The sequence below is a fragment of the Stegostoma tigrinum genome, chromosome 1 (genome assembly GCF_030684315.1).
Source record: "Stegostoma tigrinum isolate sSteTig4 chromosome 1, sSteTig4.hap1, whole genome shotgun sequence".
Classification (NCBI taxonomy): Eukaryota; Metazoa; Chordata; class Chondrichthyes; order Orectolobiformes; family Stegostomatidae; genus Stegostoma; species Stegostoma tigrinum.
Window position 1 is genome coordinate 81,376,866 of NC_081354.1, and position 72,089 is coordinate 81,448,954.

The 72,089-nt window shown below is 39.6% G+C and overlaps 1 long non-coding RNA gene across 1 annotated transcript; it reads right to left on the minus strand.

Moving 5' to 3' along the window:
* Positions 1 to 8,094: 8,094 nt before the first annotated feature.
* Positions 8,095 to 44,454, minus strand: LOC125458670 (uncharacterized). Its single transcript, XR_007248892.1, has 3 exons — positions 44,352 to 44,454; positions 35,131 to 35,346; positions 8,095 to 8,267 (listed from the first exon to the last, which is right to left on the minus strand). It is a non-coding gene; the product is annotated as an uncharacterized LOC125458670 (long non-coding RNA).
* Positions 44,455 to 72,089: the final 27,635 nt, after the last annotated feature.

Below are 72,089 nucleotides of genomic sequence, written 5' to 3' on the forward strand. Positions count from 1 at the left end.
ATTTCAGGACAGGATCTGGAGTGTGGGGGTAGATAATGAACATGAAAGAGGGTGTTCATACTTAAAATTGTTAATCTCGATGTTGCGTCCTGTAGGCTGTAAGGTACCTAAGTGGAAGATGACGTATTGTTCTTCCAGTGTGCATTGAGCTTTGCTGGAGAACCTGCAGCAAGCCTGAAACAGTAATGTAGGCATGGGAAAACAGTAGTGTGTCAAAGTAATACACAACTGGAAATTCCAGGTCAATTTTACAGAAAAATGTAGATGGCCTGCAAAGTGATCACCCAATCTACGTTTTGCTTCTTCATTGTAGAGGAGACCACATCATGAGCAGCGAGTACAGTAGACTTGATTGAATGAACTGCTGGTAAGCCACTGGTAATCATCATAACTTTTGTTTTCCATTCTAATGTTTGGCAAAGTATTTATCAAAACTTGCTTGATTCAGACATGGGCAGAAGAGCTGAATTCCAGTATGAGGTGAGAGTGACAGTTCTTGCTGTAAAGGCTTCACTTGACTGATTGTGGCATCAAGTATCCAACCAAAAAAAAGCCAATAGGAATTGAGAAAATGCTCTGCTAGATGAAATCTTATCTTGAATAAAGTAAAATAGATCCTAGCTGATGTTTTTACAAAAAAAGTCAGATCCCAGACTGAAACCTGGAATGATTGATCATATTTTGTTTTGGTTTGGTTTTAACAAAGCAGTTTCTCTCTGAAAATAAACATGCACTGCTGTAGATACAGTTTTCATAACAAACAGAAGTTTACTAAAAAAAAGATAAAATAGAATAAATCAAACTATCTACTTAGAACACAAATTCAAAAATTTTTAAACACATTGTTAAAATTTCATTGTTTTAATCTCAGAATATCCCTTTGTATATTGAAATGAAAAGCCTTTAGATAGACTCTGTCACTACACATTGGTAGGTTCAAGTCACTTGTAACTTTGACTTATAGACTGAAACTGCAGATATCTTCTTCCTGGAGCTTTTAAACCTAAGTTTAGATGCCCTAATCTTTGACTAACCTCTTCAGAATCTTAAGCCAACACTTCCACTCTGGTATTATCACTAATTTTTCCTCCAGTGTAATCTAGATTCACTATATCCTTCCTTTCTCAGGTGCACTGATCTGCAAGCATCCTCATTGAAGGACTTCCAAGGACTGCCCAAAACTCAAAATAAAACTGAAAACAAAATATCTCACTGTAATCTATAATTGTTTCCTCTCAGCTTAAAGAAACTTCTGTTGATCTTTTAAATTGGAGCTTGTCTATCTCGTTTTATCATCAACTCCTACCAATGTACACACAAAAATCTCCAAAGCTAGCCTTCTAAAACTTTTTAACTGAAATCGTTATGGCTACAGAAATAATTCCAAATTTATTATTAACTTTAGGCACACAGAAGACACATTTATTACTATCTCAAAAACCAAAATCCCACTCTTTGCAATATCTCACAAAGTCTACATCACACGGTTATTAGAAATTAGTCATCTCAACTTCAGGACATGTCTGCAGCAATTCCTCAGGATAACGTTCGCAGCCAAACCATCTTCAGCTGCTTCATCCATTCCTTTCTTCCCACTGTAAGGTCAGAAGTGGAGATGCTTGTTGCTAAATACCAGTGTTCGACACCATTTGTCACTCTTAGGATTTTGAAGCAGACAATGTCCAGATGTAGCAAGCCTTGCATATTATTCAGGCTTGTGCTGAAAAATGGCAAGAAGCATTCACAAATAATTGGCAGGCAATAATCATCGACAACAAGGGAACATCTAACCATCACCCAATCAATAGCGTTACTGCTGCTGAATCCCCTACTATCTACATTCTAAGAGTTACTACTGACTAGAAAGTATAATGCACCAGCCATATAAATACTGTGTTAGCAACAGCAGGTCAGAAACAAGGAATTCTGTAGTGAGTAATTCAATTTCTGACTCTTCAAAAACAAAATGTACTGCAGATGCTGTAAATTGTGAACATTCTGAGGAAGAGCCACTGGACCCAAAACGTTAACTCTGATTTTTTCTTCATAGATGCCAGACCTGCTGAGCTTTTCCAGCAACTCTGTTTTTATTCCTGACTCTTCAACGACCATTTATCGTCTATAAGGCACAAGTCATGACTGTGATGCAATACTCCCCACTTGCCTAAGTAGGTGACTACTTAACAATGCTTGAGAAAGTTGTCATTTTCCAGGGCAATAAAATCCACTTGAAGGCACCATATCCACAGAATCTAAACCCTGCACTAGTGATACATGGTAGTGGCACTATATAATATCTAGCACCCAAAATTCACCAAGGTTCCTTAAGCAGCACTTTCCAAACCTATGGCCACTTCCATTTAGAAAGATAAGGGATGTCGGTACATGGGATCACAACTATCTGCAATTTTCCATAAAGCCACCATCAGCCTGCCTTGGAATTATATCAACCTTCCTTTACTGTCACTGGCTCCAAATCCTGGGAATCCCTCCTGGACAGAATTGAGGATGTTCCTACACCTCTGTATTTGTTCAAAAGGCAGCTCACCAGGATGGGCAATAAGCTCTGTTCAGCCAATTAAGCCCACATCCACTGAATAAAAGAATAACATTGGTCTCCTTATTAAGTCAGGCTGTAAATGTGTTGGATGCAATTCAGACAAGGTCTATTAGATTAATATCTGGAATAAGTGAGTTCTGTTATGAAGAATATTTGCACAGACTAGGGTGGTATCTGTCAGAGTTTAAATGAATAAGAGGTGATTTGATTGAAACATATAAGATCCTGAGGGGGCTTGACCAGGTTTATATAAAAAGAATGTGACTTGTGGGCAAATGTATAACTGAGGTTCACTGTTTAGAATTGAGGGTTTGGGTTCTTAAGACAGAAGAGAGGAGATTTTTTGTTCTCATGTAAGGTTGTGAGGCTTTGAAACTTTCTCCCTGAAAATATGACAGAAACGGAATATTTGGCTGTTTTAAAGGCGTAGCTGATCCAGGTAACAAAAGGATGAATGGCTAAAGCAGGTAGGCCGGACTATAGGCTGCAGGTAACAAACAGATCAAGCATGATTTCAATAGAAGTCAGAACATCTTGGGAGGGTGCCAAAGGATGGACTTCTGCCCAACATGTATACTATTATGTATTAAACTGATATCATGATAGATTCCATAGACCTATAACGTATAATGAAACAACGTGGCCATTATCAATAGTTAATGGAAAACCATGATACATGCATTATTCAAATTGTTACTCTTGCATTCATGATTAAGAAAGTCTACCCTGGACAACTATGAGAACAATGGTTGAGACGTTTAGTGGACACATCAATCCCAAGCATGGGACACATCCTCTATTCACTTTGGTCAACAATAACCAATCATTTGCAATGCTTTGAAACATTTCTCATAGCATTCAGTAGAGGACACCTTCAATGTTTACAACAAATTACTAAGAAAAACATTCCAAAGACATGATATTATTTTAGAGCCCCACAGCAATTACTCTTACCACAGTGCTCTGCATAATCATTTGCACCCTGAAAATTTATTGGCCCAGATACAGCTGTAACAGAGTATTTAACAGTATTGGTTTGAATTCTCCTTTTAAGGTTGAAATTTGACAATCTTTGCTGGAACAAATTGTTCGATAATGGCCACATTAGGAAAACAGACCATCTGAGGTTTGAGTGAACTGGACAGTCTATATGGGATCTCTTTAGATAATCACATTGAAAGAATGAGAAATAAACAGCTTAAGTTCCAAGAAGAAAATGCAAAGGCTTAGCAGAAGTTTGAAGAGTAAAGTTCAGACTTTAATGACCTTGGCAGCTGATGGTACAAGTTGTTTACAAGTTGTCTTGAGGATCAGTAAGGAAAGCACCCCAGCTTTTCTTGGCCCACAAGCAAAGCCCTCCTGGAGGAACTAAATTCAAGGATAAGTCAAATTTAATTTAAAAGGATAGCATAATCATCTCTTAAGCACATTAATCGCTGCAATAACTATCTGTCCACTAGTTTTAAGTGGGGTATCATTGTCAGTCTTCCAAAATCATTTTGTAAAATTTGGACATGTTGAAAGCAAGGTTGTAATCCATGCTTAAAATTAATTTAGTTGAATTGTCCATTCACTCAGAATCTATCCTTTTTGAAGGATTAAAATCATTCCTTTCACACTATTACTAAAAAAAAGCTGTCAATATATTTCAACAGTCTGTTCAATAGGGAATAATAATATGTCTACTGACTAGAAAGGGGAACAGATTCATGATTTTAAAGAACATAAACAATAACAACAGCAATTTGTATCTTCATAACAACTTTGATGTTGTAACAAATCCCAAAAGCTCTATAAGCTATTTTGTTGGTCTCACAAGATTCAGATGGCGGTCATCAGTTAAAATTTAAAATTTTGTGTAGATTCAACACAATAGATTGGGATTTCTGAAAGAATTATCTAAACCCTCCACTGCAGTTTTGGTGAAATATTGGTTAAAAAAAATACACTGCAGAAAAACCCTTTACAGTTTTTCTCCAAAATTTGCAGAGAGGTGGAGACAATCCCTACACAAATTCTGTCCATGTTTGCCTAGTGTTTTCATTCATTTAAATAAATATGCACTATTTTCTAATTACATTCAGACAAGGTCCACTTTCCTCATTAAATTATTTGATGCATTATGATCCTTTGTTCTCAGACCACTGGACAGCTCCTTGGTATATAAATTAGTGCTGTGCTCTCAGCCATCCCGAATAACTGATCTGTGAGCTGTACATAATTCCCCTCATCTTGCTTGCTCAGAACTGCTCATTAATACATCTCAGCAACTCAGATTTTTTTTTACAAGAGTTCATCTTTGTGCAACCTAGTACTGGGACATCGTTCAAATCAATGGTCCACTCCACCTGAGCGTATGGCAATACCTTACGCAAAACCTGATGATAAATTCTCATTTACTAGTGTAAAATCATTTGTCATGTGATTAATAACTGACAAGACATTTTACATAATAATGTCTGGTGATTGACAGCCTCAGCAATATTCCTGGGGGTGTAAAGAATATTTTTGCTGTCTGAATCCTTTGAATAATGTTCTAAGGATATTGTAACCATGGCCACAAATGCTAATGTGAAAGTAGGAAAAGTTCCTATGTGTCTTGTAGTATGACGGCCATTGATTTAGAAAAGGAGTTCCTTTGCATATTGAATTTTGCACATGAATAAATAACGTTCCCAGAAAGGATCAGTTGTGAATATGTTAATTAGGCAGAAAGAGATCATGGTTTTAGGCTTGATAGACCCTTGGATTGCCTAAAGGTGCTAATGCCCGTCGTATTATTATTGTTTGCTTTGCATTTTGTTATGGGTCATTGTCAGGTATCTAGTGTCACCTTTATCCATGAACATTGGAATAGAGCTACTTCAAGTAAGAGTCTACCAAAGGGAAGCGTTGTTGGATCCAGATTCTCTTGGAGATAAAGCCAGATAATTCATGTATTCAGGCTGTAAAAGCAATAAATAAAATTGAAGTATTTTCTTTAACAAGATCCCGAGATGATGAAAGGTACAACAAAAATTCAAGTCCTTCTTTGTTTAAAAGGACTTTTATATGGTATGTAAAATGAGAAAATGCTTTTTAGATTGCATTACCAAGTAGTCAGGAACAATCAATAATCAAAAATAGTCGACGCAAAGCTGGTAAAAGTAATATTACATTGCATCCACTTATGATTTCAATACCACCTGGGATAAAATAAATATAAATGATTTGGACATGTACATGGGGGCACTATTAAAAATTCCCTGGTTACATAAAGAAAAGAGGTTGCTGATAAACATTTAGGTAACAATGAAAGACTTCAGCAAGACATAGACACTTAACCAGTAATGGAAGATATGAGATAATTTGCAGATGAGAGAATTGTTGCATTTTGCCAAAAATAGGCAGGAATCGAAGAGTAAGATTCTGAGGTTTGTGAATAAGCAGAACAATCTAGGTGTTCCCAGATTTAACATTTATAGACCAACGACAAAGACCAACAGTATTTTATTTTCCTGAATATATGAACATACATGTAATAATCAACAAAAAGGTCCTATTTACTCATCCATTCTGTTCCATGCAATTATGATGCCTTACATTAAAAACAATTCATATCGCACACAAAAACCTTGTAATCCTCTGGGTTATAAATATAACAAAATAGCAAAAATGAAAGAGTCCATTGCAAATACGTGCTAAACAATGTTCAGGTCATCAAGTCCTTTATTGAGTTTTGGAAAATTATAACGCATTTGCCCTCATAGGAGTACAATGCAACATGTGTTAGCTCCCACAATTAAGACCAATGTAAACTACTCCACTTCAATAATTACCCTTAAGAATCCTCATGCAAGAAATGTTTGGCTTGCTGCCAGCCCATAAAAGCCCTCTCCATCAGATCACATCCTACTACTTCCTGATACAGAGTGGCAGGGGCCATGTTAGAGTCCAATATATTCCTCAATACCAATACCTGAGGAGAATTTGAGACAATGTGAAAAATACTTGTACCATGTGATTCACCACAAATGTTTATATATGACAACAATGAAGCAGGGACTTGAGAACAGGATGTAATTCCCACATGAACAGTTTGATCATCAGTCCTTTGGCTTTGTGGATGTAGTCTGGAAAGATGGTGATGTGGAGGTGCTGCTGCTGGACTGGGGTGGGCAAAGTCAGAAGTTACACAACATTTGGTTATCATCCAAAATCACAAGCTTTTGAAGCGCTCCTTCTTCATCAGTTCACCTGACAGAGGAACAGCACTCCGAAAGCTTGTGATTTCAAATAAACTTGATCTCAAATAAAGCTTGAGAGTTCGCTACTGTGAGATTTACTGTGCTATCACACAGGGGCTGCAGTATCTAAGTCTGCCATCCTCTTTTTGCTGATGACAAGGGGCTTTCCCATTATGCACATGCACAGATGTCTTTTTATGTGGGAGAGAGTCCAGGACCAGTTGACCATACAGCTGCCATGTTGACACAGCCTGGTGAAGAAACCTTTCTGCTGGCTGCCTCAACATCCCAAAAATAAGTTCAAGGTTCTAAGTGACAAGCTTCTTTGAAATGTCCAGTGTCTGTCACTCACTGTCCTTTGCAAACAAAGACTGAGGCCCAACTCTGATTGAGTCTTAGGCAACCATCTCCAGCAACAGCATCTGAATCTGGAATCTACAGATATGGTTTCTGTCATAGATCCTCAACTAACAAATCCAGTATTCAAAAGTTGATGCCTTTTGCATATTATTTTGTGTTCTTTTGTAAAGGATGTGAGCTTGATTACTTAATCTCATTCTTCTTTCTAGCAAGCACCCTCAGAATCAGAAAATATATATCGTGTTACTTGTGTACTAACTGATCTCAGTTTCCAGGAACATAAATAAAGTCTATTGATTTATCCTGCAGTGTGGTTTTTTTTATATATATTCATTTTAAGTTTCATATTTTAGGGACAATATGACCTTCACTACAACATTCATGCGGCATTCAGAGGAATGGTCATGTGAAATATCATAAGTATCTTTTATTTATGAGGAAACAAAAAATTGACTTTGTTTTGCATATATTTTTGTTAATTGCACATTTCACATGTAAGCAATGGAGTTTCTGGGTGCAGGAGTTTGAGCTGCAGTTTCCATTTTGCAGATGAAGTGTTCCGGTGGACCTGACAGGAATGCCACTACAGCCACTGAGAAAGCTCACCTCATCAAGCTTATTAAGAGATGACCGTCAAATTTCTTTGCCAACTGCAGCTCTCAAAACTGGAGTCTTCTAGATCCTAAAGACTACTAGTTGAGGCCTGGACTTCAGGGAATTCAATGGGCAGGAGTCAAGTCCTTTTCTTTCACCTCTTGTGGGTTGGGAATCACAGGGATTTCATGGGTTTGGAGGCAAGGACAATCAGGTGGCTTTCAACAACCACCTATTTGGCCCCCTCTTCCTGTTATACATTTTTACAAATATTTCATTATGCAAAGTGAGACAAAAGTAATCAGATAAATACTCAGAGGCAATATCAGTTATACAATGTTATTTATTTGAATAACAATAGTACGAGACTTATTTCTTAGACAGAATATCACCAGGAACTAACAGAGGTGGTCATCCTCTGGACCAGAGAGTACTCCTGTTCTCTAGGTCCCTGCTCTTGGGCCCGAGAGTCAAGAGTTGTTCCTAGGTCCTTACTGTCTTCTCTGGGCCCTCGACTCAGGGTCATCCTATAACAAGAGTACAGGAGTCAGTCCTAGGTTTTCACTATCACTGTGTTAGTTCCTTCCTCTTTTATATCATTAGATCCTTGTTTCTTTCCCTGTATATGTCTCTGATCATGACCTATTTACTAATTAACTATGTTGGGTAAGCTATTTCCTGATCTAATCACTCACCTGTCTGGAGGATTTTGTGTTTCTTATTGTAATCTCCTGTCTCAATGGAGTTTTGTAGAAGTTTATGTTGTGTGGTTGTAGCTGCAACCTTGTTCTTTACTTTCTGTCTGCATGGCTGTTCCTCACATGGGTTTAGGCTATTCTAAGCTATTACTTTTAAACTCTAGCTATCCCTAGTGCATGCTGTTTATTTTAATCAAGCTACATTTTCTATTTGGTGCCATGTTTTGTATTGGTTGGTAGTGAGTTAAGGCCCATAAGTGGCTACTGGTGTCTGGTCAAGAGAGTCCCCAATGGACTTCTCATTCAGAACATAATTGTTGAGGATGGCATGAGTATCTCTCCAGGGTGAACTCACCCAATTATTTGCTCTTTTTGCCACCATCTTCAGGACCTCCAGGGAGGGGAAAAATGCACCCTAGGTGATTACACTGATAACAGCCAATTGAATCTTTCAAATATGTAAAATAATCTGGCAAAGGGTAGCCAATTAAATTTGTTAGTAGAGAATTTGAAGATTGGAGATCTAATAAATGCACAATGACACTAACATATGCTGACTTTTAAATTTCACTGTATAATATTAAAAGCAAATACATGACTGCGTATAACTGATATTCCTCTGCTCTGCAATAAAGTAACCAATCCATTTACTTTAAACAGATCAATCTGTTTGTCAAAAATAGCACGCAAAGAATATCATGACTTGCCTCAAAAGCAAGTTACACAGTTTGCTGCCTGTGTGTCAGCATTATTGTGAAGTTAGATAGAAGTTGCAATTCGGATATTTTCTACATTTCTATCTCTTTGGAGCATGTTTTGTACATTTAAGCCAACGGGGAACATTGTTGGCATCAATAAATAAGATTTTTCCTTCATCTGCTCTTTGTAAGCCTTGCATAGTCAGGAAAGAAAGATTACATCCAGAGACAGAGTCTAAGTGAGTAAATAGTTTGGGGAATTTGGGGACAGAATGGAAATTCAGTGCTGAGGGAAAGGGTTTTTTTATTCTTTTAGCTGATAGTTTGTAAGGATTTTTTTAAACACATGGAATAAATTGAAACTGAGGACCAGGAGCCCAACACAAAAGAGTGGCATCACAGGTAAACTGTAAGATTATAATAGATACTAATTTGACTGTTTACTTTCTAATTGAAGGTAAATACAGGAAATATTTATAGGCCACAAACCAAGAGACTTGTACAAATTTTTTCATAATCAAATGAAGAACTAAGAAATTACAATAACGATGCTGACGAGATGATGTGTGGTATCTGCATGATGTGGGAGCTGGTGGGCCTCATTGTGGTTCATAGAGACCACATATGTAGCAAGTGATGGTTGGTTAAGAACTCTGGGGCAGGATGGATGAGCCAGAGTCTGAGCTTCAGAAAGGGGCAGAGTTACCTGAATGCTGTATTTCAGGAGACGGTCAAGCCCCTTAGATAAAGAACCTCGAATTCAGTCAGTGGTCAGGGACAAAATGGTGTGATTACAAGTGAGGCAGGTAGGGAGATTGAGGAGGTAATGCTGAACAAGCCTCAGCCCTTGAGCTTGTCTAACACATTTGTTATGCTTGCTCCCTGCATGGATGAGAGCGAGGGCTGTAGGAAGGATGAGCAAACTGACCACAGCTTCGTGGTAGAGGGAGCCATTCAAGAGAAGCGAGAAAAGAGAAATCGGTTGTAATCTGAATTTAGTGATGTGTAATGAGGCATACTTAATTAGGGAGCTTAAGATGAGAGAACACCTTGGGGAAATGACTATAATATGATAAGCTTCACCCTGTACTTTGAGAAGGAGAAGGTTAAATCAGTTGTAACAGCATTACACTTGAGTCAAGCTAACTACAAAGACACGAGAGAGGATCTGGCCAGTCTTGGTTGGTTGATGGGCCTGATCCTGTGATATACTGCTCTTTACACTTTGTATCTGATGAAGTAAATAGATTTTACAGTAATTACGCTTTAACTCCCAAAACAAACAATCTTTCTGGACTGTCATTACTTCAAGCAGTGTAAATATCATATCTCCAGTTAAATAGGCCCACCCACTATTTTTGTATCTGCATCATTTCTGTTTCTATTAAACAAATATGACAACCTTCTGAATTGCCATTTATTTTAGGTGTCACGACAATCATTAAAGCACAACACTTTAATTTTGTAACCTTCCTAGATTATCATCTTCTAAAGCAACATGATTCCACCTTTTAAGTGCACAGAACCAGTTGCATTTACCCCATTTTCTGTAGTTAAATCTTCATTCCTAACACTAAAAATTTAATACTAAAACCCACAAACCATAAAGTAGAGATTCACAATAATGGGCATGAATATCAAAATGTTAGGTGAATTATTTGTCCTTCCACACAGCCTCTTGTAACTGTTGAAGAGAATGCAGGAGTCCTGCTCCACATCGATTGAGAGGTTGACACAGAGCTTGCCCTCTGCTCATCACCTGCTCCACCCCCTGTGATGCTACAGTCCCCAAACCATTATGAGGTTGTCTTCTTGCCCATTGAAACATTTGTGAGCGCAGGTAAGTAACTGCTCTGCCTTTCTTGTGAGGACGTCAAAGCACTGCTTCATAAACGTACCAAAAACAACCCCAAAAACACTGCAGAATATTTTGAAACAGTTTGGTGTGTAAAATATTCTGTACATTTTACATATCTACGATTAGTGTGTGCATCCCATTAAATAATGCCACCGGGTCCATCATATTTCATATATATTATTTCATATTTCTTAACTTCATATTTCCTTTCATAAGTGAGGACAATGCCTGTGTTTCTGGATCTTGCATTGTCCAATATTTACACTCTGGCATCAGCCGATTTGGGCTGGATTACATCAGAATTGTGTGTTCCCAGGAAAGATGGGCTTTGCACGTAGTGACCCATGGCACTATCCACACCACTCCACCAAGAATCAAAATAAATCTAGGTGTGCTGGTAAGCTGACTTTCTCACCTTCAATATTCCTAATGTCTTGGTTTGCTATACAGCATGACAAGTATAAACTGTAATCTCATGTTGTCATATTATTTATTTAATCATGATGTTGCAGAGAGATTTCTCACAAAATAGATTCAGCAAATTGTTTTTAATTGGAGGAGAGACAAGAATTGGAACAACCATGTACCATTTTTACCATAATGGGACTTTGCTTATGCAATGAAATAATTAATGTGCTTTAATGTTGTTTATGACATGTGTTTTAAGCAAACAAGAGCCTGTCAAATATCTCTTCTCGAATGTACTTCTAATAAAAAAACTAAGGTGTAAATGAAGACTACAGCTGAAACATTTTACAGGACGACCACCTAGTTACATTTTCTAGGCAGAATGTTCCAGAAAATGGACTTGCCTGAAAAGCTTTATAACAGGACAATGCTGGTCATTAAGTGGGTGTTAGGTAATTTGAGTCATTAGTGTGCAGGGAAACAGGAAATTCATACACATTTACTACTGCTGCATTTTAACTGTGAAATGCCTGGCTGATATTATGCTTCAACTATAATGGGTATTTCTCTTGATAAAAGGAGCCTCACTGCTTAATCGTTTCCTATCCATGTGATAGAGATGACAGCAAAGTTCATTATATCCTGCATTGGATCGAGCGTTTCTCAGTTGTGTAATAAACCTCTAACATATTTTTTGTTTCCTTTGGCAATTACTTTCCTAGCTCAGTCCAGTGGAAGATCACAGGATAAATGTTTCACAGAATTTCTGCTTAAAACATTGCAGGCAGTCAGGAGAAGCAGCAACAATTTGCATTTTTAGAGAATCCTTAACATCATTAACCATTCCAAGGTGCCTCATAAAAGTATTTTCAAACACCAGCACACAGAAGGAGATGTCATATCAGATGAACTGATTACTTTAATTTGGCATCATATTTCACACAACATTGTGAGCTGAAAGGCCCTTTCTGTGCTATACTGTTTTGTGCTCTATGACTCAACCTTTACTCAGAGAATTTATGTCCAAGAATCCTTGCAGGAGAGGGAGGTTCAAAAATGGAGAGGTACAGCGTGGGAATTCTTGAGCGTGGCTTAGACACCTGAAGGTATAGAAAGTTTAAGGGCCAGAATTGCAGGGGTAAAAAAACCCTCAGCCTTGAAAAACTTGAGGAGGTTGCATAAATAGGAGTGACATGACCATAGAGGGATTTGAAACAGGGATCAAATTAAAGCATTGCTGGATATACAGCCTTTGTCCATCAGTAAGGACAGGAGCATTACAAATTGAGACTTGTTGCTTGTTTGGATATGAGCAACTGAATTCTGGATGTACTCAACTACGTGTAAGATGATGTGGAGGTGCTGGTGTTGGACTGGGTTTGACATGGTCAAAAATCAATTGATACGAGATTACGGTCCAACAGGTATATTTGAAAACGCCAGCTTTTGGACCATTGCTCCTTCTTCAGGTGTAGTGAGAGAGGAGGTATCAAGACACAGAACTTATAAGTAAAAAAATCATACAATTGATATGAATGTAAACCTAATATAAACCTAAAATGGCTGGCTGACTCCCTCCTGTTAAATCTTTAATCAGTTAGAAAGGAGGTACAGGTTTCGATTGATTAAAATGCAAATCCCAGAATTTCTTTCATGTCACTGCCCCGCGATAATTAAAGGTTTTTATCAGCGTAAACGAGAGGCGAAGTCTCAGGTTAGACAATGCATTTTGGGTGTGACGCCTTGTTTACAATCTGTGTAAGGTACATTCTATTTTGTTCAAAAAAACAAACAATTTGTGAACATAGTCAGTCAATGGGGCATTTTATAAATTCCAGCTTTGGAAATAAAACTAGTCTGACTCCAGGTTAAAACACAGACAGATTCTAACCACGGCCTCACACCAAAAATGCATTATATCACCTCTTGTAGACACTAATAACCAGGGCAATGACTTGAAAGAAATTCTGGGATTTGCATTTTAATTAATTGAAGTCTGCATCGCCTTTCTAACTGATTAAAGATTTAACATGAGAGAGTCAGCCAGCCATTTTAGGTTTATTCAATACATTTGAATCAGTTGTATGATCCTTTGATCTTTACTTATACATCTCTGCGTCTTGATACCTCCTCTCTCACTGCACCCGAGGAAGGAGCAATGCTGTGAAAGCTAGTGTGTTCAAAAAGACCTGTCAGGATATAATCTGATATCGTATGATGCTTGACCATATGTAAGATGGATGGAGAAGAGCTGGGCAAGACAGAGGTGCAATAGATTTGTTTGGACATAATGAAGACAACATAAAGGTTTGTGTAAAGAACTCAGGTATCGGAGGAGTTCGATAATGTCACAGAGTAGAAATATGCATTCTTGATGGTGAAATGGATATTTGGATGAAATCCTATCTTGAGGTCAAATGTGTCACAAAATTTGTGAATAGTCTTGATCAGCTTCCAAGTTTGATTAAAGACACAGGTGGAGTTGGTGGCAAAAGTATGGAGTTTGTTGTAGGGAAGGCAGGCTTTGGTCTTTTCAGTGTTTAGTTGGAGGGCAGATCTGTTGAATACTGGCTAAATATTGGTCATTGAAGTTGAAGTTGGAGTTGACTTCAGTCCAGGTTGTGTTTGTTAGTCAGGTTGGCCTCCTGTTGCCATCCCATGGAAACAGTCCTTCTCTCCCAGAGAGTGGGAGAAAGCCTCAGGAAAGCTCACAGAAGTTTGGAGTCATTGTGGATAGGACTAATCCACAGAGGCTATATGATCCTGCAGGTTTACGAGAAGTAAAGTGACTTTTAAATATAGTGTCTTGAAGATGGAGAGGAGTGGCCTAATGACCTGCTCACACATGCACATGCAAAGAGACATGATGAATATAATCACATGAGACAGCCTGGCCTAACCTGAGTCAAAGCAGCTATTGTTTTTTGGCCTGACACCACAGTTAGATCCTTTAAAAAGAAGATTGTGCCTCTCAGTATGACCTCAATCTTTGTGACAGAGAGGCCTATGACACCTTGCAGTTGTTATAGGTGAGGATGGAAGAGGAAGGAGAGTGGTATTTGAAAAAGAAAGTTGGATTTATATAGTTTTTTTCATAACCTCTGAATGCCTAAACATAAAGCTCTTTTGAGTTGCAGTCACTGCTGTAATGTAGGAATTATCTATTTATTTTTCCCAGGACGTGGGCATTGGTTGCTCACCCCGAATTGCCCAGAGGGCAGTTAAGAGTCAATGACATTGGAATTACATGTAGGCCAGATTGGGTAAGGGTGGCAGCTTCTTTCCCCAACAGGGTTTAGTGAACCCAACAATCAGCAATGGTTTCATGGCCATCATGAGACTCTTAATTCATCTTTATAAATATTTTATTCCAACTTTTCTCATGGCAGGATTTGAACCCAAGTTCCTTGAGTCTCTGGATTAATAGTCTAGAGGTAATACCACTAGGCCATTGCCTCCCCATGTAAGAGCTGTATGAATATAATTTGTACAGATGAACAGAATAGTCATCAATTTTGTCAAAGCCGCACCACAGCCTAGAGTGCTTTTTCCAATGCAACTCCTGGTGCCAATGAATGTCACCGCTATTTATTAATGCTGAAGATTTTAATACCTCAGAGTACCTTTAGTAGCTCTCTGTTTATAGTTATTAGTGCAAAGTTCAGAGCCAATGCATTTCATTAATGCACTAATATGGTTCAGTAATAATTCAGATGAAAATATTCAGTGCAGTTAATTCATAATTATAAATGGCAAAACAGTTCTGCCATACTAACATATAATTGTGCATAATTACATTATACCTCAACATATAACTTTACCGCCATATTTCAGTTCTCTATTGTATTGTAATGGTATAATTGATTGTGCCCAGAGCTCTTCAAAAGGCTGTACATTTCTATCCCCCATATCCATTAGCTCACAAAAGGATTATTCTTCTTTATATTTGATTCATCTACATATCATTGCTTATTTCACAATGACCTTATTTGTATTCAGCAGTGCAGATCATTACCAACACCTTATTGACTCACTGCTACTTCTATACTTTCAGATAATTTAATTGTTTGAAGGGAATAATCAATCTCAGAATCACAATGCTTCCATTTGACAGCACTTTCACTCCTGCAATATTCACTCCTTTAATAATTTCCAGAGTTAATGTAAGTAATAAGAGAGATTACCTGTTTATTATTCTGACATGCTGCAGTAAAAAGAATCCCAGAAATAATTGTGCAGCATCATTGTTTACAGACATATTTGTGCACATTGGGAAAGCAATGACCTTGCTACGTACAGTCAGTCACATTTACCAGAATACCATTCATTCTTCAGCAAACCTTATGGAAAACTATTATGTGCCTTCTGTAAATAATTAATTACTGTGGTTTATCAGATTGTGTTTGACAAAGACACTCAAGGCCCTTGGAACAAATGCAATAAATGAACTTGAAAATGAATGATGCTTTTCCTTCTATCAGCAGCTTCTCATCTACCTGTTCCAGGGCATTGCTTTAGATCCAGAAATAGCAATCCACTCTCTTACTTCAATCCATGCAGCCACAGGGAGATGTTCTTATTCTGTTTTAATTTTAAGTGTCGACAGAGATGAATGATTCTGATCCAGTCAAATCCCCTGTGATTTCTGGGTGTCAAGAAAATTCAAGTTGTATGACCAAAGAGCCTGTCCTCACATGTGATGGAGCTTCACAAATCCTGACAAGGTATAATGGTCCAACCTCTATCTGAAGTGGAGAAAGGTGACAGTGGCTGGTGACATGTAGGTAAAGGCTAATTTCCAATAATGATACTGGACAGCTCCTGAACTAGAATCCAAGTTAATTGGTTACAAAGGTTATACAAAGTACTTCAAAATGCAGAAAGCAAAGAAAGTAGCACAATATCAGTAATGATGGTCTTGGTTTTTTTAACTATTTCCTGACTGCTACAGTATTGCCTGTGGCCATTGTCAAATCAAAAAGTAGAAGAGGTATCATCCAGCATTTAAATTCTCAAAAAGAAATAGGATGACCATATGTGAGTTCTAAGTTCATTTCAGTAAAAGAAGAGGAATGCCTCAGAATTGGAAGATAGGTTACTACCTCAGGTGAAATTATTAGATTTATTTTCGTAGAGAAAATATCCTGCCTTACAACAGAGCAATTCTAAAACAAGAAAATCATGTATAAATAACATTGTTATTGAATACCGTTGGGTCAAGACTCATGATGACATGACATTCGGAGTTGGTCAGAGGTCATGGTAAATCAGACAGTGGAACTAACTGATGCCAAAACTGGCATTTAGAAGTTATAGATTGGCATTTTTTTTTAATTGTTTCTGGAACTGATCCAATACTCATTTGTTTAAATTCTAACATAAAAACAAGTTACACAATTTCAAGCAATAAATCAGGTGACTTGTGGAATAATACCAGGGTACAATGACAATGAAAGCTGTCAGATTGTTGTAAAGGTTCAATGGTTTCATTCACACTATGTACCTAACTTCTAGTTCGCTCAAGGTAACTATGAGTGAACAACAAATACTGCCATGTCATTCTTGTCCATTCTACCCATCACATTCCTGGAAACAGCTGAAATAGATGGAAAGGAGGAAGACAAAACTGAATTCCAGACATAGATGGAAGGATGAGAAGCTGATAGTTTGAACAAAACATTTCCAATTCAAGTATAAAGGTTAAAACATCTTTCTTTGGTCTATAATCAGAACTTTAATCAATTGTCGACATAGTCACCCGTAATGCCAAACCTGATAAAGATTCAAGTGTTTAAAGGAGAGACTTGAAAGACTCAAACATATTCTCACTGCCCCAATCTGTTATGAACCTGACCTCTTTTCTGACATAAGCATCCATCACCAATATAGGATGCCCTCCTGACTGAACTTCTATTCTACACATATGGAGCCTATCACTCAAATGGAGGAAAATCTGTTGGCACTGCAGTGAAGCATATGATGCAATGTCAGAAAAATTGAGAAGACAGATTATAAGGGATAGATTTTCACAGATTTTGTTTAAAAGAAAATGGAAAGAATGATTTTCCATGGGCTGCAGACACATTATTTAGCTTCACAGCTCTCTAAACCATTTGTGGAATCAATGATAATTCAGCTGAACATAAGTGGAATTGTCTGAATTGGAGGATTCATTGTCAGAGCCCTGCTTGAATAGAGTTAATATGTGGTATGCATTACTGACAATAAATCTCTCAGGCAGCATGCATCCATAACCCAAATTTAGGCATCTTAAGTGAAATAAACCAAAGTTGAGGTCCAAAGGCTCCTTGAAAGCAAACCTCAAGAAGCCTGGTACATCAAACACAGACTGGGAGAAAAGTGTACTAGACAGAGCTACCTGGGGAACACCTCAAAATATAGTGCTTTCTTGCTTTGAACTGTAAAACATGCAGGCAAATAAAGACGAATAGCAAGCTTGAAAGACAGACCAGTCTCAACAAAATCAAACAAGTTATCCTTGCCAAATAATGAAAAGCCATGCAGCTTAGTAATCCACAGCTGTATTAAAACACAAAAGAGATGGATGTAAGTATATAGGGAATGGTCATCTTCAGCAACAAAGGGAAGCCAACAATGATAAGCTCTGCAACCATTTGAATGTAGCAGAACTGTCAAATATTAAGTGACCAGGCTGCCTGATAGTTGATGAACATTTTCAGCAGTGGTGTCCGCAGGTCCTATTTCCCTTCTTCCTCAGTCAATTGTTTGTGGCCATAGCAGAAAAAGCACCAAGACCATCTAGTCTAAATTTACTTATTTTGAAAAAGTATGGAATATTGTCAATTATGAATCTTAATCACAATCAAAATTAAATATTGTATGCCAAGACATTCCCTGACATTACTCTGCAAATATAAATGAATGAACGTTAATAGAATTTATCTATCAACAGTAGCAACAATCTGTGTAAAATAAGTTTGATATGTAGTTGCCAACTGTTCGAATACTAATGTTCACAAAGTACACTTTTAATAAAAACCAATGTGTAAATTGCTCTGAAGATTTTGCATCAGATTAGCTGCATTAAAGGTTTCATCTGCTTCTCAAAGTTTGGGACTTCAGATCACAGGCTTAGGGACTTAACATTATGGGAAAAGGTATGACAGTTTAGTAGCTATTGCATTGGAAATGGGCAGAGTCATCACAAGTTCAAATTCCATAATGGCTACATAGTGACTTAAGTTTAATAACGCTAGTTATTTATGGAGCAGCAGTGTTTGATTGGCCCCTGATGTCTTTCAGGAAAAGAGACCGTCGCTGCTGCACAGTCTAGTTTGCAGGTGACTGTATTACTACATGATACAGTTCGCTCTTAATGCACTCAAAAGTGATCTGCCAAAGTAATTTTGAAGGGGACTTTTGATACATGTCAGGAGTCTTTCTGGGCACTTTTTCAAGACTTCATGAATAGCCCAGTGACATTTATTCTGGAAATTCCCTGAGAACTTCTGCCAAAGCAGAACCACTAAGTATAATGAGAAGAAGAAAATTGGGCAGCCTATAAGTGAGGACACAGGCATTCTAACATTAATAGCGTAAGGCAATATTAGTCCAATGCTCCACAGCAATATTTGGAGATTACGTCCCAATCTGACGACATTGTGTCACAGGCTAATAAAACAGCAGACATTACAGGCGATTCTCTCTGCCCTAACATCAAGAGTTCAAACTCCAAAGAGTATCCAAGGTAGTCATGGATTAGCACCAGATACCATTCTTGTAAAAATGTTGAAATACACAATAGAAAGGTCAGGTCACTGAATGAGTAAGAAACACTTTGAAAACTAAGTTGGTTCTGAAGGCTTATTAAAAAGTTACACATCTTTTTTAACCTCTCCTAATGGCAACTGGATGAACAGAATAGAGTTGTTGATGAAGATTTCAAGGACAATTTAATGGGAAGCTCATCTTTCTCTGTTAAATTACTGAATGAGCATGATTGTCTATATTGTGTTTGAAGAGGAGCTTTAATGCAGAAAGACCTGAAATGAATTTGTGAAACATGAACTTCCTTTCATAAAACCTTTTGGTGTCTGTTCAATTGTGTTATGAGACTCTAAATATTCTGCCTCTACTTACTTAATAATGGGTTCCATCATTTTCAAAATGAAAGATATTAGGCTAAATGATCTATAGTTTCATGCTGTATGAATCCTTCCTTTCTTGAATTGAAGTATTATTTTTGCCATTTTCCAATCTGTTCGGGCCCTTCCAGATTCTGTAGGGTTTTAGAAGGTTGTAGCCAGTATATCCTCGACGTCTATTGTCATGACAGGGGATCGTGGATTAGGTTCTAAGATGAGGGCTATCAAGCCTCAAAGAATTGTCAAATTTTCATTAAATAATTTTCCTAATCATTTTTCTTTAAAGATGGTGATTGTTTAGGTTGTCATTCCCTTTGCCCCTTGATGTTCTACTAATTTAAATATGTATTTGTATCTTCTAACCTTAAGACAAAATACTTGTTTAAAGTTTCTGCCATTTCTTTCTTTCCCATTAATGCTTCCACTGTCTCATCTCCTAAGGTAGCAAATTTTCTTTAGATTCTCTCTCCCTTTTTTAAATACACGTGGAATCTCCTACCACTATCTGCATATGTCTAGTTTACTGTCAGATTTTTAATTTCTGAATTTGTGCTATGTATTAGTCATCCTTTGCTGGTTTCTAGCATTTTCTAGTGTTTCAGGCTTGCCAATTATCTCCACAGAGTTATATTACAATGGTGCGCCAAGATTTCTATAATATTACCTTGGGGCATCTGTGTTATTTAGCTCATGATCTGCTGATGGTATATTCCCGGCCATCTGACGCACTGTACGAGCTTCTTTCTATCAACAAACCCAGAGTCACCATGGTAACTGTCTGAACTTCCATTGCAGTCCATGGAAGCTGTTTGTCACTATATAAATGCTGTTGTGACTGCAGTGGAAACTGTGATTTTAGCAGCAGACACTACATTATGTTGGACCCTGAAGCCGTCTGGTTGGAAATGGTCACTTTGGATAGGATGGATTTAAGGGAAAGTATCAACCTCTTAGCCAACTTCATGGCTGTCCATTAGGACCAAGCATTTGGTTTATCCAGTCTGTCAATCTTGGTCAGAAGCTTTGCCTTGCCAGATTCCTCATCTGACATGTTAAAATCAAAACTTACGTGGATTCAAAAACAGCCACTTTTATATTTTTTTCTTGGGGATTTTCCAGTTTCACTGAATATGCGTCATGAGATCATGAGAACCCAATATTCAACTTTAAAGAGGCAGAAAACAGCTAATGACAAATCAACTGTCTGGGCCTTTCTATTTCTTTCTATTTGACTTCACTAGAAAAGAAATTTGAAAGAGTGTAACATGGGCTACTGATGAACAATCACATCTTTTCAACTTTGCGCCTGTTGTATTTTGTCATTGTTTTCAGGCAATATTCTTAAAGCTCTTAAAGTTCTTAAATCTAAGTCCTCAGATGCCAAACACTTTTCCAGACTCAATGTCAAAAATGGAAGTTGGCCTATTCATCTTTCCCTGGAATCATAAGAACTGATGACTTACAGAACATTTTTTGGTAGGTACTGATTTCTTGGAATACCATTTTGATTACCGATCGACCAGGACATATTCTAACAAGGTAAGGACTGCATCATTGAGGGTTCATCAAGTTGCCTTTATTTCACAGATGACAATGCTGTTCTCTAAGAGCTAAGTATGGGCACGGTACAAACCTGCACTGGTTCATGAAAGTGGCAGAGAAGCATGGTCTTCTTTTCATCAGTAATAAATGCCAATTCAACATGAGCCAAATCAATTTATTTTGTTCAATCAACTTGTCGACTAGTGTTAGATCTGATTCTACCAAAATAAAAGATTAACAGAAAATGCCTAAGCTGCAGTACAAAGCCAATTTACGAAAGATGTCTCAGCTCCTTCAGTTTTTTACCCCTATATATTCACAGTATTGAAACCAAAGAACCTCCCGCTTTGGATTGTTTGCAAAAACACACCGTACAAATTGTAGGAAGATCACCAGTGTAGTTTTTGATTTCTCAAAACTGCGCTATCATCCAACAAGTGGATTCTTCAATATTACGATTCCTCCGAGGTTACCACACTGATAGTCAGTGCATCCCAGGAAGGTCTCAGATCATGTCTATAACAAAATGATAAGCATTTAGTTCTAAGTTCCTGACTTCAGTTTAGCCAAACTAATTTTACAATGAAATAAAGGCTCTATGGTTTTCAGGATACAACTATTCAAGAAACGCTTCATTTTTCATCATGACCAGAAACCTTGAGAAAATGGTTTGCTGAAAACACGTTGTAAAGTGCACCTCCATCAACTTGTGAAAACTGAAAGTTACAACATCCAAGACAAATAGAAACCAAGTTCCCAAAGGACCATTCTGATCCTTTTAGTTCACTTTCAAGAAGAAAAATATGCCTTTACATCTACAAGTGGATATTATTGAATCTGAACTAAAAAATAGCCTTGATATTGATCCCATGCATTTTTGTTACAGTCAAGTAGAGCAATTGCACGAATTAGCTGTTAGACGATGGCTAGCTCAAGAAGATCATCACCAGTGGGTGACCTGAACACGTGCAGTGGGCCCCCAAACTAATAGGTATGTTCTGGTCTTTCACAGATGAACAAGAAGTCTCCAAGAATACAATAACTAAAGAAAGCCAAATGGCAATTCTGTAAGCTCTGCATCTGGACATGCTCCACCGAGTACATGCAGGTCACATGGGCACAGAAAAAACGGAGAGATTGCCATGTAAACTAGGACATTAAGAGACAAGATATATAATGCTATTGTCAGGAAAATTACAAAACAGGTCAATCGTGCCAAATGCATTGAGGTAGCACAAGACTCTCACACCTATAACTGCAGATCATTATCACATAAAAGTTTAATGACCATTAAGGACAGCACGGTGGCTCAGTGGTTAGCACTGCTGCCTCACAGCACCAGGGACCTGGGTTCCATCCTAATCTTGGAGATTGTCTGTGTGGAATTTGCACATTCTCCCTGTGTCTGAGTGAGCTTCTGCTGGGTGCTCTGGTTTCCTCCCACAGTCCGAAGATGTGCCAGTTAGGTGGTTTGGCAATGCTAAATTGCCCCATGGTGTTCAGGGGTGTAAGTGGGTTAGCCATGGGGAAAGCAGGATTGTGGGACCTGTTGGGCTGAATGGCCTGTTTCCACACTGTAGGGATTCTGTGGGCCTCTCCAGGGTCAGACAGGAAATGCACAAGCCATGCTCATTTATTTTCCTTAATTCCAAACATAGTCTTCATCCTTTAAATGTAATAACTATACATTGAAATCTTCACCACGCATTCTCCCCAACAGTGTAGAGTGATCTAATTGTGTGGCTACCCATCTCCCTGAGATGGTAGGACCCTGAAATATTTTCCTCAACTTTAACAGGATGATATTATTTTCTATTTTAATTCTCAACTGTCAGTCCTTACATAACTTATGCAGTGCTCACAAAACTCTGGTTATTGTAGGAGGCACCATAAGTTGAAATATTTCACAAGAGTATAGGCATTTTGTATATGTCTTTTATTTTGGTAGAATCAGGTCCAACACTAGTTGACAAGTTATTTGAACAAAATAAATTGATTTGGCTCATGTTGAATTGACATTTATTACTGCTGAAAAGATAACGCTTCTCTGCCACTTTAATGAGCCAGCGCAGGTTTGTACCATGCCCATATTTAGCTCTTCTGAGAACAGCATTGTCATCTGTGAAACAAAGGCAACTTGATGGATTCTCATGAGTAGCCACATAATTTGATCACTGTACAATGTTAGGGAGAGTGCGTTGTGAAAATTTCAATTTTGCTGGGACAGAAAGTAAACCGTGACTTTGCTAAGTTCAGCGTTGAGAGAGGGATGCTCCTTTTGTGAGCTTTGTCAGCCTCCAGGAAAGCAGAAGTTCGAAAGCTGAAAAAGAGGAGTCAGAAAGATTGCAGGAGTTCAGCTTTGTGAAGTTAAATTTGTACAGAAAATTTAGGCAAGTGCAAATGAATTGGTTGGCAAGTATTTTGCTCCTGTACCTTATTTTCTGAAGCCCAGGAAGTAAATTAGCAATTGTAATGTTTGATTAGTATTAATAATGTTTATGAGTGGGAATACCATATTTTTTAGGGGTAGGAGGGTTTAGTAATGATAAATTAATAAACAATACGGATGGTAAGGGAGGTGATGTATTGCAACCATGGGATCTGGAACATCCTGGTTGTCATTGTGATCGACAGCAAACTAGTCTGAATTAAGTGAATTAAGAGGCTCAAGGAGCTTTGGCTCAGCTTTGATGAGCTGGAAACAAAGCTTAAAACACTGCTATGCATCGGGGAGGTCAAAAATTACCTAAGCGCTTTGTTCCAGGAAGCAGCCACTTTCCTTAACATACTGTCTCTGATTTAGTTAATAGTCAGATATGGGAGGGTATGACTGTGAATGAAGCAGTTATGGAACCCATGAGGTGGAGGAGCCTCAGCCTTTGCATATGTAAAGTTCTGAGTTACCTTCAGCTTATTTGATTGAGAGTGAAGGCATCAGTATGGAAGAACTAACTGACTATGGCACCATGGCGCAGAAAACAATTCAAGTTGGGGGAGCAAAAATGAATGTGGTGCTAATAGGGAAGAGTATAAAGAAGAGATTTCTGTATCACTGAGCAATAGTCCAGAAGACTGTTTGCCTGCCCAGTGCCAGAGCTATCTACTCAGAACTAGAGAAGATCTAGCTGTGAGAGAAGGATAATCATGGTCTTTGTAAGTGCCAGTGAATTTGGCAGGAATTTTCAAAGCAGAACTTCAAAAATTAATTACCCCTGAAATATGACCTGAGCCATAAGCAAACTGCATTGTATAGATAATGTTAAGAAAAATGAATGTGTGGATCGTGAGATTTGTTTAGGAGAAAAGTACGAAAACAAAGTTGCTGGAAAAGCTCAGCAAGCCGGGAAACATCTGTGGAGGGGAAAGCAGAGTTAACGTTTAATGTTTCATGAAATGTTAACTCTGTTTTCTCCTCCACAAATGCTGCCTGACCTGCTGAGCTTTTCCAGCAACTTTGTTTTTGCTCCTGATAGACAGCATCTGCAGCTCTTTTGGTTTTTGTTTAGGAGAAACGTATTCTAGTTTGCAGCATTCTTGTATTATACTGGGAACTGGGATCTGTACCACTGGAATGGTTTGTAGCTGCGGTGGCCAGTGTTCTTGCAAGGCATATGGGTAAGGAAGGAAAGAGCTTTGAAGTAAAATGTGGGACAAGGAGTCACATTTGGAAAGTTGTAGTTAATCAAACAGTACAGAGCAGGCAAGGGAGAATTTTTTTTATTAAAAACTCATTCATGGGATATCAGCTGTGCTGGTTGGGCTAGCTTTTATTTCCCATCCCTAGTTGCCCTTGAGAAGGTGGTGATGAACTGCCTTCTTGAACTGCTGAAGCCTTCGAAACTGTTATGAGGGAGTTCCAGGATTTTGACCCAGCAACACTGAAGGAACAGCAACAAAGCTCCAAGTCATGATAGTATGTGACTTAAAGGTCGACTTGTAGACATTGGTGTTCCCATGCACCTACTGTTCACATCCTTTGAGATGGATAGTGATAGAAAATGGAAGATGATAAACAAATCATAGCAGAAAGGGGCAGTGAATCGAAATCACAAATTAAAAGAAGTAACTAGTGAGATAGTTGCTGCATTTCATTTTCAGAATTGTCTAGATTCAGGAAAAGTTCCATGAGAATGAGAAATAGCAGATAACTCCTTCATTTAAAAAAGAAGGAAGACAGAAAGCAGGCCAGGTAGCTTAAAATCTGTCATAGAAAAGATGGGAGAAGTTATCATTAGAGTAGCTGTAGCAGAACACTTAATCATGCAGAATTAAGCTGGATTTGTGAAAATGAGATCATGTTTGACCAAATTGGAGTTCTTTGAGAAAGTAATATGTTGTGGGGATAAATGGGAAACTGTGGATATAGTTTACTTGGATTTCCAGAAGGCATTTGATAAGGTATCACATCAAAGCCTTATTGCAGTAAATAAAATCTCATGGTCTAGAAGGTAATGTATTGACACCGAGAGAAGACTGATTGGGTATACATGGGTCATTTACAGGTTGGCAAGATGTACTGAGTAGCGTGTCATGGGATTGATGCTGGGACCTCAACCTTTTACAATTTATCTTGTTGATTTGGATGAAAGTGCCAAAGATTTGATTGCTAAATTTGCTGATGACATAATGGTACACAGGAAAGTTAATTGTGAAGGGAAGATTGGAAAGATAATGGGATATATGTAGGTAAAATAAGTGAAATTGTTTAATTCAAAAGGAGAATGAAAAATAAGTACAAAGCGTAAATGGTGAAAGCTCTGAGATACAGAGAGACCTGTGTGGCTGAGTGTATCAATCACTAAAGGTAAATAACAAATTGGGAAGGCTGATATAATGTTTTCATTTAAAAATATTATCATTTATAAAGCCTAGCCTACTCAATCTCTCCTTGCATGACACTTCCTTTATTCCACGGACCCTCCATAAAGCAACGTACAGTCTCTGAGCTTAAACTCTGAAGATGTGCAGAGTCTACAATATTTGTTTGAGGAAACACCAGGGAAGCGTCCTCTTTGTTACAGACATCACCAAAACATATGGTAGCTTCACTGGAATCTTCAACAGACTCACACCTAAGGAGCAGCTGCATATTGCATCTCTGGTGGCAGTAGGAGAGAAAACATATAATACCTGGCTTCTAGCCATTTTGCTATCTCTCAGGGATTCCAGGATCAGATAGCTTTGAAATTAACACACAGACCATTCAGAACAAAATAAAGGTGAGTTGATGACCCTAGTAGAAGTACAAGGTTATGATTTAATTATGATTATGTAGATGTGGCTGCAAACAGAATATTAAAGGGCGTTCAAGAATTAGGACGGATAGGGACACAGGAAAATGACGTGATGTGAAAGTGATAATAGAGGACAGGATTAATGTATTAGTGAGAGACAATCACAACTGGAAGAAGAAGACGTAGCATCCATTGAGTGGAGCTAAGAAACAGAAAGGGACAAGAGAAAACATTATTAAGGATCATTTGTATGTCACCAAATAGTAGCTGTAAATGAGGTCATGTTATTAATGAAGAAATTAGAAGTGGATGCAGCAAGGGCAATGCAGTAGTCATGAATAATTCCAGTCTATAATATATAAACTGGATAAATCCATCAAGAGCCAGTGCTGTGGAAAAATGATTCCTGAATTATTTCCAAGATAGGTTTTTTGCAGCAATATGTTGAGGAATCAGATTGGACCATAATGAGCACAGAATGATCAAATTTTCCATAAAGTTCAAAGTAAGTGTAGTTCAATCTAAAAATATAGCTGTTAAATCTAAATAAGGATCAATAATGAAGGTATGAGGTGGAAATCAACTGTGGTGAATTGGAAAAATGCATTAAAATGTTTGAAGGAAGGTAGACAATGGTTAGTGTCTAAAGGATTAATGCTTGGCTTGAAAACAAGAAACATGCAAAAAGACTAAACAGGAAAAGCAACAAAATCATGAAGGAAGTTAATATCATATTAAATCAACGGAGGAGACATGTAAAGTTGCCAACAAAAGATGTAAGCATGAAGATTGGGAGAACTTTGGAAACTCAGAAAAGAGGGATAATGTAAGAGAGCATGTAATAGGAATGTAAAACAACCAAAAAACATGAAATGGATTGCAAGAGATACTAGAAATTTGGAAAAAGGAAAATATTAAAAAGACAAATATGAATCTATTACAGGCAGAATAAAAGAATTCATGACAGGAGCTAGAAAAATGGCAGAGAAGTTAAATAAGTACTTTGTATCTGTCTTCACAGAGGAAGAGACAAAATCCTGAAATTACTGAAATCAAAGGATCTAGTGAAATGTGGAACCGAAATAAATTAGTATCAGTTAATAAGGAGTATTGATGAAATTAATCGGACTGAAAGACGAGAAATCCACATGACCTGCACCCTAAAGTGTTCAAGGAGGTAACCATAGAGATAATTGATAATGTGTGTCCATTTTTGAAAAGTCTATTAATTTCCTGCAGTGGTGCCTACAAATTGAAAGATTGCATAAGTAACGCCAGAGTTAAAGAAGGGAGAGAGAATAAAAGCAGAACTGCAGGCTTTCTGGCCCTACATTAGAAGCAGAGAAAATACTAGAATCTAAGATAAATGATGTCACTGAGTAGAGAGTGTTGATGAGGGTTTATGAAGTGGAAATCATGTTTGACCAGCCTGATAGATGTTTTTTGAGGATGTTAGTAGCAGAGTCAATAAAGGGAAATGTACATGTGGAGCATTTAAGGTTTTACGAAGGTTTTGATAAAGTAAAGGATTAAGGTAATGTACTGGCATGAATCAAGAATTCATTAATGGACAGAAAACAGATAGTTGGATTAAATTGATAATTCTAATGTTGGCTGGCTGTGACCAGTAGGGCACTGCATGAATCATTGCTGGTGCCCCAACTATTCACAATCAATATCATTGATTTGAATGTGGGAACCAATTGTATTGTATCTACATTTTGAGATAACACATAACTTGGAGAGAGCATGAATTGTGAGAAGCAGGCAAAGAGGTTTATCAGGGAATTTAGAGAGGCAGACTGAAAGGATAAGAATGTGGAATACAAGTGGCATATAATATGGAGTATTGTGAGGTTACCAGTTTGCATGGAGGAATAAAGACAGATTGTTTCTTAAGTGGTGAGGAATTAGAAAGTGTTGATTTCCAAATGGACCTAGGCATCCTCATTAATAGGTTACTGAAAGCTAGCATGCAGCTTCAGCAAGCAGTTCAATGTTTATCTTTATCACAACAAGATTTGAGTGCAGGAGCAAAGAAGCTTAGCTTCATTTTTATAAAAAAGTGTGTGAGACTGCACGTGCTGGAGAATCTGAAATAACAAGGTGTAGACCTGGATGAACACAGAAGGCCAAGCAGCATCAGAGGAGCAGGAAAGCTGACGTTTTGGGCTCTACGCCTTGTTATCTCTGTGAGATTGCAGTTTAGCAATGTGTGAATTTCTGGTTCTCTTGTCGTGGAGGGAGTTCAGTGTAGGTTCACCAGTCTGATTGCAGGTTTGGTTGAACAGTTCAATGTGGATAGTTTGAGGCGACTGACCTTGTAGTCCATGGAGTTGTAGTTATGAATAAAACAAGCCAACTCATGTTATTGGATGAGAAAAGAAAGTGCTGGTATTACCACCTGTCCTACTACCTACAATTCTAAATGCTCAAAAACACACAGGTCTCTTTGCTCCTAAACCTCCTTTATAACTGTACCCCTATTTGATATTGTCTGTCATGTTCTTCTTACCTAAATGTATCACCCCACACTTCTTAATCTGCCACCCATCTACTCACTTCATCAACTTGTCCATTTCCTTCTAGAGTTCTACATTGTCGTCCTCATAGTTTACAACTCTTCCAAGCTTTGTTATATCTGCACCCTCTGAAATGATCCCCTGCACACCAAAGTCATTAATATGTGGATCTGTTGCTAACTTGTATAGGTCCAATGTCCTCTTGGATGTCTTAATTAAACCTGCCACTTGATGAAAAGCCATCCTTCAGCTTGAAAAATACTCATTAAGCACTTCCCTCTGTTACATGATAATGCAGATATGTGGTTGGAAGCTCATCTTGGGGTAAAATATAACAAATAGCTATGGAAGACAATGGTTTTAATCTTCCCAATATTTTATCGAGGCACATTTCTAATTATTCTGTACTGAATGTTCAGTGTGATAACTTAGAGACATTCGAAGTTTTGCTAAGATTAGTAAGAATGTAAGAAATAACAGTAGGAGTAGGCCATTTGTCCCTCAAGCCTGCTCAGTTGTTCAACAAGATCATGACTAATCATGGCCTCAACTTATTTCATGTCAGCTCAGCACAGCAATCAGCTAGCAATCACCTATTTCAAAATTCTAGCTGCCTCCTCTTTAAATTCTTGCAGTGATCTAACTTTCATAACTCTCTGAGTTTGAGAATTCCAAATATTCATTTCATTCTGGGAGAAGAAATTCCTTCTCATCTCAGTTTAGATGAGTGTCATCCTATTCTCTAATGATGTCCCCTAGTTTGAGATTTCTCTACAAATTGAAACATCTTCTCAACATCTACCCCGTGAAGCCCCTCAGAATCTTTTATGTTTCAATAAGATCACCTGTCATTCTTCTAAACACGAATGAATAAAGACATAAACCTTTTAACCGTTCTTCATAAATCAACCCCTTCATCCCAGGAATTGGCCTGGTGAATCTCTTGAAATGCCTCCAGAGCCATTGTATACTTTCTTAGGTTCAGGGACCAAATCTGTACACAATTCTCCAAGTAAAACCACACAAATAACCTGTACAGTTTCAGCAGGACTCCCCTGTTTTTAAACTCCAAACCTCTTGCAATAAAGGCCAAAATTCTACTTGTCTCTTTAATTAAAAGGTACATTTAAATTGAACCGGATATTATCATTGTACATGTAAAAACTGTTTCTGACGATGTTGCTGAATGGAAATATGCAGGTGACAAATAAGAGGGGCCAAGGATAAATCCTAGGTAATAAAAGAAGAATTGGGATAGGAGAGGGAAGAGAAGCCATTACGGCTGGTTATCTGGCTATTGATAAAATGGCCTAAGGTGACTGTAGTCTCACAAAGCTGGATGACAGGGTAGAAGAGTTAGAAGAGGATAGTGTGATTAACCCTGTCAAAGGCAACAAACACAAGAACAGAAGGGAAGTTGTATCTTGACCAAAATCACATGGGATAACAGTTATCACTTCGATTCAATCTCCCTATATATTAAAGAAGGACTGAAATCTAATTGGAGGAATTTAAACTTAAAGTTCCAGGAAAGATGGATGGAGAGTTTGATTGTTCTGAATATGATTATGTGATTCTGTTTACCATTGTGCTGAATTAGTTAAAACTGGGTATAGACTCAGAGAAAAATAAACAAACTATAGAAAAGGCTGGAAGCTAAAGCTGGAGGCATGGAGTAGGCTTTTAAGGAACTGTGAATGAGATCTGTTACATACAAAGTTCTGCCACCTCTGCATAGGTCCAAACACAAATTACATATGTAGGGAGTTGGTGTGTGACATAACTCTTAAGGACTTTAGGGAAGACAGGAGCTGAAGATGGGTTGGAAGTTGGCAAAGAAAGAAGGGCCAAGGGTGGCTTTTCTTTGCAGAGCAGGATAATTTTGGTGAATTTGAAACAGCAGCAGTGGTGGGTGAACTGTTAATAATGTCAACTAATATGACAATTAGGAATAGAGGTTAAATCATAAACAGTTTTCAAGGAACTTGAATGAGGGCACAGGAGGTGGCTCTCCTGAATAAATAAAGGCCCTAAACAATTTTGATAATGAAGATTTCAGGAATATGGATGAATGCCTACTAAAATTAGTAGCACTAAATTTGCAAATGATCATCGCACTTCACAAATACAACTGACAATGGAGTTCTCATTGCTCCTATTGCAAAAAAACTACAAACCTACTGCAAAGGTGTATCAGTGATAATGGGAACTGCAGATGCTGGAGAATCCAGGATAATAAAATGTGAGGCTGGATGAACACAGCAGGCCCAGCAGCATCTCAGAAGCACTGCTCCTGAGATGCTGCTGGGCCTGCTGTGTTCATCCAGCCTCACATATTATTATTAAACCTACTGCAAATCCTTGTTAACAGATGCTCATTTTATTGTATTTCACCAAGTTTTCATCTTGAGTGGGACAAAATTATACAACATTTAAAATTATTTTATCATATGAAACGCAACAAACCGGTGTTTGGAAATCAGAGTGAAGTAATTTTAGACTCAGTTGGTCAAATCTTTCAATCCACTTCACTTATGGATTCTGTTTATCTAACATGTTTTAAGCAAGTGCAAGGGCAGTGAAAAAGCACAAAGCAGGACAGATTGTCCCAGCATTTCTCTGTGATCACCAGTAGTACTGTATGTACAAACGTTTGGCACTTGATTAGTGCACACAAAGTGTTGGGGTGAAAAGATGATTCCCAAATCTGGAGGGTTCAGGTAAGCAAAGATTTTTACCCAAGCAAGCATTCAAGGGAGTAGCTCTCTTCAATCTGACTGCCTTCAGCAACTTTGCAAAACCTGTAGCTCACATTTATAATCCTCCAGTACTGTTCACTGTTTTGCAATTTCAATTCTCGTTCACCATCTGGCATCCTGTTGCTGGCACACTATGTTCTGCATGTTGTAAACACATAAAATCTAATGTGACTACTTATCATCCAACCTTACCTTCCTCTGATGTTCCCCTACAATCCCTCCTTTTAAACCCTTGACGGGCCAAAGCGACACTGATGGGACTTTCCCTGTAATCCACTGTTGACCGTTACCTCCCAGGAGCCTACTGAACTTTAGGAACTTCAGACCACATATTAATTTAGAGTTCATTTACAGCCTTACAGAGGTCTTAACAATCTCATTTCAGCCTAGAACCTATTCTCCCTCAAATCTCATAAACTTGCATGGATTTCCCTTGTTTGCTTTTCTGGAATATTTGACCTGTGTTAGGTACCAGACTATATTCTGTATTAGCTACAGTCACCACCTGTATTTCTTACACTATCGTCAACCTGTACTCAGTGGCTGCCAGCATTCTCCCTGCTTCCCATTGGTTACACTGCATCCTTATCAACTAGTCTAACCTTAGCCAAGGTACACCTGTACTTTGGACAAAAAAAATCAAAAGAACTGTGAATGCTGGAAATCTGAAGCAAAAACAGAAATTGCTGGAAAATTTCAGCAGGTCTGGCAGCATCTGTGAACAGAAATCAGAGTTAACTTTTCAGGTCCAGAGACGCCTCTTCAGAACCAGGTCTTGCTCTGAAGAAGGGTATATTCTGGTAATTGTCACTTCTCTGTGAACATCCACAGAGGCTTGTAGCTGCAGGGAGTATGGTCATTAGGTCCATCAACAATCACTTCTGCTGAGGCCCTTTTGATTTACAACGTCAGGAGGCCAGGTATGTGAGCTATAACCAAGGTAACAAGATGGTTTTCTCAATCTCACCGATAGCCTGGATCCAAATAGCTCAAGTCTGGAATCACTCCTATTATCCCAGTAAATAGATAGCATGTTGGCTTGGTGCTCTGTTTCCCATAGCTAGCTCACACGTATCTGTCAGATTGTAAATTTTGTGGATAGCTGGGGACCCCCAAGCAGGGGCTGTTCACTATCAGAGGCTGGGAACTATGAACATCTTCCAGGCTGTCACCATTAGATGTTGCCAGCATCATTACTGGCCCATATTGACTCCTGCCATCTCAGATGAACCCAGACTGTCTGGTGACTTCTTTCCAGTAACCTTCTCTCCTCTCTTCGATACATTTCCTGACACCTTGTTTCCCTCACTCCTTTCCTGGTCCACTATATCCTGCTGCTCTCTGACCTCTGACCTCAGCTCCTTTAACTGTTCACACAATGTTAGCATCTATTTTCTGACTCTATCTCTCAGTGGTTCTACAGCTTCACTTCCTGCTGTGGTGTCATCTGGACCCACTTTGTCCTCCCAGTCGGTAATCCAAATGGTGTTATTTCAATCACCTGGTTTGGGGCTGCTCTTAGTCACATTAATGTTAAAGGGAGAACATCTAGCTATCCTCTCCCTGTATGTTCTATGGTCTTTGTAATGGCAGATTGTTACCTTCAGTTCATTCATTCTGCAATGTCTGCATTCTGAGGAAGGAACAGGATATGGAGCCTTTGCTTCATTCCATGCAACTGACATAATTTCTTCATGCTTTCCCTGTGCATACGTTCCTCAATCTGTGCCTATTTGGAGGGGCATTCCCCATCTTGGTATTCTACTTTCCCTCTCTGATGAAGGGTCTAGGCCCGAAACGTCAGCTTTTGTGCTCCTGAGATGCTGCTTGGCCTGCCGTGTTCATCCAGCTCCACACTTTGTTATCTTGGATTCTCCAGCATCTGCAGTTCCCATTATCACTCATTCTACTTTTCTGTCAGGATTGGTGGAGATGGATACAATTACAACATTTAAAAGGCAAGTGAATAGATATATGAATGGGAAGGGATACAGGGCCAAATGCTGGCCAGTGGGACTAGGTTGGATTGGGATGTCTGATCAGATGAGTTGGATTGAAGCATCTGTGTCTGTGCTGCATGACTCTATGGCTCTATGATTGTTTTCTGTGGTCAAGGCAGAATAGAACCATCTATCCCATGCTTGGCCAGAGAATCCTTTTTCCAAGCCTCCTTGTTTTACTGTTTTTCTACTTAATTTTAACATAGGCCAACCAGTCATGGGATCTCCGTCTATGTATCTTCTAGACAATTCTACAAGTAGTTTATCTTTTTCCTTTCCAAGGGCATATCCCTAACTCTATAGCCTTCTTTGTTTTCAACCAATATTTCGCAGCAATGGGCTTTTCCCTCTGACACCATTCCTCTGTGGAGTTGGTCTGTCAATTTCTGCATGGACCTGTCTTTGGGAAACAATACAGTCTCCAATATGACTCTCCTGCTGTCAAATACCGATCTTACTTTTCCCGTGTTTAACCATTCCACCAAAGTATGAGAAGTCCAAAGGGTAATTTATCCTGTCATTATCACAGGTTCAATAACCAATACTCTCTATTGTAGGATGGTTCTGGAATCCAGATCTAGAATTTTCTGGTGATTCTGACTGAGTATTCCCGTAGTATTTTTTAAAACATTGGATAATTCCAAATGGGGTTGGGTACTGCAGAGAATACCACATATACGCAAATTTTCTTACAACATATTCACAGATTTCTCCAAGGTTTTTGTGACCTATAGTATCATCCCTACTAAATCTGCCCCATGCCTAATACTCCCATATTGCAATCTTAAGCCCTTTGTAACTTTGTTGGGTTCTAGTATTTAATATTGCTGCCCATGATCTGTCTGGGAAATTGGCTGGATGATAACTCTATTGCTATCACTAGACTGAAGATCTAAATGTTCCTGTCTCACTCATGGATTTCAGCAGCGAATGCATTGCATCAGCTTGGTGGATTAGTGCACAACATAGTTGCTTCACAGCACCAGGGATCCAGGTTCAATTGCACCCTCAGGAGGCTATCTGTGTGGAGTTTGCACATTGTCCCCGTGTCTGCATGGGTTTCCTCTGGTATCTTCCCAGAGCCCAAAGATGTGCAGGTCAGGTGGATTGCCCATGATAATTTGATCATAGTGTCCAGGGACTTGCAGACTAGGTGGATTACACATGCCAAATATAGGGTTACAGGGATAGGGTGGGCGCCTGAGTTTGGGGAGACTCTCTTCAGAGGGTTGGTATAGACTTGATGGGGCAAATGGCCTCTTTCTGTGCTGTAGGGATTCTATGACAATTTGCTCATAAAAGCACATGTAATCCTTCAAATGCAAGTCCCAAATCTTGGTCAATTCCACCAATTATCTCCAAAACCCAACATTACCACAATTAGGGCAGAGTCCTTTAATATCATTTGTTTTCCCTCATGGTGAACTGTGTGTAAGGTTGTGTCACTATCAGGTTTTGACCAGAATTGTTTGTCTAAGGTACCTTCCTTCATCTTGACTTGGGGAAGGCTTGTGCATTGTAAAGTGATGGATAGGTGGATTTTACCAAGGCAAAGGGCCCCAGGACCTCCTGCTGGGGTGAAGAGTTTCAGTTGTAGTGAGATCAAGAACTCTCAGGACCTGTTTCCTTGCCATTGTCGTTGAGCACCAATATGTAAAAGCGTTAAAGAGCAGCTCCATGCACATTTCCAGCAGATTCTCAGACCGCAGACCTGGTCGTCCTGGCAGTGACCAAACTGTCCAAGGCATGTTTTATGGTGACCTGTTGGATGAATTCACACAAGCAGAATGTTGTAGTGAAAAGACCAGTCTCGAATCTGGGGGTTCAAATAAACAAAGATTTTTATTTGACCATATATTCAAGGGAACAGCTCTCTCCAATCTGAGAGCATTAGTCAGCGTTGCAAAATGTGCGATTCACATTTGCAGCACTTTAGTACTGTTCCGTGTTATAAAGTTTTATGATTTCCAGCCTCATTAACCATCTAGCATCCTCTTTTTGGAATAATCTTTCAGTGAATCAACACATACAACCTAATATATCCACACAGAATCTAATACTCACTTCACTAATTGTTCCCTTTCGCCAAGTAGACTGGGAAACCATACCTGGTAATTCCACTTAGGAAGGAGACTTTTGTATCCTTGGATGCTTCCTCTGAAACACAGAGTGGATTGAATGGAATACCAGGTAGAGGTTGGGAAAAGAGAGCATCGGATCAGGGGATTGACATGTTCCTGCCTCTAGCTGATCTTGCAGTGTTTCAGTACCAAAGATTACTCTGCTCATCTGAGGGAGATGGAGCCTCTTCTGAAGCCAGAGTCCAGGTGGTACGAAGAGTTGCCATGTTGGTAGCTGTCTGAGGGGCCCACAAAGCCTCCTACAGTTACCCAGCCCCACTGTAGCCACATAGATCTATAGCTGGAGCTGCTACCACCACCCAGCCCATGTGACTGACAGGCCACAGTTTAGATTTGTTATGTTGACATTTTGTCAGAGGGCAGATCACCAGAGGTTACTCTGCTCTGTCTTCTACAGCAACAGCAGCAGCAAACTCCATTGCCAGTAGGTCTACTACCCTTTTCCAGGTTGTCTATTTGGGCCTTTAGATTTTAGAACCCAAATGCTGATGGTTGATTAGAGAGTGTATGTGGGTCAGCCACTTAACAAGCTAACACCCAGAATACTGTGCCAAAAGCCATACCGCCAATGGGCGTATGGTCAGGATCAGAAATAGTCTGAAACAGAATTAATTTTTAAGGAAGAGATAATGGGAACTGCAGATGCTGGAGAATTCCAAGATAATAAAATGTGAGTCTGGATGAACACAGCAGGCCAAGCAGCATCTCAGGAGCACAAAAGCTGACGTTTCGGGCCTAGACCCTTCATCAGAGAGGGGGATGGGGAAAGGGAACTGGAATAAATAGGGAGAGAGGGGGAGGCGGACCGAAGATGGAGAGTAAAGAAGATAGGTGGAGAGAGTATAGGTGGGGAGGTAGGGAGGGGATAGGTCAGTCCAGGGAAGACGGACAGGTCAAGGAGGTGGGATGAGGTTAGTAGGTAGATGGGGGTGCGGCTTGGGGTGGGAGGAAGGGATGGGTGAGAGGAAGAACCGGTTAGGGAGGCAGAGACAGGTTGGACTGGTTTTGGGATGCAGTGGGTGGGGGGGAAGAGCTGGGCCTCCCCCTCTCTCCCTATTTATTCGTTCCCTCTCCCCATCCCCCTCTCTGATGAAGGGTCTAGGCCCGAAACGTCAGCTTTTGTGCTCCTGAGATGCTGCTTGGCCTGCTGTGTTCATCCAGCCTCACATTTTATTAATTTTTAAGGAAGTTATGATTCTGCCCATTGTATGATGAAATTTTTAAAAATGCACTACATGAAAGAGGGCGTAAAGTGATGTGCATTCTTCTTGTTGTCTCCTCTTTCTGCCTCATCAAAGAATACTTTGAAGATGAATGAATCAAGTGACTCTTTCTGACCTTTTTCAAATCCTTATGGAATTTATGGGCCGCTATGATGACATTCCCTTTTAATTCCCTCTCCCCTCACGGTGCATGTAATTTGCTGTTCCCAATGCTAGGGTCTAATTTTTATTTAAGGTGAGTTGGAAGCCCATTTCAGATCTCTGATGATTTCTATTTCCATCGTAAAAAGAGATATAACAGATTGCTGATTCACCATCACCTATTGTACTTTCACACAAAGTCAAAATAGCTTATTCTTCATGCCTTTGTCTAAATCTTCACCTGAGGCTATGTTAATGATTGCACTCAGACTATTAGTTGCACATATCCACTTGGAATCAGCAATAACTATTCAGGTGTGCACCAACTGTAGAAAATTTCAGCCTCATCTTGTAGGTGGAAAGGGAATCATAACCAAATAAAGTATCAATCTGGAAGATACTGATTCTATTAGTGAAAGGGAGAAGAGCTGGGCAACTTGTTCATATTTTCATAGCACTGACCTTGGAGGGTTGAGTCAAAATTTATGTTCCACAGAATTAGAAACATCAAGGAGCAGTGAAGGGAAATCATGATTGTAGTTCTAATGTCCACTCCCATAAAATGATGCTTCCCAATAGTAGAGATAACAAAGTGCGGAGCTGGATGAACATAGCAGGCCAAGCAGCATCTTAGGAGCACAAAAGCTTCCCAATAGTATACAGGTGGAAAGGACATGTACATGAATTCTCAGACCTACTGAATTACTCCAGCATTTTCAGTTTTTATTTGGCCATTCTCTGGTTCATTTCTCAGGGCAATGCCTTGGCCAATTAGATTTAGCATCCTGGTTTAAATTGTTAGTCATCATTAACTGATGTATTCTCTATGTCAGTGCCTCAACCAATCAGAGCCTCCTTGTCAACCAATTGGCAGTCTCCTCTCATACAGAATACTTTTCCTTTACTTTGGTATTCTTGCAAATTGTCCTAATGAGTTCCAAGACAAAAGTCTTCAAAAACAACTACTTTTCAGCAATACCCAAAGTACGCACATTCTTCAAGTTAAGTTTGGTTTCTGATCAGTCTACACTTTCTTTTAGATGAGGGGCTTAAGTTCAAACTCATATTACACTGATAATTCCACACTGTAAAATCACCCATCGTGTCCAAACAGCATGATGGTGCTTTGGGGAAAGTATAATGTGTTTCAATTGTGTTGTTGTAAGAGAAATAAATAAAACACTTTGGAAAACAATTTTCAAAATGCTGTAGGGAATATTTTCGGTTGTACATTCAGGCACTAGCAATTCTCCATCGTGATGAAGAAGGTATTTTGAGGTGAAACACCCATCTAGCCTATATTTAGTGCAACAAACATTGTGCACAGGAGTTGAAGCCTGTGAAGAAAATAGACAGATGGAGACTTGTGAAGGGTTGGTTTCCATTTAGAATGACTGCTGCTCATTAAAGAGGCTGGATGGTATTTGGTGGGAAGTGTTTGTTCTAACATTCTGTCCTAAGATCGACCAGCTGCCCTGGAGTAAAAACAGCATTACTGTTTATTGCAAACATTATTTGTATGGGCACCATTTCACGTTCACTAGCTTGTGTAACTGTGAAGAGGATCTTTCAAAAACATGTTGAGAGAATGTGTTAGACATTTTATCAAGATTTCATCAAGACTCTAACAACATTTTTTTCTGAAAATTAACAGAGATCTTTACCAAAAAAGAGTGTGTGCTACTCCCCCTTATTGGATTACATATGTGAGTTACCTTAAGGGGTTTTGTGGCTCTTAGACCATAAATATACTAGCAGAATTAGGCCATTTGGCCCATCAAATCTGTTTCACCATTCAATCATGGCTGATATGTTTCTCAATTCATTCTCCTGCCTTCTCCCTGTAACTCTTGATCCCTCTTACTAATCAAGAACTTATTTATCTTTGGCTAAATGCATTCAACCAAATGGCCTCCACAGCCTTCTGTGGCAGTGAGTTTCACAGACTAACGATCCTCTGGCTGAAGAAATTCCTCCTCACCTCAATTCTAAATCTCAATTCACTCTGAGGCTGTGACTTTGGGTCTTAGTTTCAGTTTACTTTTCCTCAGGTTTTCCCTTAATGGACTAGGAAGGGAAAGGAGATATAAGGCCAGGGAGAACAGCCCCAATATGGAGAGGGCGAAGAATGCATGGAAAGTAAAAATATGGTCCTTGCAGCTTGCAGGTGTGGAACATCTTCCTGCCTCTTGTACATTTTCCGCATTTCAGGACCAGTATGCCCTCCCTTTGTCATTGACCAATTCTGCACTGTGATGCTGCAAACCAGCAAAAGGACGTTCAGTGGAAGTTGGTGTGAGGAATGTATTCACACAGCTCCACAAAAGATTACATCTAACCAGCGCTTGAGTTTTAAACCTGCAGATGTCTGGTTTAGCACCTCCAGGCAAATTTACATTATGGTAATCAGCAATTAGCACCAAAATAGTACGCTAAATCCAGACTTTCAAGCAGGCATGTCTTATTAACACAGCACCTACTTAGCGTCTGTTTTCACCCTTTAGCCAAAATAACGCCCTGCATGATTAAAGAATTGTTTGCAACAGAATTGTTTACAGCATGCAAGCACGTTATAATGAATACATTCCATTAAGCTATAAGTTCACTCCTAAAAATAGGTTGATTTTATTCAACTCCAAAATACTTTTTGCACCAAGCCCACGGGCAAATAGCACACTTTAGATGATAATAAGGTACACACGTCTAACAGGTGCCCTGTTCATGGAAACAACTGTTTGCAGTGGAAATATTCAGTCTCCATTGATCAGATACAGGAAATGTTACGATGAGTTTGATTCTTTGGCTTTTGGAATATCTATTCAAAGGAGTAGAATGAATTTCAAATCTACTCCAATTGTTCATTTGGAATTATATGAAATTTTACGTTTGTTAACAATTCAACTCATGTTGAATGAAGAAATAATTCAGTATTGGGCTTTATTAAATGTCAAACATGAAGATAGTTAAATTCAATCAGTCAACCTCTGCAGAAGCAATAAATGAATTAACAAAGACCTGCTATTGTCTACACTGTATCTATTGTTAGTATTGTTCTGTTTAATGAATAAAGGAAGTGAACCTGAAAGGTTAAATAAGGATGGGTCACAGTGGAGAGGTATGCCTTCTATTAGAACTTCATTTCCATCAGGAGTAGGTAAGAAAATATAGGTTTTATGTTCTGTGCATGAGAAAAACCTCTGTGTTGCTGTGTTTATCACAAATAAAAGATTGTTGCCACTGTACCAAATTGTTACAGTCTTACTTTTTTGGAACATCTTCTGACTCTTCCTGAAATTTCATTTTTTCCTTTCAGAAAAGACGGTCGTGCTTTCTTAATGGGACTCAGCTATAAGCAAATCTCCTAGTTTGAAATCTGCATGATTTCAGCAAGGGATTTTTAAAAAGTTTGTTGTATGATTTGGACAAGTGATAGTCTTTAGGATATATCATGGACAATGATAATTTATTTTTTGATATGCGATATATTTGGATTATCCAAAAGGCATTCAATAAGGTAGCACACATTAGACTACTTATTTTCATGTTGGGAAGTAGTCTACTAGCATGGATAGAAGATTGACTAATACTTGACAGAGATTTGGGTTAAAGAGGTTTTTGGATGAATGGCAACTTATAACTAGTGGGATACGACAAAAATCAGTGCTGGGCCACAATTATTTATAAGATATATTATTAGGGGTGAGGAAAATAATGTATCAGAACCAGATGTATGGAGGATACAAAAATAAGTAGGAAAGTGTGGCAGAGATGATGCAAAGAATTTACAGAGGGCTATAGATAGATTAATTGGGTGGTCAAAATCATGAAAGGTGGCATATATTGTGGGAAAACTGTGAGGTTATGCAACTTGGCAAGAAGAATAGAGGTGTTGAATATTATTTAAATAGGGAAAGACTGCAAAAGCTACAGAACAGAGGGATTTGGGGGTTCATAAACATAAAGCACAAAACACTAGCAGGCAAGTTCAGCAGGTAATAGAAAAGGCAAATAAAATCTTGGCCTTCATTTCAAAGGGAATGAAATATAAAAATGCAAAGACCTTGCTAAAGCTGCACAAGGTAGTCAGACCACAGCTAGAATGCTACAAACAGTTTTGTCTCACCTATCTAAAGTAAGATCATAAGACCTTAACATGTAGGTGCAGATGTAAGCTGTTCAGCTCATTGAGTCTGTTCTGCCATTCAAAGTGATCACAGATGACCTGACAATCCTCTACTTCAATTTTGCCACCTTTTCCCAATAATCTTTAATTCTCTTAATAATTAAAAATCTGTCTACCTCTGTTGTGAATATACTTGATAAAGTGATGGTGACAGCCATCTGCGTGTCATGATTGCGATGTGTTCAAAGGGCTGTGTAGAAAAATCCCATGGCCCTCCTTCTTAGAGTCCGCCATGTCTCACTATGTGGAGGAAAATGCTAAACAATTATTTATGATGTGAAAACAATTATTTGTGATGTGAATGCTGACAGCTCACATGACTAAGGACCTAGGCTGTTATTGACATTCCCCTAATGGGGTGATTGGAACCATCGGCGGTGGATTCAGCCACAACAGGGGTTATCGTCGCTGTGGTTAAGTGCTGAGAAACTGAAGTTTCGCTAGCAAGCCCAGGATCAGCAGCAATCTCCAACAGCTCTCAAACAGCGACCAGAGAAGGAGGTTGAACGTATCTAAGGTTGTCAAGATGTAGTTAATAATCTAATAGTCAGGGGAAAGTATATGAATACCATTTATATGGACTTCCAGAATAAAGTTGGTTAAGAACTTGTTGGCTAAAATTAATTATCACATATTTTTGTTAAAAATGGGGATGAGAGAATATGGAAACAAGGCAGTTAAATGGAGTTGAGCTATAAATCAGTCCTGTTGTCATCAAATGGTAGAACTATCTTGTTCTCACATTTTTATATTCCTGAAAGCGATAGTGGGGCAGCACTAATTAGCATTAATATTTCACGATTTACAACACTAATGATGTTAGTTAATCCCTATTTAAAAATATTTTCTAGGTTACCTTCTCTTTCTCAGGTTTGCTGGTTGCCTAAGTTCAAGTCCTCCTGAAAATCAGAAAAAAGTGACTCTCCAACAAAAGGTTGGTGTTTCTTCTGAAATTTTGTTTCTGTTACTGCCCTGTCATTAAACCAAAGCAGAACATTGAATAGAGGTATTGATAGGTCATGTCACAGCGAAACAAGTGGTCAGGCCACTTCTAGAAAATTGCATTCAGTTCTGGTTGCCCTTCTAGTAAGGATGTTGTCAAACTTGAAAGGGTGCAGAAAGGACTTATAAGGATGTTGTCAGGACTGGAGGGTTTGAGCTATCATAAGAGGCTGAATAGGCTGAGCTTTTAACCCTGTTGTGTCGGTGGCCAAGGGGTGACCTCATAAAATCAGGAGGGGAATGGATACGGTAAGTAGCCAAGGTTTTTCTTTCTAGAGCGGAGTGCCTAAAACTAGTGGGCACAGGTTTAAGCTGAAAGGGGAAAGATTTAAAAAGGACCTGAGGGGTAACTTTCTCGTGCAGAGGGTGGTATGTGTATGGAATGACCTGCCAAAGGGAGTCGTGGAAGTGAGTACTATTATAGCATTTCAAAAGCATCTGGCAGGGCATTTGAACAGGAAGGATTTAGAAGATATGGGCCAAATTCAGGCAAATGGGACAACGTCAGATTGGGATGTCCGGTTGGAATGAACACATTGGATCGAAGAGTCTATTTCTGTTCTGTATGAGTCCATGACTCTATGACTAAATAAAAGGTGATTAAAGGCAGCATGGAATGAGAAACAGGAGTAAATTTCAGTAATAGGATGGGGTGTGGAGGAGTCATAAATTGCTATCATTGATTGGTAGCCATTTTTCAACTGCTATATGCTTTTACCCCCATTGGTATTGATGTGATGCTGAGTCAGGTGAATAAAGAACCAATGAACAGAGATCAGCAGTTTTAGCTGTCCATAGTTGAAAATATCTGTAATATTTTATGGAAGGCTTTTTTCCAGTCAACCCTCCAGCACGTTAAGGTTGAAGCAGTTAATTGCAACACTGAAAAGTTAAACTGTGTAAATGTAAATAGCCATTTCTTCTCAACAACTTTATTTGTTTAGTCAGCAATCACAGACAAAAATCTAAGAAAAAACACAAGATGTGAGACTTTAAAATTTAAAGTTGGTTATCATCCATTTTGTGTAAATTGCCAACAATAGCTGTTTGATGGCTGGAAGTGTAGAGCACTCTACGCTGTTGCGCTATTTTTAAAGGCCCTTGAGGTTTTACAGGTAATTTAAAAGCATTTACTGAGTGCATTTTCTGTTTTATCTTCAGCAGCAAAAACTGGAATTAGTGCTGGGGATAACATAGGACCCAGTGTTAACCCTGAGCAGAATTTAGTGGGCGTGCAGGGCCGAGGGCTAGGGCTAAATCCCCATGATCTTGGCAGCATGAGAACTTGGACCATCTGCATCCCCAGAATGGGATGTTTGCCAAAACCAGAGCAAAACAGCAGTCGGCTGACATGCAAGAGGAGACAGTCAGAAACGAATGTCTTACTTCCCCTTCATCCAACAACATCAAATGACATTCACTCTATTTCTCGTTTTTCTCACATTAATAGGTCCATTTAGGCCTCTATATTCTAGGTGCCCAAACTAACATAAATAGTGAAATGGATATAAGAATCTTTAGCTAATTTCCTTTGATGCCAAATGTTTCCCTCTAAGAATGGACATTAACAAGCTACTACTCAATTAATTGTGAATAAGACAGCTATATTTAACACACTTGATTTACAGAAAACAGCAAAGTATGTTTTATGGTGTACTGGTAGTGTCCCTATCTTTGAACCAGGAGGCACAATTCCAGCCCCACCTGTTCTAGAGGTATTTAATAACACATCTGAACAGATTGATTGGAAAATAGGTTAAAACTGTTTACAGCTATGCAGGAAGGCTGTTGTGGAGCTGTGGCAGTGTCCTTACCTCTGGGCCAGGAGTCCAGGATTCACATTCAACCTGCTCCAGAGGTGTGCAATAACATCGCTTGGCAGGTCAACTAAATAAAAACAGCTATGTAAGTGGATTTCTTGTGGCACAACGGTTGTGTCCCTACCTCTGAGCCAAGAGGAATAGGTTCGTTTCCCACCTACTCCAGGGATATGTAATGACATCTTTGAACAAGTTCATTAAACAATAGTTTACAGCTTTGTAGAGAGCTCTCGTGGTGCAGTGATAATGTTCCTACCTCCACACCAGGAAACCTGAGTTCAAGTCCAACCTGCTTCAGAGTTGTGTCTTAAGATCTTAGAGCCATGTTATTGTAAACCTCTTAGATGGTCTCTGTCTAGTGAATTGCTCTTGCAGTTTGTGTACAGGCTGACTCATTGCAGTCATGAGGCCTCTATCGCCGCTATAAATACCTCAGTGTGCAGTCTGTGAGTTACTAAACACAGATCACTTGAAAAAGATTCCTGTAGATGCTAAAAATTTCCAAGCCTGAGTCCTACTATCCATTAAAAGGTCTGCTGTACTTCCAATATACCCTCTGCTATGATAATGGAAGCCATTTTCAGTATTGTAATAGGCTCCAAGTAAAGGAAATCACCACGACAGAAGTTAATTAGAATTGGCCATTTGCCAAACTATGATCAGCAACAAAACTTGATTTGACACAGTTTAAAGTCTAGTTGACAATAAGAAATGCCCTATATAGTAAGACCACGAAAGAAATTAAGTAACGAATGCATACTCATTTGTGTGTTTGTATAACAAGCTGAGTTCAAGGGCAAACTCTGCCTTTGGAGTTGATCATGTTGTATACAGTTTAAATCCATTTTCTAGTTGGGTGGTGCTATATTTGCTTTGCTCTATTCATGTCTCTGAAATTGTCGCCAGAGAACTCGCCTTCTTCTTTACTAGCCCTACATTGCTGCCTTTGCTTTTTCCCGAAGATTTGTCTGAACTCTCTCCTATTTCTCATCTACGCCTCATAACATAATCAAAAGACACTGCATGGGTTCTGACAAAAAATCATTAAACTGAAAAGATAATCCCATTTTTATATCTCCTCAGATGCTGCCGTACCTATCGCCTTTTCCACCAATGCCTTTCCCAAAGCCATTTGAGCTTTCACCTCCTTGGACAGCAATCTCTGGGTTTCTCTCTTACGACTTCTTTACCTTTCTAAAAATTTATCCTCTTTACGGTGCTCCTTTAAACCAGCCTATTTGAGCATGCATTTGATCATCTGCCTATATACCTCCTTATGTGACAGTCAAATTTTGTTTCACAATGCTCCTGTGAATCATCTTGGCATGTTTAACTACACAAGAGGCGCTATATAAATAGTCTGATACAAACTGAATGTTATATCTGCAGAAAAATATCACCATTTAAGAATCTTTGACCTTCAAATAAGCTGAGCTGGTATAATGATGCTTAAGTATTTTACCGGATACAACTGCCTTTGTTTGTGAGATATATTTTTAAAAATTCTTTATACCTGTGGCTTGTAACCCTCTAAACATGTGAAAATTTTGAGCAGCAGCTAAATAGCATAATTTTCTGATTGTTTTCTAATATCTGATGTCTGTCCAGTTCACTGGTATATACCATAAAATCTACTAATTTATTATGTGCAAAGAACAATACAGCACAGGAACAGACCCTTAGGCCCTCCAAGCAGTGCCAACATATTTTACCCTTCCATATTAAAACTGTCTTCACTTTCAGGGCCTGTATCCCTCTACTCCCTTGGTCCATGTCTTCATCAAGTGCTTCTTGAATGCTGCCATTGCATCTGCTTCCACCACCTCCTCTGGCAGCGGGTTCCAGGCGCTCACCAGACTGTGTGAAATACGTACTTCATGCATCTTCTTTAAACTTCACCCCTTGCACCTCGAACCTGGGTCCCCTAGTAATTGACATCTCCATCCTGGGAAAAAGCCTTGTACTTTCCACCCTATCCATGCCATTCACAATTTTATAAACTTCAATCAGGTCATCCTCCTCAAACACATGTGTTCCAGTGATAACAAACCCAGTCTACTGGCTACTTTCCCTGGCTACTCTCTTGCTTTTTCTATATGTACAGCATATAGCTCAGAATTCTCCTTAATTCTGTTTGCTAATGACTTTTTTGGAACTCTTTTAGCCCTTCTAATTCCTGGTTTATGTTCTTTCCTACTTTCCTTATATACTTCGAGGACTTTGCTAGTTCCCATCCTAGACCTTACGTGTGCTTCCTTTTTCTTTTTGACCAAGGCCATAACGTCCCTGGTTGTCCAAGGTTCACATAACTTGCCTTACCTATCCTTCATTCTCGCAGTATTGTGGGATTGTGCCACTCCTGAAGTCTGTGTTATTGAAAGTGCCATGAAGAATTTTATTGATCCTATTTTATTCTTTATGTCATTTTCAAATTGTGAATTAAATCTCATACATAACAGACTACTCAGTTAAAGAGAAGGAGCACCAATCCTTCTCATCAGCTGTGAATCAGATGTCCTATAAATCTAATGCAGCAGTCGGAAATTGCTAATTGCATTACTTCAAATTGCAGAGTGTGGAAGTCAGCTTTATAGCACAACTTCCTGCGTGGACACAGAGAGAGACACATACACTCATGATGTTACTTGTCCCTCATGCACCATTTCAGAATCCAACAGTCAAAGCCAGAGGTGTCTGAAAGCAGTTTGCACCACTCAACAAGCTCTGTTCCCTAAGCGACTGTTTCAAGTGCACACCCCAGAGAAACACTGCTGTCAGTCAATGAATTTAATCCTTCGACAAGGATTTTGCTTAGCAACAGTAATACATTAGCTATCAAATAGGCATGAGAATACAGTGCTATGCCAACTCAAGCTGTCAACAATCACATATGCTTTTTGAAGGCAAGAAATGCACTGTACTTGATGTGAACATTTGTTTATTTGTCCTTGTTTATACTTGGTCAGATGCTCAGCATAAGAATTATCTGGGAAAAAAATCAATACAAAAAATATAGAGTGCTTATAGAATTTTTTCTTATTTTTTTCGTAATAATTGACAAGCCAATAAGAGAAATGGAAGTACTGAACTTAGTTAAAGGGTAAAAATCTGGGCAGATGAAAGGAATATCAGTGGGAGACAATTTTAGTCATAGTCATTATAATTCGGTTAGATTCAAAATGTACAAGGAAAAACACTTAAGAAAAGGCCAAGAATAACAGTTTTCAACTGCTTAAGATAAAAAATTTTGGGATGAGATGCAACTTGACATAAAATCAATGAGAAACAGCAACTTGAAAATAAATCAGTGTCAAAACAGTGAGAGACGATCAAAAGTGAACTAAAGAATGTTCAGAAATATATTCCCACAAAAAAAAATATTGGAGCCCTCAAATCTGGACAGCATAAATAACAGACAGATAAATACCGCAGAAAGTCTAGAAAAGCACAGAAAACGGGCATTGAAATTAAAAATGAAATTAGGTAATCAGAGAGTGCAGGAAAATATTGGCAAGTAAAATCAAGGGAAACCTAAAGGTGTTTTGCTAACATTGGAAAAGCACGAATTGCAGATGGATCCCTGATCCAGATGTTCCACTCCCGTATCCATTAGAAACCATTCCTGACAGGGAGCAAACAAGGGTGTCCCATTTCTCCTGTAGCTGGGAAACATAAATTTCAGCAGGGATACTCAAACTCCAGTTTCACACGATCAAGTATGTTACTTCACATTAGGGAAATTATAAATCTTTAGGGATATTTTAAATGCTCATGAATAGCCAATAAGGTCTTTAGAACTGTCAAAAAATTTAAATGGACAGTTTACTGAAAATTAACAGAAGAACTACCTGTCTCTGAGAATGAAAAAAAAACTGGTCTGGCAATTTTATTAGCTGTTTGTTGATTTAACCCTGGACTTCAGCAAGAAGTTCAACAAGGCTCCTCGTGGTACATTAGTTAGCAAGGTTAGATCACATGGAATACAGGGGGAACTAGCTATCTGGATACAGAGCTGGCTCAAAGATAGAAGACTGAGGGTGGTGGTGGAGGAGACAGTGAGGACTGTAGATGCTGGAAACCAGAGTCAATAAATGTGAAGCTAGAAAAGCACAGCAGGGCAGACAGCACCTGAGGAGCAGGAAAGTCAATGTTTCAGGTTGAACCCTCCCAGATGTGGTAGTGCTGAAGGGTTGCTTTTCAGACTGGAGGCTTGTGGCCAGCGAGTGCCACAAAGGATCGGTGTTGGATCCATTGCTTTTTCTCATTTATATAATTATTTGGATGTGAACATAGGAGGTATGATTAGTAAGTTTGCAGATAATACTGAAATTAGAGGTGTAGTTTGCAGCTAAGGAGGTTACCTCAGAGTACAATGGGATCTTGATTAGATGGGCCAATAGGCAGAAGAGTGGTGGATGAAGTTTAATTTAATGTGAAAGGCAAATCAGGGCAGGACTTACACACTTAATGGCAAGGTCCTGGGCAGTATTATTGAACAAAGCGAACTTAGAATGCGGGTTTGTAGTTACTTGAAACTGAAGTCACAGGTAGACAGGATAGTGAAGGTGTTTGGTATGCCTACCTTTATTGGTCAGTGCACTGAGTATAAGAGTTGGGAGGTCAGGTTGTGGCTGTACAGGACATTGGTTAGGCCACTTTTGGAATACTGCGTGTAATTCTGATCTCGCTGCTTTAGGAAGGACATTGCGAAACTAGGAAGGGTTCAGAAAAGATTTATGAGGATGTTGCAAGGGTTGGAAAGTTTGAGCCATTGGGAGAGGCTGCACAGGCTAGGGCTACTTTCCCTGGAGTGTTGGAGCATGAGGACTGACCTTATAGACATTTATAAAATCACGAGGGGCATAGATAGGGTAAATAGGCAAGGTCTTTTCCCTGGTGAGAGGGAGTCAAAAACTACCGGACATAGGTTTAAGATGAGAGGGGAAAGATTTAAAAAGAACCTAAGTGGCAGAGGGAGGTGCATGTATAGAATGAGCTGCCAGAGGAAGTGGTGGAGATTGGTACAATTACAACATTTAATAGGCATCTGGATGGATATATGAATACGACGGGTTTGGAGGGATATGGGCCAAAAGCTGACAAATAGGACTAGATTTATTTAAAATATCTGGTCAGTATGGATGAGTTGTACCGAAGAGCCTGTTTCTGTGCTGTATGTCTCTTTGACTCCATGGCTTTAAGTGCTACCATTACAGCATTTTAAATGCTTGGTTGCTTTCCACATCTACCATTATCACAGTGAGGTGTAAGCTGACAGCTTGAACGTTGGCTTAAAAATGCAGAAAAAGGCCTAGTTATTTTTAATGTGTGGTTTTGAATACCAATATTTGTTTTTCTAAGTGTTCATGTACTAGAGGAGATTTTATGTATGAATGGTCTTTCAGGAATAAGATCATCTCGTCATTTATAAATTTGAAATTGGGTCTGCTGGATAAGTTATCATCGCTGACCAAACAAAGCCTTGCTGGTAAGGAGTGCATCTCTGAAAGCACACCGGCACAACTCGTAATTTTCTCCCCAATAAAGTTCTTTCTGTAGTTAAATGCCCCACAGTCATGTCGTGATGGAATTTACCTGTAATTTATCAGTTAACAATTTAGAAGTTAATAGCTGGGCTGCCGTCAAAAGGCCCGTGCCACTGTCAAAGGTATTCTCCCCATAGATATTGTGCATTAAGTTTCAGCAACTGTTTTGATTGTTTTAGTGTCATTGGCATAACTGACTGCACTAAGTGATGTAAATGAAGTAATGCCATTGAAACTCTCCCTTCTAAGCAGCATGACACGGGCCATAATATTTTGTACTCAATCAGTTCAGATATGTTATTATATACCTCTGGAGGATGTGGGACTTGGACTAGGCCTCCTGGCTCAGAGGTAGGGACATTACCACTGTGCCACAAAGCATCCTGGCCATTGAAATCAAAGCCTTAAAAAGTAGGTCCAGTGTGAAAAGGCTGCCCATTTGCTACAAACCAGTTTGGGCTCCTGGTCAAGACTGTCAACAATTCTTTGAGAGTTACAGAAGAGGTGGTTTCAGCTGCATATATCCAATAAATAAGACTGGAGGAAGGGTCGGGCTCTCGATCAGGAATTCAAAAGGTGCAAGAATTATTATCATTTGAAACTTTACATTTAACTGGACTTCATTTACCTCAGGGCCTGCAGTTAATGCCTCCTGTTTTTCTTTAAAGCATGTCACAGTGCATCAAAGCACTCTGCTTCCTCCACTGTTAAAATACAATAGCGATAAATTCCTCTGGGTTTCTGCCACGCCAACTTTGAACAGGCTTTTCAATTCTGTGTTCCCAAGGGGCAACTCAAACGCCAGGAAAAGAATCCACCCCCAAAATGGAGGATTTATTTTACAGCTGAGAAGCCTATTTCCTTTCAAATACCTTATGAGATAACCCATTTTTTTATTTTAGAAACTTGTCTTCGTTCACCATTTTCTATTAGCATGAAAGAAACAGTGATGACCAGGGATTGATTTGTGCCTGGGGTCTGGCAGGGTTACCTGGTAAATTTAAACTGAAGGGGAATTGCATTGTTACTCATCAGTGACACAGCAGGTCTGCGGCTAGGAAGTAGAATCAATCAGTTAGTCTTCCCACACACACACTTACATTTGCACTGCTTGAGTAATCTGCTATTAACCTTTAATGACCTTGTGTAACCTCTCCTTCTGTATTGAACAATACTAGGAACAGCATGTTTACTTACTGATAGAGATATCATCACTAAGCTCAAAAGTGGTAGAGAGTGATCCTAGTTTTGGAGACATTTACTGATGTTTTCTCTTTCAGGGTTCAGGCAGTGCAATGCTGTGTTGTTTCTGCCCGTTGTCAGAAATTGTACTCAAAAATTTAATATAAGGTTAGTAGGGCAAGAACGACAGCACATTTTGCTAGAAGTATATAACATGTCTGGCAGCATCTGTGTCATCAAGTCACTGAAATCTACAGCACAGAATAAGGACCTTCAGCCCATTGCATCTGAGCAGATCAAAAACAACTATTTAACTACTCGAATCCCATTTCCCAACATTTGGCTCACAGCCTTGAATGTCTTGGCATCACAAGTTTACATCTAATTGCTTAAATACTGTAGAGGGGGAAACAGAGTTTTCATTTCGTGTTGGTGAAATTTCAATGGAACCAGATCATATTTGAACAGAATGTATTTTGTTAAAAACTGTGAGCAACTTAAATAAAGTGTGTAAATTATAATAGTGATTCTGTGTCCGTTTCTTTCACATGCCACTTGTGCTAGTGGCACAGAGCGAGTCCCATCTGTAGCTGAGAACTAGGCAATAGGAGTTTGTATATCAGTGGCACCTCAACCACCCCAGTTGAATGTAAAGATTACTCAAGGCCATATTCAATGTATTTATTGTATTTACGTCGAAGGGAAATGTTTAGTAAGGAACACTAATATGCATCATTGATTTGTTGTTACCCATCTTATACTTTTGTACAAAGTTAACGTTCACCTACGCATGCAGCTCCATCCAGTTTTCTAGATCTGCATTCAGAAAACATACACTGGAAAATCACAGACTTGCTCTTCCTAATCATCTGTCCACCCATTATGATGAATAGGAGACTATAAGATGCAGGCTGGCAACTTCACATTATATGCTCACAATAGTTGTAAAACTTTCCAAGAGTGTACATTTAGAAAATTGGCTTTGTAATGTTAAAGCAACTCCATTGTCACTTCCATCTTTCTTCCACTTACCACTGCACTCTTTTATCAAGTCCCATCGGTCTTCTGTTTCTCCTTCCCCTTTCTATCCCATCTCCCCCTTTTCTACACTCAAACCCTTATGTTTTCCCCTCCCCCCGTGCTCCCTTTAATATCCCTTCCTCCTGTTCCTCCTCAACAAGAGGAAGAAGGCCAGGCACAGTATAAAACAAGCTGCTGATTCACCATGAGCTAGTTCTTCATTACTGACATAGGCCACTTTTACTCTTAGAGATCTCTAAGCAAATGTGGTATTGGAAACCACAAGTTAAAAGTATGAGAGTTCAGCCAAGTTCTATTCCACACACTAACAATGGAGCTTTAGTCCATTTGCAGCTCCATGACCTGCATGTAAAATGTAAGGGAGAGTTGAGTGTCTTAATTGCCTTACACAGCAACTCAGGAAAAATAGTTGTAATAAGATCAGGAGCTGAGTGTACCAACAGAATCCAAATTGTGCATTATGAATAGATCCTTGCTATGTAAGTGCTGCTTAATAACACTGTCAACAACATCCATCTTCGATCACTTTGATAGCAGAGGCTGGTTAATTCATGTGATTAGATGACTAGTTAACACCCTTGACTGGAGGGGCATGTGATGTGTAAGAGCCCATGGAGTCGACATGGGATAAATGAGGGTGTATAGAGAGAACATCAGGAGTATGAAGGACATGAAGGAGTTGCCAGAGCATGCCAGGGCATGAAGTTGGTATGAAGTTATAAGGGGGTATGGGAGCACAGGGTAGGTAGAGGTGAAGATCTGAGGGGGAAGGATTAGTGGAACCGGGCTGCTGACTCTAAGGATCGAGGAAGATATTCTAACTAGATGGCTTGCATATCCACACTCCTCCTGCATTGTACGATGGCTCACAAAAACAGACACCACATGCTCATTATCTCACAGATGAAAATGTGGCAGTAATGGGGCTCAGAGGTCAGGCCTGTGCTTTGAAAGTGGCAAAAGGGTCCAACATGCTTTTTACCAGCTTAAAATGAAAATCCAAGCCCTAATGTCTGGCAAAAATGGTGCAAAGCCTTGTCCTTTCTCTTGTATGCAGTAATGAAATTCCAAGCCTTTTTGGCCAGACATCCAAAACATCTGCTTCACAAGCAGCCCAAAAAACAGGTGGTGCCGATAATAAGCAAGAATGTAGTGGAATTGAATTTTGCCAGATTTCTGTATTCCTATCAAATGTGAACCAGTTCAAATTGAGGAGATGGGGATTTAAAAAAAACACACCCTCTTCCTTATCATCTAATGAGAAGTCACCTCCTATGGGGAAAATTATAAGTTTGGTGGATGTGTCCCCATCTCTTATGGTTGGTAACAATGAGCTGAGCTGTGTACATGTGGCAGCAAATGAAGAAAAAAATACCTGTCTCTAGAGATGCAGAAACTTAAACTTCACACTTCTCCTTGGCTCTTCTGAATGCATGTGCCTTTCACTTTCCAAACACTTGTTTGTTGAAATTCCTCACTTGAATCAAATCCATTTGAAACTCAAAACAAATATTTAAAACCTGTATTCATTGTTATTACTGAATTTTCATGAAAAGTAAATCGTAACTAGCATTGTTCCAAACTAATTGCAAATATTTAATTATTTTATCTGCTCATGCTAATGCTACTTTTAGCTAAATTGTCTAAAGAAAGTACATAGACGTATTAGTTTCTTGTAATAAATATAGTTTTCTTGCAGGTGATTTTTACCCTTTCAAAACAAGAATTCGTTTGTTTAAAAGTTTTTAATCTGTACGTGAAGGACAAATAAAATAACTTCCTTAAGATAGGCAGTGTCGCAAGTTATATCGGAGACAGAATCAGGAAATTTAGCTAAATTATACTGAAGCCAATGTAAAATTTTTTTTTAGGATCCTATTCAGGGGTACACAAATGCCAGTTCTCAGTTCATTTCTGGTCTCAAATTGTTTCCCCAAGTCCAGAATTTCAGGAAAAACATTTCCAGACGTATTTTTTCAACTTTTTTTTGTTTCCATTTTTATTCATCTGAGAAATGTTTCATTCTGCAGGCTAACCATTGGAAATTCTAACAATGTGTTTGAAGAACTTTCAATACATCATTAATTGGGGTCATCATTGCAAAATTCTATGAGTCTATTCCATCTGGAATAAAATGAACAGTTTCCTCATAGGAATCCAAACCCAAATGAATTATTCACAGTGGTTTACATTGAGATTTATCCTGGAAGGGGTTGTTCTTCCTTCCATTATAAGACCAGAAGGCTGGGATGTTCATTGATTGCTGTACCACTTACAATACCATAGATACTGAGGCATTTCATGCCAATGTGCAATAAAATCAGAACAACATTCAAGCTTGAGCTAATAAGTGATAAGCCACATTCAATCCACACAAATACAGACAACAACAATCTCCAACAGGACAGAGACTTATTCTTGAACTTTAGTGGCATTGTCCTGCTATCAACATACTGGGAGCTACCATTGACCAGGTATTAAATTGAACCACCAGTAGAAATACTGTACCAGTCAAAATGCCGGAAATTCTGAGTTTGGTAATGCTCTTCCTATCTTCAAAAAACTCTTCCACCATCTACAAAACAAAAATTCAAGAGTGTGATGGAATACACTTCATTGCCTGGATGAGTGGGACTTCAAAAACACTCAAAATCTTGTCATCCAGACAAAGCAGCTGTTTGATCAACATCTGCCAACTTAAACATTCACTACCTCCTTTATTGATGCATAATGGCAACAGTATACACCTCAATGCACTGCAACAACACACTGAAATTCTTTTGACAATGCCCTCATCTGTGGCCTCCAACACATAAATTAACATAACAGCCAGATACGTAAGAAAACTGACATCTGAAATTTCCTTACAATCCATGCACCATTCTGACTTAACCTATATCACCATTCCTTCCTTGGACATCAAAGTACTGGAATTCCCTTCCCAGAAGCACTGTAGTGTATCTGCACAAGATGGACAGCCATCATTCCAGAACATGGCTCACCACCACCTTCTAAAGGATTTGCAGAATCAGCACCAAATACTGGCCTTGACAGTGACATCTTCGTCCCAAGAAGGATGAAGAAAACAGAGAGAATATCAGATTGCAAGCACAATTCAGATTAAAGTTTAGTGAGTTTGGCAACATTAATTGGTAAATGGTCAAATAAATTCAGGTAGTTGTCACCTTGATAGCCTCTTCAAAACAATTTCTGTCTTTGACGTTTTTGTTTTCTGTTTCCAAGAAGCTACACAATCTTATTCTGTCCTAATTTTTAAGTGCCAATGTTTTGAGTTCTTTCATCCAGTGCCTTGAACCTAGTAACCCACCACAAAACAGTTCACAGGAACATAATCAAACATAAATTGAAAACACATCACTGAGTGTTATATATTGCACAGTGTAATACATGCTCAATAGAGATGCTTTACTTGCAGCTTTCTAGCAGAGATGTAATGTAACAATATTTCAGCTCTTGCAATATGTAACACTCCCTCCCACTTGTACATTACAATGTAAAATGATGCATGTTTTTAATTTCCCAAAATAATACATGACTAAACCAATATCAATAATACTTGAAATTTAACAGTTTGGATTCTGAAATTGTTATAACTGATTGCAACCAAAAAATATGACTAATTCTGCCAAAATAATTCACATGTAGAGAAAATGTTTTTCCACAATACCAGCATGCATTAACAAAAGTATAATCTTTTGACGTGAATTAATGAAAAGAACAATTTATTTCTTCCATGATAAACAGAGAATGCTGGAGAAGCTCTGTAGGTTTGGCAGCATCTGTAAAGAGAGAGAAACAGAGTTAACTTTTAGAGACAGTATGGTTCTTCTTCCCAACTGTGTTTAACATCTTTCTTCTTCCCTCCAACACAGATTAATTGAAATTATCATGCTGCTTTTTGTTTCTGAGTATTTTCTTACATTAGCATTAGGCTGGCTTTGCTTTCTTAGCACCTCTGTCTGTAACAAACCTGAACTTTGAATTTGATCACTATCTCCACTTTAGAGTTAGGACTGTAACATTGATTGATTTAGTTTAATCAAAGTCCCCAATTCACTTTATCACTGGATTCTGTAATACACAATCTTTCATTTTTTTTTAACTTTCACTTTCTTTCTGACTTTTGCTTTGGCTTTTCTTTTCTTATTCATTTGCAGGTCATGGGCATTGGTGGCTGGTCAGCATTTATTGCCCATCCCGAGTTGCCCTTAAGAAGGTGGGAGTGAGTTGCCTTCATGAACTGCTGCAGTCCTCCTGCTGTAAGTTTACCCACAATGCTATTAGGGAGGGAGTTTCAGGATATTGACCCAGTGACAGTGAAAGAACTGTGATATATTTCCAACTCAGGATGGTGCGTGACTTGAAGGGGATCTTGGAGGTGGTGCTGCCCTTGTCCTTCCAGCTGAAGTGGACATGGATATTGAAGATGCTGTCTGAGGATCTTTGGTGAATTTCTGCAGTGCATTTTGTACATAGTACACACTGCTTTACTGAGCATCGGTGGTGGAGGGAGTGAATGATTGTGGATGCAGTGCCAATCAAGCGGTCTGCTTTGCCCTGGATGGTGTCAAGCTTCTTGAGAATTATTGAGGCTGCAATTATCCAGGCAAGTGGGGAATATTCCATCACACTGCTGACTTGTGCCTTGTAGATGGTGGACAGGCTTTGAGGAGTCAGGAGTAGAGTTACTCGCTGCAGTATTTGTGGCTTCTGCCCTTCTCTTGTAGCCACTGTGTTCATGTTGTGAATTCAGTTGAGTTTCTGGTCAATGATAACCCCCAGGATGTTGATAGTGGGGGTATCAGTGATGGTAACAGCATTGAATGTTAAAGGGTGGTGTTAAGATTGTCTCTTATTGGTAATGGTCATAGCCTGGCATTTGTGTGGCATGAATGCCCCTTGCCACTTGTCAGCCCAAGCCTGGAAATTGTCCAGGTCTTGTTGCATTCGAACATGGATTGCTTCAGAATCTGAGGAGTCACGAATGATGCTGAACATTGTGCAACCATCGACAAACATCCCCACTTCTGACCTTATGATGGAGGCACAGCCATTGATGAAGCAGCTGAAGATGTTTGGCCCAAGGGCACTACCCTGAGGAATTACTGCAGAGAAATCTTAGACCTGAGATGGCTCTCCCCCAAGACCATCTTCATATGTGTCAGGTTTGACTCCAACCACCAGACAGATTGCCCCCGATACCCATTTATTCCAGTTTTGCCAGGGCTCCTTGATGACATACGCAGTGTAATGCAGCTTTGATGTCAAGGACTGTCAATCTCACCTCACCTCTGGAATTCAACTCTTTTGACCATGTTTGAACCAAGGCTATAATGAGATAAGGAGCTGAGTGGCCCTGGCGGAAACCAAACTGGGCGTCACTGAGCAGGTTATTGCTGAGCAGGTGCTGTTGACAGAACCGTTGATGACATCTTCCATCCCTTTACTGGCGATCGAGATGAGACTGATGGGGCGGTAACCGGGCTGGGTTGGAATTGCCCCGATTTTTGTGTACAGGACATACTTGGGCAATTTTCCACACTGTCGGGTAGATACCAGTGTAGTAACTGCACTTGAACAGCTTGTTTAGGGGAGCGACAAGTTCTGGAGCACAAGTCTTCAGTACTATTGCCGGAATGTTGTCAGGGCCCATAGTCTTTACAGTGTCCAGTGCCTTCAACTGTTTTTTTGATATCACATGGAATGAATTGAAGACTGGTATCTGTAACGCTGGGGACCACTGGAGGTGATCGAGATGCATCATCCACTCAGCACTTCTGGCTGAAGATTGCTGCGAATCCTTCAGCCTTATCTTTTGTACTGATTTGTTGGGCTCTTCCATCATTGAGGATGGGGATATTGTGAAGCATCCTCCTCCAGTGTGTTGTTTAATTGTCCACCGCCATTCCCAACTGGATGTGGCAGGGCTGCAGAGCTTAGATCTGATCCGTTGGTGGTGGAATCGTTTAGCTCTGTCTATCACTTGCTGCTTTCGCTGTTTGGTGTACAAGTAGCCCTGTTAGGTGACTTCATGAGGTTGATACCTCATCTTCGGGTATGCCTAGTGCTGCTGCTGACATGCTCTCCTTCGCTGTCCATTGAACCAGGGTTGATCCCCTCACTTGATGGTAATGGTTGAGTGGGTGAGAGCTTCATTGATGCCCAGTTTTGAGATGCTAGATCTGTGCGAAGTCTGTCCCAATTAGCACGGTGATAGTACTTCGCAACACGATGGAAGTTATTCTCAATTGAAAGGTCGGACTTCATTTCCACAAGGACTGTAAAAGGGTCACTCTTATCGATGCTGTCATGGACAGATGCAACTGCAGCTGGCAGTTTGGTAAGGATGAGGTCAAGTATATCTTTCCCTCTTGTTCGTTCCCTCACCACGTGTCGCAGGCCCAGTCTAGCAGCTATGTCCTTGAGGAGCTGACCAGCTCGATCAGTAGTACTGCTGCTGAGCCACTCTTGGTGGTGGACATTGAAATCCCCCACCCAGCGTACATTTTGTGCCCTTGCCATCCTCAGTGCTTCCTCTAGGTGTTGTTCAACATGGGGGAGTACTGATTCGTCAGCTGAGGGAGAATGGTATGTGATAATCAGCAGGAGGTTTCCTTACCCAGGTTTAACCTGAAGCCATGAGATTTCAGGTTTAACCTGAAGTCATGAGATTTCAGTTTTCTTGTGTTTGACAAGTACACTGATTTCTTTGAGGTGGAAGGGAATGAGTACTTTGTGTTTGCAGTAACTATAACAAGGGAATAAATGCTGCATCTGTGAGCAATACCATAACTTTTCAAACTGTTGAGAAGTTTATATGTTTTATATGCATTGTTAGAGCCATGAGATTTCATGGGTTCCAGAGTTAATGTTGAGGAATCCCAGAACAACTCCCTCTTGACTGCATACCTCTGTGCCACTATCTCTGCTGGGTCTGCACTGTCAGTGGGACAGGACATATCCAGGGATGGTGATGATGGTGTCTGGGGCATTGTAAGGTGTGGTTCTGTGAGCATGACTATATCAGGCTGTTGCTTAACTAGTTTGTGCTAAATCTCCCTCAATCTCATGTTTCCGCATTTTCTCCAATAGCCTACCATGTGGAACCTTATCAAAAGCTTTACTGAAGTCCATGTACACCACGTTAACTGCCCTACCCTCATCCACATGCTTAGTTACCTTCTCAAAAAACTCAATGAGGTTTGTGAGACACGACCTGCCCTTGACAAATCCATGTTGATTATCTCCAATCGAATTGTTGCTTGCGAGATTATTATAAATCCTATCTCTTATAATCCTTTCACTGGTCTATAATTACCTGGGCCATCTCTACTGCCCTTCTTAAACAAGGGCACAACATTTGCAAGCCTCCAGTCCTCTGGTACTAAACCTGTAGACAATGAGGACTCAAAGATCAAGGCCAAAGGCTCCGCCACCTCCTCCCTAGCTTCCCAGAGAATCCTTGGAAAAATCCCATCTGGCCCAGTTAATTGATTTACCTTTACACCTTTTAGAATTGATAACACCTCCTTACTAACCTCAATCCTTTCAATTCTAGTAGCCCATAACTCAGTCTTCTCCTCTACAATATTCTCCTTTTCCTGAGTGAAAACAGATGAGAAATATTCGTTTAGCACCTCTCCGATCTCCACAGAGTCCACACACAACTTCCCACTTCTGGCTTTGACTGGCCCTATTCCTACCCTAGTCATCCTCTTATTCCTCACATACCTGTAGAAAGCTTTAGGGTTCTCCTTTATTCGACCTGCTAATGTCTGCTCATGTCTCCCTTGCTCTTCTTAACTCTCTCTTTAAATCCTTCCTAGCTAATCTGTAACTCTACATTGTCTCATCTGAACCATCTCGTCTCATCTTCACATAAGCCTCCCTCTTCCGCTTAACAAGAGATACAATTTCTTTAGTAAACCACGGTTCCCTTACCTTATCGCTTCCTCCCTGCCTGACAGGGACACACCTATCAAGGAGACACCATATCCGTTCCTTAAACCAGCTCCACATTTCGATTCTCCCCGTCTCCTGCATTTAGCTACCCCATTCTATGCCTCCGAAGTCTTGCCTAATTGCATTATAATTGCCCTTCCCCCATCTATAACTCTTGCCCTGTGGAATGTTCCTATCCCTTTCCATCGCTGAACTAAACGTAACCAAATGACTCCAACCACCAGAGAGATTGCCCCCTGATACCCATTGTTTCCAGTTTTGCGAGGGCTCCTTGATGCCACACTCTGTTGAATGTAGCCTCAATGTTAAGGGCTGTCATTCTCACCTCATCTTTGGAATTCAGCTCTTTTGTACAAGGTTGTAATGGTTTCAGCAGTTGACTAGCCAGGGTGGAACGCACAAACTGGACAACCCGATTAGGGTCATCTTCCTTGTGCTTTTCTCTTGTTTTCTAGCTGAGTATAACTCTTGGTCTTGCTTCTCAATAACACTAACCTCTTTTCTGTATCTACCACATCTAAATTCAAGGATTTTCTGAGGCCTGAACTAGTTTTAGATCCATCATGAAATTGACAGATTGCTTGGCTGCGGTGTGAAGCTTTACCATACCTGAAACATTACTGAGTCTCCTATTTCTGCATGCCTTCTGGATATAACAGACATTTTCACAGGTATAGCACTTTGACTGGAAACGTGGGCAAATAAATCCTTGTTGAATACTATTGCAATTGTAATAACTCAATTTCTGACTCTGAGTCTAGGCATTTCGTTGCTGTGCCTGGATCTGTTGACCTTCCCTTCTAGCAGTAAAATAACTTCCTGAAAAGCTGCAGCTATCTTCTGTCATCTTCATGGTTGTTCTTCATCGCAACTCCTCATTGTAAGTTCTTTTCTGCATCAGCTTATTGCTTCTGTTTTAAGATTGGACTGGATTTAAACACCACTGCAAAATGAACTGGCCCCATTGCGGTGAAGGAAGCAATTATTTTGTCCTGAGCTCCTATTTTATTTGTTTTCAGCCAAATGTATAACTTCCATTTGCAATTGCATCAGTCTCTTAGTTAGCTTTGAATTTCACAATGTCCCAAATATGTTTTAAGTACCATCTGTCAGCTATATGCCATTCTAATTCACCATGGCATTTTGACCAATTTGATTCATTTCATGTGATACCAAGAAATTGCTAAAGATAGTGGATAGTACAAAAGCTACAGGTCTGACAACATTCTGGCAATAGACCTGTGCTGCAGAATGTGAGGAACCCCCGGTCAAGCTGTCCCAGTACGGTTACAACTTCGATATCTACTTGACCATATGGCAAATTGGCCAGGTATGTCCTGTACACAAAAAGTAGGACCAATTTACTCTGGCTAATTTTCACTCTATTAGCCTACTCTCAATGATCAGCAAAGTGATGGAAAGTGTTGTCAACCATGCTATCAATCAGCACTTGCTTACCAATAACCTGCTCACTAAAGTTCAGTTTGGCTTCTTACTGGAGACACTCAGCTCCTGATCTTGTTACAACCTTGTTTCAAACATAGAAAAAAAGAGCTCAACTGCAGAGGTGAGATGCAAGTAAATGTCCTTGATATTAAGGCGGCATTTTGATGAACTGAGTGTATCATCAAAAAAACTGAACAAAAACTAGAGTCAGTGGGAAGTAGGAGGAAATCACTCTGCTGGTTGGAGCCATACAAAGGAAGATGGTTGTGATTGTTAGACGTCAGTCATATCAGCTCCAGGATGTCTCTGCAAGAGTTCTTCAGGGTAGTGTCCTCGGAACAACCATCTTCAGCTGCTTCATCAATGACATTCCGTCCATCATGAGATGAGAAGTGAGGATAGTCACTGCTAATTGCATAATGGTCAGCATCAATTGTGACTCCATAAATACTGATAAAGTGCACACCCAAATGAAGAAAGGCTTGGGCAATATCCAGATTTGAGCTGAGAAGTGCAAGTAACAGTTGTCCCACACAAATGTCAAGCAATGACAATTTCCAAACAAGAGAGGATCTAAATATTGCCCTTTGACATTCAATGACATTGCCATCACTGAATTTCCCCACGATTGAAGTACTATCCTTGATATTCAGTATTTTTACAATCAGTGAATCTCCCACTATGGTTTTGCCTCTGACAAGAAACTGAACAGGATTACTCATATAAACACTTTTACAAAAGCCAGTCAGAGACCAAACTCTTGCAGTGAGTAACTTACCCCCTGTCCCCCAGAACTTGTCTTTGTCCACTATTTACAAGTTACAAGCTGGGAGTGTGATGGAATATTCTCCACTTGCATGGATTGATGCAATATCAATCACACTCAAGAAGCTTGACACCATCGAGGACAAAGCAGCTTGCTTTGCTAGAACCCTATCCAACATCTTCAACATTCCCTTCACAACAAACACACGAAGATGGCAGTGTAAACCATCCACAAAGTGCACAGCAGAAATTCATCCTGGCTCCTTTTACAGCAGCTTCCAAATCTGTGTCACCAGTCATCTAGATTGACAAGGGCAGTTACTGTATGGAAACAACATCATCAGCATTTTCCTCTTCAAGCCAAATACAAATACCGACTTGGAAATATATTTTTGTTCTTTCGCTGTTAGTGAGTGAAAAGCCAGGAACTCCCTTCCTAACAGCACTGCAGGTACCCCTATTACTCCAAGGTCTGCAGCAGTACAAGTATCACATGACACCAGATTACAGTATAACAGATTTATTTGAAAGCATAACCTTTTGGAGCCTCAGTCCTTCTTCAGGTATTAGTGAGACACAGAATTTAAAAGTAAAATGTCAAAAGTTCACACCATTGACGAAGACGTACAAAACAAACATAAGATACAGTTAAATCTTTAATCAGTTAGAAGGTTTTAATTGATTCATATGTTTCTGTAAATCCCTAAATTCCTTTCAAGTCACAGTCTTGAGAGAACTGGTTTTATCAGTGTAAATAATAGGTGGCATTTTAGGTCAGACAATGCATGCCAGGTCTGAGGCCTTGTTTAGAATCTGTTTGTGTTTTAGTTTGGAGTCAGACTGGTTTTATTTCTAAAGTAGGAATTTATAAAACACCATATTGACCGACTATCTATAAATTATTTGCTTTTTGAACAAAACAAAATGCCCCTGCAAATACCAATTTGCCCCATAGATTCACGTGTGTGTGTGTGTGTGTGTGTGTGTGTGTGTGTTTGTGTGTATATGAGAGTGTATAGTGTGGTTGGGTCACCTGCAGTGCGACATGAACCCAAGATCCTGGTTGAGACCATCCTCATATGTACTGCACTTGGCTATCAGCCTCTGCTCGGCGAATCTGCATTATTGTGTATCGTTAAGTCCGCCTTGGAAGATGTTTACCCAAAGATCCAATGCCGAATGTCCTTGACACTCACACAGACATACTGGAACGGAACATCCCTGTCCGGGGATTGTTATTGTGCATGTCCGTTCACGTTGTCATAGCATCTGCATGGTCTCACCAATATACCATGCCTCGGGTCATCCTTGCCTGCAGCATATGAGATAGACAATGTTGGTCGAGTCACGTGAGTATCTGCCGGGCACTTGGTGGGTGGTGTTCCCACATATGATGGTAATATCTAATGTCTAATGTCTAATTGTTAATGATTAAAGATTGAACGGCATCTTAGGTTTGTTTAGTGCATCATCATCAATGGTGTGAACCTTTAATCTTTTACTTACAAATTCTGTGTCTGAGACATATAAAATAATCAGAGGGTTAGATAGGGTGGATAGGGAGAGCCTTTTTCCTAGGATGGTGACGGCGAGCACAAGGGGGCATAGCTTTAAATTGAGGGGTGAAATATATAGGACAGATGTCAGAGGTAGTTTCTTTACTCAGAGAGTAGTAAGGGAATGGAACGCTTTGCCTGCAACGGTAGTAGATTCGCCAGCTTTAGGTACATTTAAGTCGTCATTGGATAAGCATATGGACGTACATGGAATAGTGTAGGTTAGATGGGCTTGAGATCGGTATGACAGGTCGGCACAACATCGAGGGCCGAAGGGCCTGTACTGTGCTGTAATATTCTATGCTCTATGCTCCATACTACCCCTCTCACTAAAATGTTACCTCTTCTTACACTGCTAAAGCCTTTAGCTCTTTCAGGACAGTGACTTGAAAGGAATTCAGGGATTTCAACTGATTAGAGATTTAACAGCATCTTAGGTTTGTTCAGTACAACACCCAAAGAAGGAGCAAGGCTCCAAAAGGTTCTAGTTTCAAATAAACCTGTTAGACTTTGACTTGGTGTCTTGTGATTTCTGACTTTGTCCTCCCCAGTCCAACAACGGCACAGCCACATCATGGCAGTTGAAGTAGGCAGCTCACAGCCACCTTTATGCAAGTAATTACAAATACACAATAAAACCTTAGCCAGCAACGTCCTCTGCATTCAGATGGAGAGGTCTGCTCTGTGGCATATATTTGTTCTATTTCCCTCACGGGATTTTGGTGTCACTGGCTAGACCAGCATTTATTGCATGTAAATAGTTGCCCTTGAGAAGGTGGTGGTTAGCTGAACTCGTTTCTTGAACTGACAGCATTCTTAGGGCTCAGACAATGGTAGAGAATCAACCATTAAAGTCGACACACAGATGAATACATTAACTTTACCCAATAAATAAGGAGCCCAGCATTCAGAACAGGAAGCCAGTTGGAAATCCAGTGTACTCGACGCTCGCAACACATACTCTCTCTCCTTCCCCCTATACACACACACTCTCGACATTTGGTGGGTGGTACATCGAAGTCAGTGCAATGTCTTGTTTATAGTTCCCTCAGGTAAACTAGGTCTTATTCCTAGAATAAACCAGATACCAGATAAATGAAAGTGCAGCAGTAGAACAAAACAAATGAGACTGTGTCTCAGAGAGAGACCTAGCGGGTGATACAGGCGGGATTGTTTCCAAGGCATGTTTACAACAAGTGCATGTTGGAGGTCTGGCCAATTGAAATAGTTTAGTCTGGAATAGATGATGACTTTAATAATAGTTTCAGCTGCAGATAGCTGAGCTTTGGACAAAAGTAGACAATGGTAGAATGATACAGGCTGACAGTCTTTGTGAGAAAGAGAACATTGGGTCAGAAGTTTAGTCAAAAATCACGTAGGAAAGGATTAGAATTATCTCAGGGATAGGTCATTTGTGATAGAGATGAGGCTTCAACCTTCTCTAAATTAATCTGATCAAAATTAAATTTATTTCAAGAACAGATGTAGTCATACAGCCTACAAACAGAAAGTCGGTAGGAGCACTGAGAGAGATGCAGAAGTGATGGAGTCGAGTGTCCTCAGCATACATGCAAAATCTGACACCATAACCATTTGTTTTATTTCCATCAGACACACAGGAAGGAGGTGGAGAGTTACAGCAAGGAATCAGGAAGGCTGATAGATTTATTAAGTTTATTGCGAGGCGGATATAAAGCAAGATGGGGAGATAATGCTTCAATTGTACAGGCCACTGGGGAGACTGCATTTGTACTTTGTACAGTATTGGTCAATGTACTTATGGAATGATGTTAAGAGTAGTTTTACTTGACTGATGTCCGGAATGAGTGAATTTCCTTATATGGAAAGGCTAGATAGCTGGGCCTGAATCCCCTACTTGGCTGAGTTGATGTTGAAAGGATGCTTCCTCTTGAGGGACAGTCTAGAACTGGGGCTCAGAGTTTAAAAATAAGATGTTGCTATTTAACACAGAGATGAAGAAACATTTTTTCTCTCAAAGACGTACGAGCCTTTGGAATTCTGCTTCTCAAAAGGCAGTGAATGCAGAATCTTTAAATATTTTTACAGTGCAGATAGTTAGATTCTCAGGGATATGCAGGAATGTAGAGTTGAAGTTAAAGATCATCCATGATCTTATTGAATGCCAGAGCATGCTGGAAAGGCCTAGTCACCTATTTTTGTTTCTTGCTCGCATGTTTATACATATGCTTGAGGTAAAGGTGATAATAAGGTGTCGAGCTGGATGAACACAGCAGGCCAAGCAGCATCTTAGGAGCAGAAAAGCTGACGTTTCGGGCCTAGACTTTCTGCCCCTCTGATGCTGATCCAGCCTTATTACCTCGGATTCTCCAGCATCTGCAGTTGCTATTATCTGGAGGTTAAGGTGACAGTTCTGAGTCTTCAGTTGTGTGGAACCAATTGTGGAGGACTGCTCATGTGACTGCTCTTACACCAGTCTGTCCTTTGCAAATCAAGCAGCATCTGAGGGACACAAAACAAGTCAGAATAGATGGTTACAATTTCAGTATAACGCTAGAGCCAAATCTCATGGATTTTTAGGAACAATATTTTAATGAGTCTCCTTGCTGCACATACAACACTTAAATGTTTTTTGAATCCAAGTCCTTTCTGGCCATCTATACGTATTCTTTAAGTGTGGCTGATGCAGTTGCTGCATGAGTTCTAACGCTGTCTGAATAAAAAGCGGAGCTAATTAGGTTTATATTCTGATGCAACATGAAGCATATTTTAAGTTGCATAAGTCTTCCAAGATCCAGTCTGCTCCATGTTCCCTGAAGTGTTCCCTCATTCATATTCTTATGTAAAAATTCTGAAGGGTCAGTGAGTTTGCTAGTGTTTAACGCTGGCGAGGGTGGTTCAGTTACTATTTTGCAGAAGCTTATTAAGGTGCTGGCACAGGAGTTAACTTATTTCTTCTTGTTTGACTGTTTTTCTGGTTACACTTGAACATTTGCGTATTCTTTTGTCAAGAGAGGAACAACTAACTACTCATATACAGACTGTACACAGTCACAGTGACATAGCAAATCACATAGTGCACAATAAACATAGCATATTCTACATGGGCTGCACATTTTCCCATGAATTTCTCTGATTTCCTAAGCCTTAACACTTTCAAAAACTTCCTTCCCGATTTGGTGAACTAGCCTATCTTCATAGGCAGCTAATGGTCCCTCCTGGGAGGCAATAACAACCTATTATAATTTTTGCCCTCCAGTTACATGCCACTTTTGCCTTTAATGATAAGAGCAGTAATGATCATAGACGGTTAAATTAGCATTTAGAAATTCAGATAATGTCAAATATTTTAAATTTCTCATCAATATATATGTTCATCAAACCATGTCTGTCAATTTTACATATTTCACAGTAATGTTGTAACTTTACCATGTGAGATTTTCTCTCATTGTAGAACCTTTTTCACCTTTCCTCTAGATCCCCTGTGAATGGGCTGTCAGGTTTACTAGTTAGATTATATATTGCCAATCACTGTGGCCATTCTTTTAATCTGTGGTGCTAGAATAACGATGTAATGATGAATGTTGATAATAATGTCAGTATTTGTGTTGCTGTGTGTCACATTGATAATTGGGAAGTACTTCACACACTGAATGACACTTTTCAGTTTACAGTGTAGATAAACTTGATATCATAGTTAACTACCAAGTAGTGCCACAAAATTGTGACATTCTGCTGTGGGCTCAGAATCGATTAATTTCGAGGGCTGGAAAATCACAAGCACTTTGAATCAGGAGCAGTGACCTGCACAGCCATTCTCCAATCTGTGCTCCAATTGAATACAATTCTGCATTGAGAGTACTCCTGCAATTTCAGGCAAATTGCCGTTCTCAAGTATACCTTCTAAAATCACCTACTTATTTCTGTCATTAATTTTGACTTTGCCAATGACTAATGAAACATAATTGCATAATTGTCTTCTCTCTTGTGCAATCCATGACTATAAATGTGAAATATTTCCCATTTGTATATAGCAACTTTGATTTTTTTTATAAAATTTATAAAATCAGCAATATAAAGGTATATCTATAGTTCTCAGTTTTCTAATCTACCCACTATTGAAGGAGAGCTTCATAAAATCATTTGTAAGAAAATGACATTACTTTTAAAATTAAGATGAATATTAAAACCTACCAAGCCATGATCAGAAAATGACCTCTTACAAAAAGATAAAGCTTTCCTGTGGAAGAAGTTGACACAGCTGATCCAGGTTGTCGGACCAAGAGCTTGGGTTTTACTCGGCTACATTGTTTTTGGAATTCAAGGTTGGGCTTCTTGCTATTTTCAATCCCAATGGATTTACTGGAATCAGCTATTGACGGGCAGGTACAGCCGTTAGAATTCCCACGAGTTATACAGCCTTTCGACCAATGATGGGAGGAAGCTGAAGGATGGAATCTTGTGCTATTCCCAGATTCTGCTATTCTAGTGACATATTGGTAATGTACTGGATGAGTAATCCAGAGGCCCAGGTGAATGCTTTGGGGAAATGAGTTCAAATCTTACCATGGTGGAAATCACATTCATTTAATAGATCTGATTTTTCATTCAGTCTTGGCAATGGTGCAAGCAATTATTGTCCAGATGATTCACAAAATTATTTTAAGAAAGGGAAATCTGCCACCCTTACCTGGCCTAGCCAATATGTGACTCTGGATCCACAGCAATATGGTTGACTCTTCACTGGTCTCTGGGATGGACCATCAAACCACTCAGTTCAAGGGTAATTGGGGATGGGATATAAATGCTGGTGATGCCAGCATCAATAACATCCATTCAATAATAAAGAAAAATAAAACAATTTAAAATTCTATACAAGATCAACATTTTAGGGCATGACAGTGGCACAGTAGTTAACACTGCTACCTCACAGTACCAGGGGCCCGGGTTTGATTCCACCCTTGGGCAACTGTCTGTGTGGAGTTTGCACATTCTCCCCATGTCTGCGTGGGTTTCCTCCGAGTGCTCCGGTTTCCTCCCACAGTCCAAAGATGTGCAGGCTACGTGGATTGGTCATGCTAAATTGCCCATAGTATTCAGGAAGGTGTAAATTAGGTGAGTTATAGGGGGATTCGTCTAGGTGGCATGCTCTGAGGTTCGGTGTGGGCTTATTGGGCCGAAGGGCCTATTTCCACACTGTAGGGATTCTATATCTATTTTAATGCAGCAGCAAGCATCTCCTAAATGCATAGAACATAGAACTGTACAGAACAGGAATGGGACCTTCAGCGCACAATGTTGTGCCCTTAACATAAGACCATAAGACTATAAGACATAGGAGTGGAAGTAAGGCCATACGGCCCATCAAGTCCACTCCGCCATTTAAATCATAGCTGATGGGCATTTCAACTCCACTTCCCTGCACTCTCCCGTAGCCCTTGATTCCTTGTGAGATCAAGAATTTGTCAATCTCTGCCTTGAAGGCATCTAACGTCCCATGATGCCAAATTAAATTAATATCTTCTGCCTGTCATTGGTCCATGTCCCTCCATTCCTTGTATTTTCATGTGCTTATCTATAAGTCCCATAAATGCCCCCATCATACCTGCCTGCACCACCACTCCTGGCAGAGTGTTCCTGACTCCTATCACTCTCTGTGTAAAAAACTTCCCCTCACATTTCCTTTGAACTTTCACCCACTCACTTTCAATGCATGCTCCCTAATTTTAGACACTTCAACTCTGGGCAAAAAATTCCAATCATCAACTTTATCAATGCATCTCATGATTTTATCGACTTCTGTCAAGTCTCCCCTCAGCCTCCGCTGCTCCAGAGAAAACAACCCCAGTTTTTCTAACCTCTCCTTTTAGCTCATACTCTCTAATCTAGGCAAGATCCTGGTAAACCTCTTCTGCACCCTCTCCAAATCTTCCATATCGTTCCTGCAATGTGGCAACCAGAATTAAACGCAATTCTCTAAGTGTGGCCGAAACAAAGTCTTGTAAAGCTGCAACATGACATCATGACTCTTGTACCCAATCATGAAATCATGAAGTAAAGTTCATGTTGGAAGTATGGTGTCAATTTTTTAAATTTAAAATTGGAATTGTTATCATGAAATGGTGCATTGAAGGGAAGATAAATTTGCCATAAACTGAAAAGTTCGTGGTAAAACATTGTCTCAAGTCTGGAGGAAAGAAGACATATTGGCATTTCACATAAAAGCACAATACCATGAAGGCTGAATGAAATAGAAACAGAAAACACTGGGGAAAAAATCCTTGACAGGTCCAGGGCCATCTCTGAAGAGAGAAATATAGTTTGCAGTTCAAATCCAATATGGTAGTTCAGAAGGGTCAGCTGGAACATAAGGAGAGTCCAGGTACAGGTAAGATTGTGGGGAAGATTAAATGTCAACATACAATGGAACAAAAGGTAAAGACAGTGGCAATGGTAGTCATAAACAAACAATTAAACCAGCCAAATAATGGGGTGGCACAGTGGTTCAGTGGTTAGCATTGCTGCCTCACAGCTCCAGGGACCTGGGTTTGATTCCACCCTCAGGCAATTGTCTGTGTGAAGTTTGCACATTTGCACATTCTCCCTATGTCTGTGTGGATTTCCTCCAGATGCTCCAGTTTCCTCCCACAGATGTGCAGCATGGCTGAACTGAATTAGCAAGTGACCTGAAGATAATGGTTAAGTGGAGGTATTCCCCAAAAAGCCTTGTTTGGTCTCCCCAGTGGAGACAGGAGGCTGCAATGTGAGAAACTATTAAAATCCTGGGAATCTCTCCTTCTCAGCATTGTGGGAATATCTACATCACATGGACGAACGCTCTTCAAGAGACAGATCATTGTCAGCTTCTTGAGGACAATTAAAATCCAGAATAAATAATAACCTTGACAGCAATGCTCAAATTCAACGTATGTTTAAAAGTACTCTTGTGCATTGCTATATTCTGGTGCAACCTTCGGGATATTCAGGGGCAAATTGCTAGCAGGAATGTAACTCAAATGTGGTTTTACAAAATTCCTGTTTGTCACTTGCCACACACCTTGTTTTCTTTTCCTTTCCTGAGCCCTTCATATGGAGGTTTCTTTTCAATATGAAGCCTCATATTGACAACAAAGCCAGGCTGCAGTCCAACCTCCAATCTGAAGCTTATTTCAATGTTCCAGCTATCAATGATAAATAACTTTTCAAACTGAATATTATTTTAGCAATACCCTACTTTTCTGCGGACAATCACAAAGCTGTCATTAGGGAAGGTAGTTGAGGGGAAAATTTATCTCCTCAGGCACTTGACCTTCGCTTTAAAGAGTGACAGAACTGTTTGACTGAACTAATACAAACGGGACCACAAAGCAAAGGAATATTGGTTTGCTGTTGAATATTGATGGAAAATGCTACCAATCCCTCATGCAAACAGCTAGATTGATAAACTATGGTAAATTTGTACCATCTAAACCCACATGTCCTAGGATACCTGCTTTTTGATAACATTGCACGACCTACTCCTGTCAAAGCACAGGATCTATAGGAAGCCAAGGATCAGAAGTACTTAAGCAAACAAAACCTCAGTCACACATCTGATGGACCTGCCCACTACCAGCTGACTAATGTCAAATACATGCCAAAGGCAAGTTTATGTTGCATTTATGGCATAAACAAGTTGCAGATTGCAAGAGCAGTGAGAATGCTGGAATTGATGATTGGTATAGTTCCCTGAAGACTTCTACTATGAAGAGGAACCTCCTTACGTAGCAATCCTGAGATATAGTTTGAAGGTCAGGCTTGATACTGGTGTGCAGTTGTGTGATGCCACCTGTGCATCTTGAGATATCTCTGTTTCCATTGTCCTTCACCCAGCAGATGGGTAGTTCCAGAATGAAATGCCAGGTTATCCTGTGTAGACTATGTAAAGGTCCCAAAAATTGGAAGTCACAACTAAAAAAAGACAAATTAATTTAACAAGTTAGAAAATAGCATAAAGTATAAATAAAATTAAAGGATGAAATAAAATTTTCAAGGAGCTGTCATTTTTGATTTCAAATAATATTTTGAAGGCTTTTTCCATTGGACAGTACCAAAGGGGTTAACAAGGCTTAGAGCTGGATGAACACAGCAGGCCAAGCAGCATCTTAGGAGCACAAAAGCTGATGTTTTGGGCCTAGACCCTTCATCAGAAATGGGGGAGTGGGAGAGAGTTCTGAAATAAATAGGGAGAGAGGGGGAGGCAGATCGTAGGTGAATAGAGGAGAAGATAGTTGGAGAGAAGACAAACAAGTTAAGGGGGGGGGATGGGCAAGAGAGTTGCAGTGGGAGAGAGATCCCCTGAGGTTTGTCCAGAGGGAGGAGGGTAACTTCTTCAGGTTAGACATCCCGGGAAGAGGCTTCACAGTGGGGTTAAAATTTTATCAGAGATAATAGGAACTGCAGATGCTGGAGAATCCAAGATAACAAAGTGTAGAGTTGGATGAACACAGCAGGCCA